Source organism: Lissotriton vulgaris, chromosome 7 (genome assembly GCF_964263255.1).
Source record: "Lissotriton vulgaris chromosome 7, aLisVul1.2, whole genome shotgun sequence".
Classification (NCBI taxonomy): domain Eukaryota; kingdom Metazoa; phylum Chordata; class Amphibia; order Caudata; family Salamandridae; genus Lissotriton; species Lissotriton vulgaris.
Genome location: NC_141695.1, coordinates 960,361,638 through 960,433,726, shown reverse-complemented (window position 1 = coordinate 960,433,726; position 72,089 = coordinate 960,361,638).

Here is a 72,089-nt window from a genome sequence, read left to right as displayed (position 1 = left end):
TTGTGAAACAAAATATATATATATTTATATATCGAGGCTCGCTGGGGGGTACAATGCAAGCAGCACTCAAACACGCCTTAGCTTTTCCCCAATAAAGCTGTATTAGGTATGCAGACAGTCTTCCTCAGTCCGTTATGTGAAGGCACCCGACCACTGCCTTACACGTTTCGTTTCCACTTCATCAGAGGCGTGTGGGTCGAAAGAGGCATTTCGGGCCATAACCCTATTTTATAACCAAATCAACTGCTGACATTCAGCTGCTCCAATGGGACTGTGTGTGAGGTTTTGTGGGAAGTGTAGTCCATTCTTAATGTCTATCAATGGATGCCTCTTAAATACTTGCCCATACAAGCTCTCCTGAGCCCCCAAGGCAAGCTTTATATTTATATATATATTTATATAAAATACAAGTACTGTGAACGTATATATCAAATCTTTGTATTTCATTTAATTGTTTGGAAGCATGTGACTATTAGAAAAGAACACATTTAGGTAGTATTTGTTGACTTATGTGCAGCCTTTGACCTTATCCCTCGAGAGGAATTATGGATTATTGGCTGCACACTATAATAAGACTCCCCACTAATAATTATTCCCAAATAAGATGGGGGCAGAAGGGGGAACTAACTGAGTGTATTTAGGTGGACAGTGGAGTTTGCCAAGGTTGCGTAATGGCACCCACCCTGTTCACCCTAAACATTAATTGTTTGATAGAGATTTTAGATATTTGTACTGATGACCCCCCTTATGATCTCTGGACAGGAGATATTGTCACTTGTATTTGCAGACTGTACCGTACTTGTCTCTAATTTCCCTATGGGGCTGCAGAACATTTTGAACCAATTTTCACTCTCTTGTAGGAATTTTGGGGTGGAAATGAATGTAACAAATCTCAATTTACGACATTCAACCCACATAGGTCCCTTGAGGGTAAGATTAGGTCGGGAAATACATATCTGGTGCAGGGGAAACAATTTGATTAGTTAGGGGTCAAGCTTACTAATATTCTTTCATGGTCCCCACAAATAACTAAGAGCCTGGCAGCACCACATGTGGGGTGCGCAAGTGCTAAAAGGCTGAAGAATTTGACCTTTAGACCCATACTACCAGTGTTCAAATTTATAGGGCAAAAGGTATTGCAGCCATTTTGTATGGTGCTGCATTATGGAATGCAAATTAAATAGTTGGCATTGAAATTAATTCGATCAATTTTATGAGGACAGTTCTTGCTCTGCCTCGCCAACACGCCCTTAAGCTCTATTCGCTTCGATCTTGGTCTGAAACATTTATCTCATGTGGCTGCATTTAGGCCTCTGGCTTTCTAGGTTAGATTATGGACCAACGAGTCTTCTCTTTCTGTATGAGAATCAGCTTCTGAGATTCCTGCCTCAGACCCAAAAGGAATAATACCCAAGATATGGTTATACAGTGTGAAGATACCAGTACTATGGACTAACCCTGCAGCTATGTCGAAAAGGTCTTTCAACAGTTTAAAGAAGAGTTACTGAGACTATTTTAACAACTAGTAAATTAAGAATATATGATGTTACAACGCTTGCAATTAAAATGCATGCTTTTACAACGCAGTCTTTACTCTGCAACTACCATTACATGACATGATTTAAAAAAGCATGCCATTATAACACATCTTTTAAAACTACCCTGACAACGCATGCCATTACAACACATATCATTACAATGCATAATACTTTATAGGGCAACAGTACGATAAGTTTTGGATAGTGTATTGGTGAGTGAGCAGATGTGTGAGTACTTGTATGGATGTATGAATGGGTATATATGTGGTTAAGTGGGTGTGGGTGTTTGTATGAGTGAGTGAGTGGCTGTGTTCAGAGGTTGCATGTGTGAGTGAGTGGGTGTGTGAATGACTGTGTAGGTAAATAAGTGGGTGTGTGAGGAGCTGTGTGGGTGTTTGTGTGGATATTTGACAGGTTGTATGGGTGAGTGACTAACTATATGAGTGAGTGAATGTTTGTGTGAGCGGCTGTATTAGGGAATAAGTGGGTGTGTGAATGCTGGTATGGGTCTGTGAATGGGTATGCAATTGGTTGTGCGGGAGTGTGAGTGGCTGTGTGTGAGGTTATATGCGAGTGGGTGTGTCAGTTGTTCTATGGATGATATCATCAGTGATGTAATCAGTGATGTCATTTGAGATTGTTTTGTATGAGTGAACTCAGAGCCTAACTATAACGTCCCTCATTTTCTTTTTTTTTCAGTGAATTTATAAGTGTTTTTAACTAGTAGTCACGTTTGCAGAGTGGTGGAAAAAGAGGGTGGGCCTCCAACCAACTCTTAGGAATCCCGCTGTGTTGAACTAACTGTAGGTAACAGGAGGGCTTTTTGCCCTCAAGAACCGTCAGCAACCAAGAGGACTTCATCCCCAAACCAATAGTGTACCAGGAGGCACGTTTACAGAGTGGTGGAAAAAGAGGGCATTTTTTTTAACAAAACAAGGGAACCCAAAAAGTACCTAGGGACCATGGGCAATCAACTATTAAAGAGAACAACGGTCCTTAGGGTTAAGGCATAAACAATTCACAATGAAATATAGACTCAGATCAGTACTATATCAGGAAATTTTTCAGTACCCAGCCGGGCCTGAATCTTTTTAATCAACAAATAAGCATAAATAAGAAAGACCATCTGAGGGGTCTAATATCAAAACTGATAGGGTACAAGCCTGTACCTATCCGGAGCACTAACAAACAGAGTTCGTGAGTGAGAGAGGTAAAGAAAGAAAAAGAATTATAAGGAATATCAGGCAAAGAAAACGTGGGAGCCAACTGTCCCTTGCAGTATTGATAAAATTCTTAAAGCAAGTTCAGACAGACAATTACTGTAACAACATTGACAAAACATTTTTGAGAAAATCACAGAATTAAAAAAGAGGGCAGGCCTTCGACCAGATCACAAAAATCCTACTCTTTGGGACTTACTGGATGCAACAGGAGGGTTTGTCCCCAACTAGCGGAGTGAGTGCCAGGAGGCACATTTACAAAGTGATGGACAAAGGGAGCATGGCCTCCGTAGACCTCTCTGCAATCCCGCTGTGTGGGACTTACTGGAGGTAACAGGAGGGCTTGTTGGCCCGCAAGGACTCTCAACGGCCAATGGGACTTCCTCCACCGAACAGTAGTGTGCCCAGTAGGCATTTTTGCAGAGTGGTGGAGAAAGAGGCATGGCCTTTGATGACCTCTCAGCAATCATGCTGTTTGAGACTTACTGGAGGTACCAGGAGGGCTTGTTGGCCCCCAAGTGCTCTCAGCATCCAAGGGGACTTCATCCCCCAACCAGTAATGCACCAGGAGATGCATTTGCAGAGTGTGGAGAAAGAGGGTGGGCCTCAAATGACCTCTCATCACTCCGGCTGTGTGGGACTTACTGGAGGTAACAGGAAGGGTATGTGACCCCGAAGGACTCACAGGAACCATGGGGACTTCATCCCACAGCAACAAGTGTGCCAGGAAGTGCATAAGCAGAATGGCGGTGGAAGATGGCCAGGCCTTCAGCACCTTTCTGGGCCGCATTTTATTTCCTTTTATTACGGGAGGGGGCTGTGTTTCTCCTTTCCCTGGGCACTGAGGACCCCATCTCCCGGGGGCCTAGCCTTTTGCATTTTGTTTATTATTTTATTTAGGGGTAGGGGCAATTTTGGCCCATGTGATCCGATACTCTGGGGCCTTGCCTTTCAGTATAGCAGATAGCAGAGGGGGACCGCACTGCCCCCCTCCCTGTGCTGATTTCATTTTATCAGAAAGAGATAGCTAGAGAAGGTGACTGTATAGTCATAAACCCCACAGGGATATACTATCAAGAGACTCGATCGTAATAAGGGTAGAGGAGGCGGCCTGGCTATCATCTATAGAGATAGATTCAAATGCCATCTGACCCCCACTATCCTACCAGCCTGTCAAAGCATATTGTTTTCCCTAGAATTATCCTCCACAAACTCCTTCTCGGGCCTCTTAGTCTGTCGACCTCCTGGAGCACCAGGTCAATTTACATCAGATATAGCAGACCTAACCGCCAATCTAGCAATCACCTCGGCCAACTTCACCGTCTTAGGTGATCTAAATCCCCATCTAGATGATCAACAGGATCTAGCATCCAACAGCCTCCGGCTGAATCTTCAAGCAATTGATTTGATTCAAAAGGGTTTTCTCCCAACACATAATAAAGGTCATCTCCTGGACCATGTGTTCAGTAACATTGATATGTTAAAAACTGAACCTCCCATTCCACTACCATGGACTGATCATTATCTGTTACCTATCACTGGATCACAGGGTCCCCTCTCTCCGCACAGGAAGGAACCTAAAAAATACCTGGGCAGGAAGTGGTCAAAACTTCCCTCCATTGAGTGGGGTTACTCACTTGCAGCACGTGAGCTCCCGAAGTCCTCCAGTCCGGACATAGCCAGTGCCAACTTTGATAATTGGTTGGATAACACCCTTGACTCAGTTCTCCCGAAGGAAGCCTTATATTGCATAAGAATGCAAAAAGTAGCCCTCTGGTACACTCCGAGACTAAGGGACATGAAGCTTTAATGCCGTAAATTGGAAAGGTCTTGGAGACAAGATCGCACACAGGGCAGGAAGACAGATTATAGAGCCGCTATCAGGCACTATAAAATTGAAATTAAGGCAACCCAAGCAGTCTAAAATTAGTTTAGCCGCCAATGCCCCCAAGGAAATTTTTTGAATAGCAAAGTCATTGATCACCCCCCGAACAAACAACATTAGATGGGGCACTTGCCCGCTGTAATAGCCTAGCATCTTTCTTTTATCAAAAAATCCAGTCCATCTACTCCTCGTTCACCTCTGACCCAACTGACCTGGAGGCTATAACAGTAGCAAGCGCCAACACACTCCCCCCATGCACACTGGAAAATTTCACCCTCTTAGATCCGGTCTTGCTGGACAAAATAATCCCTAAAGTCACCTCTGGCTCTCTTAAGGACCCTGCACCGCCACCAGTCCTTACCTCGGTCATGGAGCTAATTCACCCAGCAATTCTGGACGTTCTAAATTCTTCAATCACCTCAAGCGTTGTTCTAAAATCCTGAAAATGTGCAATGGTCAAGGCCCTTTTAAAAAAAAACATCTAGACCAGAATAATTTAGCCAACTTCCGCCCCATTTCCTTGTTGCCATGGATGAGCAAACTGCTTGAGAAGCACCTCAACAACATCTTAGTGGAACATCTTGAGTCTAACGATCTGCCCTGTGCTTCACAAACGGGCTTCCGCCCCCAACATGGGATGGAGACAGCCCTATCAGCAGTTACTGAGGAGGCCAGAATCGTATTAGACAAGGGAGGAAAAGCGGCTATTATATTATTAGATCTTAGCGCTGCGTTCAACACAGTTAACCATGCCACATTATTACATCATCTTAGTGGCATGGGAGTGTCGGGCGCGGCTCTTTTATGGCTCACTTCCTTCCTGGAGGAACGCTTCTTCCAGGTTTTTGAAGGAGAAGTTGTTTCTTCCAAACAGCCAATCAGTTTTGGGGTGCCTCAGGGCTCTGCCCTGAGCCCCACACTTTTTAATGTCCATATGAGGCCCCTCGAACAGATTGCCCATCCATTTGGTGTCCGTATAGTCACCTATGCAGACGACACTCAGCTTGTGGTATCACTGAACAATGCTGAGGGGTAGTCTAGCACTTTGAGTACCTGTCTTGAGGCGGTCGCCAGATGGATGGAGCTCTCCTGCCTTAGATTAAATGGGGAAAAGACAGAGGTTATGCTGTTGGGGAACCCTTCACCTTCCATTCTGGTACCCATTTGGCCCCCCTGTCTTGGTCCTTACCCCTCCCCCAAACACCAGATAAAGAGCCTAGGAGTCTGGTTAGACAGATCACTCGACTTCACTGTCCAGGCAACCAAGATATCTGCTACTTGCTTCGGACTTATGAAAATGCTCCGGAAAGTCCTCCCGTTATTGCCGTTCCAGGCGAGGAGAATCATGGTTCAGGCTCTGATCCTCTCCCGCCTGGATTACGCAATGCACTTTATCTTGGAGCTCCTCTGGCCACATTACATAAGCTCCAGGTTACACAAAATTGTGCAGCACAATTGCTTTTCCAGATCCCTTGATGGCAGTCGGCCAGACCTGCCTTGAGGAAGTTACACTGGCTTCCGGTAGCAGCCAGGATACAATTTAAATCTATGTGCCTGGCTCAGAAGGCTCTTCGCAAGACAGGCCCATCCATAATGTTTCCCTTGGCCATTCCCTATTCCCCTTCTAGAGCCCTTCGATCCAGCGTGTTGCACCTGGCCACCACGACCAGAATTAATAAAGCCCGCTGGGGTGGTTGCTCATTTTTGCACAATGCTGCCAGAATGTGGAACTCCCTCCCGCTTGCCCTGAGAGAGAACAACAACCTTCTGACTTTCAGGAGACAACTAAAAACTCATCTGTTTGCAAAAGCTTATTAGCGCCCTATCCTGTTGTCAAAACGGTCCTGGTTTAAGTGCTGCAAGGCCTCCGGGTAGTTACGCGCTATATACGTTTAATTTTCATTCATAAACCTCAATAGCCCGACATCAGTAGCTAGGATCCTTTGGGACATAGAGCGAAATGCCTTGACGGGGGGGGGCAGGGCATTGAAATATTGCCCCTCAGGTTCTCCTACAGACCAGGACATCAGGGCACTCCCAACAACTTGCTTCGCATAAATAGGGTGAATGTTAATAATCCCTGTTATTCCAGGGTACCAGGAGGGTGGAACATAATACCTATGAAACCCAACGGAGCCCGGGTGAGAGGTGGTCCAGAAGATATCTCAGATGTTGAGGTCACAAACAGATTTAATGCTCTTTCGGGCCTCAACGACTGCGACTGACTGGGTGGTAATTCACTTAGCTATCCCCCCCAGGACGGCATCAACATCCTGCCTGTTTATCCATTACCTTGGGTTAACCAGGTGAATGGTAATAACAACTCTACTGCAGCTATTTCTAACATCAATGTTCTTACTAGTCCCCCTGAAGCCACCCCCCCCCCCCCAAGAACAATTGACATTGTTAGGGATGGCGTGGGCAAGCTAGTCTCATGGAATATCGCTGGAATGCGTTTCAAGCAGGAATCCCAGGACTGGCTAAATTTTGTAAATAGCTTTGATGTATGTATTTTCCAGGAGACGTGGCTGTGTGAACCTTCTTTTGCTCAGGGGTTTTTGAATTACTCTGTCCCAGCAACAAAGGGTCCCAAGGGGCGACCTATGGGTAACTTGACAATTTGGGTCCGGCAGAGCTTGTCGCTCATTGTCAAGGTGTTAGACATTGGAAGTAAAGATATCCAACTTACTGGAGTGGACCTGGGCCGCCTGGGATGGCTTGACATTTACAATGTCTATGCCAGGGGTAACAAGGGTGAGAGGTCAGAAGTTTTAGTGGCTTTGGGTTCCCTCCTTGAATCCCACTCTTTGGACAATAATATTGTTATAGCTGGTGACCTGAACCGAACCTTCGAACCTCTGGCCATTTATGATGATTTTGCTGGGGATGAAGAAGATAGGCAACGTGGGTCGGAGGATGTTATCTTTTTAAATGCTATATGCTACGAAAGGGGTCTAAGGGCATTAAACGGGAGGACCAAGATCGATAAGACAGGGGCATGCACTTTCGATAATGGGCGTCATAGGAGCAGAATTGACTATGTTTTGTGTAGCATGACACTATGGAACCTACTTTGTGACATGGAAGTCAAATGGAGGATTGAAAGTGACCACAATCCGCTGTGCGTACAGTACAAATGGTGGACATCTGACAATGTGACCCTGAATCTCGAGGGGGATAGCGCCCCTTTGATTGTCCCTACAAACGATATGCGTAGGCTAAAGTGGGCATATGTTGTGACCAACCAACAGGCCATGGATAATTTTAACGCTGAGGCGGATAAAGCTATAATGGCTTTTGAGCAAGCTACCACAACGAAACCAGGAACGAACAACATAATTAAAATTCATGATAACCTCTTTTCTGTTATCAGGGATCATTTCGTGAAACCTGCAAAAAAGAGCAAAAAAGGGAAACTCTCAAGCCGGCAAAATGGTATATTACTTAGTGCAGGAACGCCCGATTAGCTTTAGGCATTGCGATCAAGGGGAGAGTACTGACGCCTATTCGTATCGCCAGAAAAGAGTACAAGGAAAGTATATCTAATGCCAAGAAACTGTGGGACGAGCTCCACTGGCAAGAGTTAAAGGATGCTAGTGAAAGAAAAGACTCTAGGCATTTCTGGAAAATCAGAAAGTGGGTTAGGGGGGGATTGCCTAACCCTCCTAATAACAACGTATCTGAGGAGGACTGGGTCAACCACTTTAAGCCCCAGTATGCTGAAACACAGCCTGCCGACCTGATGGTTGACTTTAGGTCTGTCCATTATAAAGAAAACTCTTTCAGCAGTAATGAAGTAATGATGGTCCTTAGTACAGTGACTAGTGGTTGAGCCCCAGGCTTAGACGGAGTACCGGCGGACGTCTTTATTAATGATAAAGAGCGCTGGAGCAAGTACATCCTTCTTCTTGCTAATGCAGTTGCCCAGGGCGCACCTGTACCGATATCTTGGCAAAGTGCAGTCATAATTCCTGTATTCAAGAAAGAAGATCGATCCCAACCAGGGAATTATAGGCCCATAAGTCTAATTGACACCATCCAAAAGGTGGTTGGGAGGATGGTAGTCAATAGGCTTCTGGACTGGGCAGAGGAGAACAACGCTTTGTCTCCATTCCAAGCGGGGTTTCAAAAATCTACCAGTACGGTGAACCAAGTTTTCCGTTTTACTTTATTGCAGTGGAGGGCTGTGTTGCTGGGCAAGGGCAACCTGTATGCAGCTTTTGTTGATTTGTGGGCTGCCTTTGACCTAGTCCCCAGGTCCAAGCTGTGGTTGGTATTGAACTTGGGTCTACCAGAAGTGAGGTAATAGAAAATGTCAGGTAGCCAATGTGTCCCCCACTCGCACCCTATCCATGCACCCATGTTCCTTGTATGTCGTGTAACTTCTTTTCTGTTCATGCTAGAAAGACGCAAATACATTTGCGTCCAACGTTAACATGTCAGCTATCCAGTCATGCATAGAAATCCCGTTAATTAAGCTTCTAGGCCTATGGTGCCAACGTCTTTACATGGTGCACTTTCACGTTTTCCTCCGTGTTTTCTGGCCCAGTCGAGCTAGGCCCTTAAACGAGGCTCCGAGTTCTTTTTTCCCTCTGAAAGCTGCCGTTTAGGTATGCATCCCTGACCTCTGCCTTACTTCCTGCCTCAGACGAGCGGTGCCCGGCTCGGCCTGGTTCGCTTGCCAAGATGATGTTTTACCTACAAGTTATCTGCTCAGCCTCCTCGAAAACACATTCCAGTCTAGTGAAATAGGTAAACATATTCCCGGCTACAGAGCAAAGGGCCCTGCCTTCCTGTCTCCATGCAAGTAATTTACTGCTCCTATTACCATGGTAGGCCCATGGCTCCCGCACTCTACTTGAAGATCCGTATGCACGCACTAGCATTCAGTGTTGAACGGCCCCTGCCCGAGAGACCTTTTACTCCAGACACTACATCCTCAAAACATACAATATCAGATATGCTATAGGTACGGGTCGTTTTGACACCCCAGACATTAGTCTCCTCTACTCGTGCAAAAGTCTAAGCCCCCAGCTCTTCCCGGTTACACGTCATGCTCAGCTGCGCACGCATATAGGTAATAAGTTTCTGCTGATCCTGCAAACTTTCTCTATGCATCCACCCACTTGTGACGTTTCATGTGACGATTCTCTGACATGTCCAGTGCACGCCCTTGTGTACGCCTTCTTACAACCCTCCTGTTACGCACATGTGTTCTTATCTCTCTCTTTTCACCTGTTACACCTACTGTATTCACTTCCATGTATACTGTTTTACTATATATAATGTGAGATGTTAATAAAATGTTGAATGTCCCTTCCTGAACCTGAGTGGTGATGGAACCCGATGTCCCATGCTTCGAAGCATTCCATTAAAGCCCGTATGACTCAGATACCACGGACTCTGCCTCTCATTTGATTGAGCTATCCTTATGACTTGTAATTATATGGCAAAAGCGATACGGTAATATAAATTTACCACATAATTGGGCGCCCGAACAGGGCCTCCCCCCTTCCCCACTCGCCGGCGATGTTACGCAGGCTTTGACCCCTTCTACAGCCGCGACGGAACAGTGCACGCCTGCGGGTTTTCCTGCTATCTCCCTCGGGCCCACGGAGGAGACGGAGACTGCGGTCCGGCATCCAGACGAGGCGGTGAGGAATGCGGAGGATCCCGACCAGAGCCCCTAGTCGAGAGAGCAAGGTCCGAGGTATTCAGAGGCCCACCTGATCCGAAGCGCATGCGGCGTAGTAGCAGCCAGATGTCATAGCAGTCCAGTCCAGTCCAGTTTCCGAGGCCTTCAGTTCTTGCTTCCCGCTGAGTACCGTTGTTGGGAACGCATCTAGACGGGTTCATTAATTTGTTCCCGGTCAAGACAGGTCTGGGTACACAGGCCTGGTCCAGACGTGTTCACTTAGGTGAATACGGTCCGACGTGTCTCTTTATGGGACCGGTATTGTCTGTACTGTTTTAGCAGTGCATCTAGTAATTCAGTAATTCAGTGATTCAGTATCCTAATGTTGCAACTCGAGATTTCAGTATTTATGTGTTCTCTATGTATCAGGTAATATCCGTCTGAAATGTTTTAATGTGGTTTTAATGTTGTGGTATGAATGATTGTTTTTGCTATTCATTACTGTGTTTACTGTGTCCACGTTTAAAGTAATCTGACCATGCCACTGTTTTCAAACTACGTCAGATAGGGACCAGGAAAGGGATACTCGAAGAAGCAGTTCCTGTCCCGCCTAGGGACACTCCTGGACATTTTATGTATAATAAGCATGGCTTAGATGCCATACTGTATCTAGATTTATGGGCGGACTACACCAAGGGTCTGGAAGAAAAGTATAGATGGCCTGTCTCAGGGACATGGGATGCTGATTGCATCATGAGAGTAGAAGAAGGGTTATGGAATAAGAAAGCCAGACAATCCCAGAAAAATGCCATAGAATTATGCCGTAAAGAAGCGCATAGAAGAACAGAAAAAGAACTCAGAAAAGCAGAGAGAAGTAAAGAAGAATCCGAAAAAGCTAGGGAAAAAGAGTTACTAGAAGAAGGAGAACGAGTCAGAATAGAACAACAAGACAGACAAAGAGATGCACTTATTACAGGACTGTATCCAGTTCTTGCCGAGGGCCTGCCTAAGGCGACCTCGGAAGCACCCCGTAACTTGCCACCACCATTGGTCCCGACTAAACTCCGTCACAAACAAACAGCAGCGGACATTTTCCTTTCTTCTTATTTAGATGACGTAGCTCCTGCATACACCAATGTTCGCTTACCCCCAGTTAATAATGTACAGCAACCTCTCCCGCCTGTTCAAAACACACAGCAGCCTACTCCGTCCGTACAGTCTGTTCAAGACACGTCACCTCCACCCCCTCAAGACTCGACTCCCTCATCCATTGTTATTCCCCTTCCTGTCACTACTGTCCCTGTCACAACCATTCCTGTCACTACTATTACTACTGTTCCTACCACTGTTGGTCCTCATAATCCGTTCGGTATACCGGCAACCCAGAGTTCGACGTTACCTGCACCTACTTTCCAATTAATGACACCAGCAACAACATCACAACTAGGTGATGGTTACGCTTCCGCTTCAGGGGGCGCCGTAGGGGGTCATCTTCACACTCCGCCTCAGACAAAACGACTAACGTATAGAGAGTTAGCTTTACAACGCACGCCTAGAGCGGCGACGTACGACAAACTTAAAGAGTTCATTACAGATTGTAGATATGATCCAGTACCAGGCGAAGCCGACATGTTGTTATTTTCATCACGTTTACGACGAGTCGCAAATTATTTGGTTCTCCTGCCACAGATGGAAGAACATCTAGACAATATATATCACTTCATTAGAACAGGGGAGAGACCAGAATGCATTCGCGAGGCCATGCATCACCATAAGGTTGAGACACAAGGTATGATCTTACGGTTTCTGATAAATTGTTTAATACGGGAACGAGATCGGCCAGATACAAGCAAAGAAGAAATGGATAAGTTGATAAAATGGAGTAATAACATAGCTGATGGTAAACACGATAGACAAAATTGCATAGATTCCATGTACAAAAAGATCCACAAGGAAATAATAGTAATACACGAAAAAGAGAAGGAAGCTAGGGAAACCGAGAAAGAGAGTGCAAATTCAGAAGAAGAAGAGATAGATAATCCTGTAGAAGAAAGGCCAGGAACAATGGCGTACGTAGGTAGAGTGAAACTTCCTAAACAGTATTCTTTTGATAGACCTTTCGACAGACCCATTCGTCTAGAAAACAAGAAACGTATCCTTTCTCCCATACCAGAACAATGTTCTCTTGAACATGTGTTTCAAGACACCGATAAAATGCTGAAAGAAAGAATAGGTTACCATGAACTTAGTACAATGCGGGATCAGGAATTAGCACGGTCAGCAGTCCAATGGGCTGGAAATGACAGTATATATAAAGATGATTCAGTAGCACAAACATTTTTGACTCTTTCCCCAGACGAACAGCGACTTGCTGGTATGTACATGATCCAGCATCTCATTTCGCTATATGAGAGTCAGCATTCTGATCCAGGTCCCCTATATAATATATTGGAAGAATTACTCCTAAAAAGATGGAGGCCTAGGTACCGATTTAATTAATACCATTCTAGAACAACGACACAAATACAGAACTTTCTTGACTCCACATTTCGTTTCTGTCCCACCCCCAGTAAGACAACCATTTTACATAGATAGACAGAATCCCTTACGAGAAGTTCACCCCGTCCAGGCCCCAGGGGGCACACTTCAGCGTGTATTCGTATACACACCCTTAAGCAAAATGGAACTATTGGAAATGAAGAAAATAGTGCCCTGTCATGATAAAGATCCAGCAGGTTTTCACCGTGAAATAAAAGACATGTTACTCATGGGGGATTATACATATTCCGACATCCTGAAAATGTTAAAGGTATTGTTACCGGCTGGTATTTACGAAAAACTGAAAGAGAAAGAATGGGAGTTGGGAGATAAAAAGATTAATTGGGCTGAATTAGAGGACGAAGAAAATACACGTACCCCAGGTTTAGGTCTTGGGGACAAAGCTAAAGCATTACCAGGATTATTAGTACAGGTTTTGCCGAGGTTATTGACAATTAAAAAGGAAGACTGGGATGCAATCTCAGCCTGCAAACAGAAACAAGACGAAGACACTAGTCATTTTTATTCTAGATTCGAGAAATGTTTCATTATAAATAGTGGCCTGAAAACAAGTAGCGAATCATATCCACATCTTTTTGTAACCAAATTAGTCGAGAATTCCTTACCACAAGTTAAGAATAGAGTATTGAAGGTCGAAAGCACATGGCAAGCAAATACCCCTTCTCAAATGTTACAAATGTTACAGTACCACCAGAACAGAATTAGAGAGGAACATGATCACGAACAGAGACGTATGAGAGACACGAAAATGAAAGTACTAGTTGCCCAATCTGTTCCAGCTGACGGTCAGAAAAAGGGTACAGCACCGCCAGGCCAATCTGCAGCTCCCGTTAAAGGGAACTGCAACTATTGTAAGCAGCCAGGTCACTATATAAATGAATGTTTGGTTTTGAAACACAATATTGCTACAGGCAAAACGAAAGAAAGACCGCGTCCACCTAGACCAGAACACGTTCCACAGCATATTTCACAGAACACGCAACCACCACAGCAAGCACAACAGACAGTAGCTGTACCCCAACCCCAGCCTATTGCTGCCACGCAACATGTCACGCAACAAATGTACCAGTATACACAGTCAGATTACCCCGATTATCAGCAATACACATGAAACAGCCTAGAGAGGGAGGTTGGCTTGCCCCTCATCGAGGTTCCTGTAGATCAAGATGGTCCCTATGTACATAGTCAGGTATTAGGGAAAGACAGAAAATTTTTGATTGACACAGGGGCGAGCAGAACTACCATTAGTCATGACGAGGTTCCAGGGGCACCCCTCTCAGGCTCACAGAATGTTTCCCTGGGTTTTTCAGGAAAGCCTATTGTTAATGAAGTGTCAAAGCCAGTTTCTCTTGAAGTTGGTCCATTGTCCCGTACTACTGACTTGTTACTTACGAAAGCATGTCCTGAAAATCTGCTTGGTATTAAAACATTGAAAGCACTAGGTGCTGTAATATGTTGTTCTCCGGAAGGAGTGAGATTGTTCTTACGTGACTTCAAAGGTCATTATGTGTTACGAGAGTTTGATCCAAGATTGCAGAATGTACCAACACATTTATGGGCACAAGGTCCAACTGATGTAGGTTGTATGCACATTACACCTTATCGTGTCACTCTAAAGCAAGGAGTTGTACTGCCCCGAATCCGACAATACAAATTGCCACCCGAGGCTGTAACAGCCTTACTGAAGATTATTGACAAGCTCATTGCCCAAGGAGTTGTTATTGAGACTGACTCCAATGTATGTAATTCTCCGATCATTCCAATTCTTAAACAAACTGACCCAAATGCACCACCAGTCTACCGATTGGTGATTGATCTTCGAGAACTGAATAAATGCATCGTTCCACAGTACCCGGTAGTGCCAGACATATCTTCTCTTTTGACGGCTATTGATTCCGAAGCAGCGTTCTTTACTGTAATTAACCTCAAGAACGCTTTCTTTAGTGTCCCCATTCATCCTGAAAGCCAATATTTATTCGGATTCTCTTTAAATGGCCGAAGCTTCAAATTTGCACGTGCACCTCAAGGGTTCACGGAAAGTCCTAGTATTTATAGTCAAGCACTGAAAAGACAACTAGACAGTATCCACATGCCTACTGATACTGCTCTGCTGCAATATGTAGATGACTTGTTGATCACTGCACGGACCGAACGTGACTGGGAGCGCGCGTCACTGACTGTCTTGTATTTCTTGGCCGAAAAAGGGCATAAAGTGTCCCCTTCGAAGCTACAATTCTGTGCCCAGCAAGTGGTATACCTTGGGCACTTGCTGTCCAAATGGGGGAGACAGCTGACACCAGACCGCATTCAGTTAATTGCACATCTGCCACAACCCAAGACACAAAAGGAGGTACGGGCCTTTATTGGCCTCACTTCTTACTGCAGACAATGGATTCCCCAGTACGCATATCTAGCTAAACCACTCATGCAGTTGACAACACAGGAGGCAGCGACTTCGACTGTCCTCCCTTGGACTCAGGAAAATACACAAGCTTTTGACGAGTTAAAGAAAGCCTTATGTCAAGCACCAGTTTTAGCGACACCATGTTACAGAAAACCTTTTACACTTTTTGTTACTGAACGCGATGGCACAGCATTATCTGTACTCACACAAGATCTAGCAGGACACCATAAGCCTTGTGCTTATTTTTCTAGTACATTGGATCCAGTGGCCCAGGCTCTGCCTGCGTGCCTCAAATCAGTTGCAGCAACAGCTCTAGCAATTAGACAAAGCGATTCCATAGTGTTAGGACATCCCCTGACAGTACAAGTTCCACACTCAGTGGAAGTTCTTCTGAACCGTACACAGACTCAGCACTTGACCATTGCAAGACTGACAGGATATGAACTGACATTGTTTCAGCCACACATAGAGATCAGACGATGCAACACATTAAACCCTGCCACATTGTTACCCTCGAGCACAATTGATCCGACACCACATGACTGCGTAGAAGTCATCAATAATGTGACGAAGCCCAGACAAGACTTGACAGACATTGCATTACCCGACCCCGACCTGACACTTTACGTGGATGGTTCATGTATGTGAACAAGCACAGGAGAGTTAGTGGCCGCATATGCAGTGACCACTGAAACTGAAGTCATAGAAACACATCGTATTGACACTTTGTCTGCTCAAGCAGCAGAACTCATTGCTCTGACCCAAGCCTGTATACTAGCCAAGAACAAGAAAGTAAACATATACACAGATTCACAGTATGCATTCAGAGTTGTTCACGACTTCGGTATCCTCTGGCAAGAGAGAGGTTTTTTAACTTCTCATGGCGCCAAGATACAGCATGGTCCCCTCATTCAAGCTCTGTTAGAAGCAATACACTTACCTGCATCCATTGCTATCATGAGGTGCAAAGCACATACAAAAGCCACCGACACCATTTCTCAGGGTAACGACCTGGCAGATCGAACAGCTAAACTCACAGCTCAGACAGACATCCCAACGAACATGACAAAGACTGACGTGACATCACAGACACATTGTATGACAGTGAAGGATCCCATTCTAGACGTACTCGACATACAGACACATGCTACTCCAGACGAAATCAAGAAATGGACTGAACAAGGAGGGATCCAGACAGATCAGGGATGGATGACGAAGGGAAGAGCCACATGGTTCCTCCACGACTCTATGGTTCAAGTAATCATTAACACAGCACATAGTCCAGCACACTTAGGAGAAAAAGCCATGTTAGACAGCATTCAAAACCTCTGGTTCAACAAACATTTATGAGCAGCAGCTAAACAGAAAGTGCGTACCTGCATGATCTGTTGTCAGTTCAATCCAGGCAAAGGTGTTCCCGTGGAACAAGGTGGATTCCATCTTCCTGACCATCCTTTTGAAGTCCTCCAGATGGATTATATCCAGATGGACAGATGTAGAGGTTTTAAATATGTCCTCGTAGTTGTATGTGCCCTTTCCCGATGGACAGAAGCATATCCAGTCCAAGATTACACTGCCGCGACCACTGCCAAGCAGCTGGTTCGTGAATTTTTCCCGCGATAAGGCTTGCCCCGTGTCGTATACTCAGATAATGGACAGCCATTCTCGTCCGAGCTTATGAAACAGGTATCACTCCTGTTAGGTTACCAGTGGAAGTTCCACTGCGTACGACACCCTGAAGCAGCTGGTCTCGTAGAGAGACATAATCAAACCTTGAAAACACGCTTAGCCAAAATCTGTGCAGAAAAAGGTGTAGATTGGATAGTAGCCTTGCCAGTTGCCCTCTTCTATATGTGCATGGTTGCTCATTCCAGAACCGGACTATCTCCTTATGAGGTGGTTTTTGGGCGGCCTCCCAATATGTGGGGTACGCCTATGCCCCGTAAGATCACTGATGTTGACTGTAATATGCTGACAGATTACCTAGCTTCCTTGATGCCTGCACTACAATCTTGTCGTTCACAGATTGCAGCTGCCTTCCCGGACAACACCCAAGTAAAACCGCATGAAGTCGTTCCGGGTGAGCTGGTATACTTGAGAAATTTCGATCGATCAAGTCCGCTGGAGCTGAGGTGGAAACAGCCAAAGTTGGTGTTGATGACGACGAGGACCGCCGTCAAGTTGGAAGGACGTAAAGGGTGGTTGCACTCCAGCCACATTAAGAAATTTCACGGACTGTGTCCAGAAACTCCGATTAAAGACTGCCCCCTATCGGACTCTGACTCTAAACTCCCCCTGATAGAGAAGACTCCACAACAGGAGTATCGCTCCAAGCTAAGGTCTAGTAAGTCAGACAGCGTTTAATTGTTTAAGTCCCCCTCGGGTGAAGTGGTTAGACAGGTTTCTGACATGTATAAGATAGACCCAAGTAGTCAGAGAGATAGGCGTATCAAGAAAAGAGAATACTGTAAAAATGTGCACAGTCGATGTGTAATCACATTAATTTTCATGTTTCTTCTGAGTCTTACGATCATATGCATAAGTTTAATGCTACATGTTTTCTTCCCTCTTGATTCACATATGCATGCTTCATCTAATGACACTGTAGAGCACTCCTTCAGCGACCTGCCCCCTCATGAATTATCCTATCGATTAGCAATGCGCAACAATACATTCATTCGTATGTTACACCATACTCATCAGGCCAGCAATGCCACCAATTGCTGGGTATGTGGCCGACTCCCACCTTATCAGAAATACAAGGGAGCTCTGCCTCTCTTTCCATACCCGTTCACACATAATGGTTCATGTGGTGCATGGTTTACTTTAATGTCCTCCCTAGACAGTAAGTCCAAAGTTTCCCAAGGCAATTGGATATGGGGGAACCTGAATACAGTCATGAATCGAGCATGTTTTCCAGATGCAGACGGTCTTCCCCAAAGGAAAGGGACCGACTTAGAGAATGAAGTGTATAAATTAGGTAACTTTTCCCTCAATCTCATGATCCTGAACGTCCAGTCCGGGACTAATTCGAACTTGCTGTTTATTTCAGTTTTGCCAGTGAAAGGAGAATTGTGTGTCAGAAAGAATGGCTCAGTACATCTAGGACACAGTGATTGTAATACTGTGGTCGAATTCAGTGACAAAGGAAAGTCTACTTTCAAAGCCTCTCGCCATTCTTATTTCATTTGTGGTCACACTGCTTATGTACATCTGCCCCTCGATTGGGATGGGACGTGTTACATTGCATTCCTATTGCCACCTGTTTTTCTAGCCCCACCTGATTATCATAGGAATTCACGCCTTGTGAATGTAAGACATAGAAGGGAGATCAAGACCCCAATTGTCGATCAGACTGAGACAACGTGGGAACAATACACAGATTTCAATAAAGGATTCTTTTTCTTTGTAGGTCCTGTCCAGAACAGAAAATTGATACGAAAATTAACTAGAACTTTGGAAGCGGTAGTGAACGAAACTACTTCTGCTTTAGGTAACCTGACCGAAGAGCAATCTGCTATGAGAATTGTTGTTCTTCAAAATAGCCTTGTCCTTGACGTCATCCTGGCCGATAGGGGCGGGGCTTGTAGAGTCATCGGATCCAGTTGTTGCGTGTTTATTCCTAATAACGCGCCATCCGTGTATAAGGCCATCACACGGCTTCACGAAATTGCTCACCTGATTCACCAGAATCCAGGCTCCCGGACTTGGTCCGGTTGGCTCTGGAGTGTGATATCCGCTTGGGGATGGAAAATGTTATCATTCCTAGGAATAATATTGGTCATAGTATTCAGTTGTTGTCTCTGTCTGCAATGTGGGCCAGCGATTTGCGGCTTGTGTGCCACAGCCTGTATTCCAGGTCCAAGTTCCCATTCCCGAATGATAAAAGATGAACAAATGATGTTATATGAACAAATAGATGGTCTCATGAATATAGATATATCTTAAAGGGTTTGGTAGGGGCCAAGGAGGGAATGAGGTAATAGAAAATTTCAGGTAGCCAATGTGTCCCCCACTCGCACCCTATCCATGCACCCATGTTCCTTGTATGTCGTGTAACTTCTTTTCTGTTCATGCTAGAAAGACGCAAATACATTTGCGTCCAACGTTAACATGTCAGCTATCCAGTCATGCATTGAAATCCCGTTAATTAAGCTTCTAGGCCTATGGTGCCAACGTCTTTACATGGTGCACTTTCACGTTTTCCTCCGTGTTTTCTGGCCCAGTCGAGCTAGGCCCTTAAACGAGGCTCCGAGTTCTTTTTTCCCTCTGAAAGCTGCCGTTTAGGTATGCATCCCTGACCTCTGCCTTACTTCCTGCCTCAGACGAGCGGTGCCCGGCTCGGCCTGGTTCGCTTGCCAAGATGATGTTTTACCTACAAGTTATCTGCTCAGCCTCCTCGAAAACACATTCCAGTCTAGTGAAATAGGTAAACATATTCCCGGCTACAGAGCAAAGGGCCCTGCCTTCCTGTCTCCATGCAAGTAATTTACTGCTCCTGTTACCATGGTAGGCCCATGGCTCCCGCACTCTACATGAAGATCCGTATGCACGCACTAGCATTCAGTGTTGAACGGCGCCCTGCCCGAGAGACCTTTTACTCCAGACACTACATCCTCAAAACATACGATATCAGATATGCTATAGGTACAGGTCGTTTTGACACCCCAGACATTAGTCTCCTCTACTCGTGCAAAAGTCAAAGCCCCCAGCTCTTCCCGGTTACACGTCATGCTCAGCTGCGCACGCATATAGGTAATAAGTTTCTGCTGATCCTGCAAACTTTCTCTATGCATCCACCCACTTGTGACGTTTCATGTGACGATTCTCTGACATGTCCAGTGCACGCCCATGTGTACGCCTTCTTACACGCCTCCTGTTACGCACATGTGTTCTTATCTCTCTCTTTTCACCTGTTATGCCTACTGTATTCACTTCCATGTATACTGTTTTACTATATATAATGTGTGATGTTAATAAAATGTTGAATGTCCCTTCCTGAACCTGAGTGGTGATGGAACCCGATGTCCCATGCTTCGAAGCATTCCATTAAAGCCCGTATGACTCAGATACCACGGACTCTGCCTCTCATTTGATTGAGCTATCCTTATGACTTGTAATTATATGGCAAAAACTATACGGTAATATAAATTTACCACAGAAGAACTATTGTCAATGTTAATGAGGCTACACGAAGCAAATTTTGCTGAGATCCAGTGGGTGGGGGGAGGGGGAGGGAATGGTCACTGCGGACTTCCCGGTGGAGCGGGGAGTTTGGCAAGGGGTTTGATGGCTCCTACGCTGTTCACTCTGTATATTAATGGTGTTGTGGCTCATATGTTGTCTGCTAACGTGGATGCTCCTTCATAAGCTGGTACTAAAATACCGATTTTAATGTTTGCAGACAACACTTTGATTTTATCTAAGACTCCGAGTGGCTTACAGCGTGCACTATCTATTTTTGACCAATTCTGCGGGGAGCATGGCTTAGAAGTTAATGTGGCTAAAACTAAGCTTATGGTTTTTAATCTCCATCAAAGTTTTAGATCTAAATTAGTCATGAATGGCCGCCCCTTAGAGGTAGTTAATGCTTTAACGTATCTGGGTATCCACGTATCAAATGACCTTAGATGGTCCCAGCATATAGATATTACAGTATTAAGACACAGACAATTGGCTGGTGCTCTTGGTCTGGAGCATAGAAAATCCATGACCAAACCAATAAAACCAGTACTGCAGGTGTATGAGGACAAGGCCCTCGGCTCTGCACATTACGGTGCTGAGCTGTGGGGCTTTGAGAAGCTCCAGTTACTTCAATCATCGGAAAATAGGGGGGCGCTAGAGGGCGCACTAGCAGTATGGCCGCACTGATGTGAGGCTCCTGAAGCCTGGAGTTAAAATCCGACATTTATCCTGCATATCCACCACCTGTGCTCATCCTGACCACGCTGATCCACTGAGCCTACCTTAGCGCAGCCTCGGTGCAAATTTCAATCGTCAACAACCTCTCTGTCCGAAGATACAGCTGCCGGAAGTTCCGACCGGAGAGTGGCTTAGAAGCGGCTGGTGCCACTGGTGGGACTGGCGGACTACAGGAGTCCGCCGCGCACCACGAGGCGAGTGGGCCTCAAAACAGATGGCTGTGCGGAGCCTCTCAGATCAGCGCTAACCACAGGTCAGCCCCTGGTGAGGCGAAGGGAGCGTCTGGCAGAGATGCCACCTCTGAATGCTGGGCAGCGGCTGTGGTGAATTGAGGCAGATACCGCCATGAAGGAAACGCTGCTGTGGCTGAGCTCCGGTGGCCGGGAGGAATGGCGGCCATCGCGCGCAGCGGCTGAAAGTGGGATACGGCTGCTCGGACCCCTGGCCGATCACGTTCATTGACCAATACTTGTGGAGGCTGGCTGGACTGCACCCGGTCGTCCGAGTTGTGGCCACGGTCGTTGACTGCTGTGTCGGCCGCTTCTTGTACCCACGCAGAGGCCCATAGCGTACCGGCATAGCTGATAAATACTGTATGCACGGGACCGGGAGAGCTGCCTGTGGAGAGCGGTGACTTTGTCCTGTGGCCAGCGGCCCTTGCAGTGGACACTCCAATCGCCTGGTGAGGCATTCCTCTTTGATCTCTCTTTGCTTCCAGGCTGTGGTGAGACGGAGGTGACGCGAAGCGCTATTTCTGCCTGCTCTGTCTACTGGGCACTGTAGCGTCGCTTGTGGCCTGATCCTGGTGTTTCTGCCGGCCCCTATAGTTACCACAAGAGGCGCCTGCTGTTGGAAAGGAGTCAATAGTATTGTTGGCCCTGCTTACTGTGTGCAGCGCTGTCGGACTGCCTCATTGCCTGGGGGAGCTGGGCAAAAGAGGGACAGCCACTGATATTGATCGCCCTACTCCCTGCTGGATATCCCCTGAATTGGACTACGCCATGTGTGCTCAATTATTGGCGTGGGGCTGCTCGCATGCTGCATTACCCATCATCCACTCTGCATATAGGGATACTTGTGGGTAGTGGCGCTTGTGTGTCATCACATTCTCCGGCAGGTGCTCGCTTAATGCAACAAACGTCTACCAGCGACTGCTTTGGACGTCTGCAGACGACTAATCATGGGCAAACCGGACAATAAACAACCCAAGCTGTCGTTTGACTCGATGGCGGCCAAGAGGGGGCTGCGAAATGCGCAGGAAGCTGGAGGCTCTCGTGCCCTCGTTATGTCCGACACTGACTCCCAACCCGCCGCTCCTGACTTTCAACAGATGATGCAAGAAATGAGGCAGGGTTTCGCCACTATGGTAGACAAAGTAGACAAGATGTCATCAAGAATGGATGCCATGGTGCAAAAAATGGACGTCCATGAGGAATGTATTACAGCGGCCGAGCAGCGTATATCCGACCATGATGATACAACGGCCACCCACACGACGCAAATTGCAAGAATGGACAATGTGCTCAGGATCATAGCTGCAAAGAATGAGGAATTGGAAGCCAGAAGTCGTCGCAATAATATACGCGTGGTGGGAGTGCCGGAATCGACCAATGTGGGGCGAATGGAGACCTACGCGGAGAAGATACTGATCGCGGCGATTGGCCCAGAGGCATTCTCCAAGCAATTTACAGTAGAAAGAGCGCATCGGCCACTGGGACTGAGGCCCAATCCTGGGGCTACGCCACAACCCATTATCGCCCGACTCCTAAACTATCGAGATCGTGACGCAGCTCTTAGGGCAGCTCGCACCAACCGCACATTATCCTGTGAAGGGGTCAACTTCTCCATTTATCCGGACTTCACCCCTGTGGTGCAGGAGCAGAGGCGAAAGTTCATCAACGAGAAACTTAGTGCGCTACAAGTCGACTATGCATTGTTGTACCCAGCTAAACTGATAGTGACTCATCAAGCGAAACAACATTTCTTTGCCAATCCGCAACAGGTGGAGGATTTTGTGAAACAACTTAAGAGAGAACGTGCTGAGGGACGGCATAATGGGGAGGACAGACAGGAGGATTTCCACTCGGCCAATGAGGACGAATGACGCTGGACACTGCAGGCATGGAGTTTGATCTGGCGCTTGTGGGGCCCCTTTTTTGGATCCACTGAGGGGGCCTAAGTGATGGACATATCGTGTGCTGACAGAGGTCATTGGACGAACACTGGACTACGGTGGTAATGTATTCCAGGCACCCCCCCCCACTACCTGGGCCGCGCCTAGTGTGTGAAATAGAGGTCAAAGGCGAGGTGTGGGGGGTGGCTACGTGCACTTCTAGGATACACCCCGAAGGGTATACCCCATTGAACTTGTTGCCACTGATGCAAATGTTGGGATGTTTAGGTTTTTTTTAAGGGTGGGGGGGATGGGGTTACTGGCAAGTTGGGGTTGCTTCAGTGGGTGGAGGGTGGGTGCACTCGTATTGGAGTGCAATGGTCCCTTGAAACTGCTTTCCTTTGCTTTTTTGTCCTCTTGACTGCTATGGCCATAGCTGCCTATTTGGGTCGTGAACTCTGGCAAGTTTATACCGTAGCAGGCATTGATTGCTTAGCTTTAACCTTTGGTGGTCATGTGCCTCGCTTTCTGATATGTGTCTGCATACGCAGGATAGCAGGGCCCTGCTGGGTGATTAGCAATTGGCACACTGCGAAACCTAATGTTAGACAGCCTGCATCGTTTGTAATATTCTTGTTCATAGACTTACGTTATGGGACAGAGTGGTGGCGGCACGGCGTAGTTGGGTGCTGTCAAATTGGAGGGGGAAGGGACAAGGGGTGTGAATGTGATGAAGATTGGATTCGAATGCAGTTACATAATACACATAGGCTGAGATATGCTGCGACTGAGCGGCGGGCTACGCACTTGGGTGTGTTGGATGTGATGATTTGCAATATAGACAATGGCTGACAATGCGCTGGATAAAATATCGATCTTGTCCTGGAATGTAAGGGGCCTTAATGATGCAAGAAAGTGTAGGAATGTATTGGCGTACTTGGACAGGCACCAGGTGCAAATAGCTTTATTACAAGAAACGCATCTCCGCCCACGGGTGGACACTAAATTCGCTAGTAGCTGGGCCCTCATTAGAAAATTTTCATCATGCTCGTCGTATGCTAGAGGGACTGCAGTGTTGCTCAAAAAGTCGCTTACATTTCAGGAATTGGGGGTGAAACTGAACCCTGCAGGGCTATATGTGATACTGTGGGGTAGGCTTGGTATAGACACTGTTGTAATCGTGAACTGTTATGCACCCAATGTTGACACTCCAGGATTTTTTACTGCACTCTGGGGACACGTTCTTGCGATAGAAGTCACGCACATCATATGGGGTGGTGACTTTAACGTAGCTTTAAGGCCAGGAGCGGATAGGTCAGACGGGAGTAGTCAATATAACAAGCAAGCGAGAGACATATTGCAGGGCATACTGGAGGAAGCTGGATTGGTGGATAGCTGGAGGTTCACACACCCCGAGAGTAGAGAAGGCACACACTTAACGGCGCATGCATGGACATGGGCGCGCTTGGACTATTGTTTTATATCACGGGGGCTTAGCATGGGACTACAAAAGGTGGAGCATTTACCCAGGACCTACTCGGACCACTGCCCGGTTCTGGTCACTATGACAATCCCAGGTTTAAATAGGGTGCGACCCCCATGGAGACTATTCCCTTCAGTACTATTGGATCCAGTTTTCAAAACGGAGCTAGGAGATGAGATAGAGGCATTCTTTCCCAGGAATAAGGGCTCAGTGGACAGTGTGGAGATGATATGGGAAGCGTTTAAGGTGACAATTCGAGGGATTACCATATCTAAAAGCTGTGGGATACTGCGGGAAATCATGAGGACCATAGACAAATTGGAAACAGAATTAAAGGAGTTAGAGAAAGAGATGATAGAGGTGGTGCCCAAGAGTCCTGCCGGAAATTTAGAGACAAGCTGTCAGAATTTGAGGAGGAGGCAGCCAGGGAAGTAAAATATAGGGGGAAATACTGGATGGCTAGGAAGTACTGCGAAGGGGAACGGCCGGGTAAAATACTTGCCGCCATCACGAGACACTAGCGCTTCAGTAATAGTATCCTCGAAATTGAAACGAAGGAGGGTAGGCGATGCCAAGACACGACAATGATTCAGGAAGCCTTCCTACAGCACTATGAACAGTTGTACCCCACGCAGCAAGCGGGGGAGGTAGACTTCGGGAGTTTTCTAGACGATATTGCATTATGTTGGCTTTCCGATGGTCATAGAGCATTTCTCGGAGGACCTCTAGAGGTTGACGAAATAAGAGATGCAATAATGTCCCTGAGCAATGGGAAGGCGGCGGGATTGGACGGGCTTCCTGCCGAGTTCTATAAATGCTATATAGATACGATGGCCCCAGTGCTTAAGGAGGTGTTCAAAGAGTCTTTGGAGGTGGGGTGCTACCGGGATCGATGAGGGAGGTAGCGATTACTTCTCTGCTGAAGCCTGGTAAAGACCCTCTAGATACAGACCCCTATCGCTGCTTAATTGTGACGCGAAAATACTGGCAAAGGTGCTGGCGATGCGGTTGTCTTTGATTATGCCCACTATAGTGCCTCCGGACCAGTCCGGCTTTGTACCGGGCCGGGCCACTACCCATAATCTTCGCACGCTTTTCTCATTGATTCCAACCATAGCTCCCGAGCTCCCTGTTGCCGCCGTTTTTCTGGATGCCACAAAAGCATTCGATTCGGTGGAATGGAACTACCTAATCGCTATATTTTGTAGGATGGGGTTTCCCAAAATATTTATTGCATGGGTGAAATTGCTTTACACCAAGCCAGTGGCCAGAGTGATTGTCAACGGAATACTGTCCCCCCAGATACCCATAACGAGGGGTACTAGACAGGGCTGCCCTCTCTCCCCACTGCTCTTTGCCATAGCGATAGAGCCGCTGGCATGCCGGATTAGACAGCTGTATAAAAATAGCGTGTTCAATTGCTTTTAGCGGCAGATAGGAGTGTCACTATATGCAGACAACATAACGCTATATGTAAAAGACCCGCATTTGAATCTCAATCCACTCCTGTGGGAGCTTCTTGTTTTTGGGAGAATGTCAGGAGTGCACATGAACTGGAAGAAATCGCAATTTTTCCGACTCACGGCAGCTGTCGAGAAATTCCAGCTGGACTAACCCTTGGAGTGGTGTGACACTGATCTTCGCTATCTGGGCATAGTGATATTGCTTAATAGAGAAGAGACGATTAGACTCAATTATGGAGTGGCCATCTCCAAACTAGCCGATAATGTCACAAGGTGGATGTCCCTGTCGCTTTCCATGGCAGGCAGAGCCTCGCTGGTGAAAATGGTGGTGCTCCCACGTTTCTTGTACTTATTTCAGAATGTCCCCTACCACCCCGGTGCCTACTTCTTTAAACGACTGAGGTCAGAACTCCTTAGATTATTCTGGGGGGGCAAACAACCACGACTAAAATGGTCCACCCTAACACAGCCTTATGAAAAAGGGGGGTTTGATGTACCGGATTTTTAGATACATTATATGAGCGCTCAGGCGCAATATGCATATTATTGGGTACACCCCGCGCCTTTTATGCCACAGGTGGCAGCGTAAGAATGGATTGTGCACCCCCTCCCGCTCACTGGGATGTAGAGACACCGGCTACCATGGTAACATGCACGATAGATGCGTGGAGACGAATTGCAAAAGCTTTGGACGCCCCGATGCTTTACTCACCGGCAATGCCAATCCCATACCATCCAAAACTGTCCCTAATACAGGAGACAGGATTTCAGATCATGTGCAGACGTATCAAGCTGGCCACATGGGGGGACCTGTTCCTCGAGGGTACACTCCGTACAAAAGACCAACTATTTCAAGATGTGCAACCCTCTCCCTTAGAAATCTTCTACTACATCAGGCTCCGGCAGGGGCTGCGTGAAGTGCTGCCCCACTTTCCAGATGAACGGGGGTGGTTTTGCCGCTGCATGCTATGCTAGTGTCCGATGGCCGACACCATAAGAAAGCGGCGAGAGGCTCCCGATAGCCATGTGCGAGAGCAGTGGAGTCTGGAGCTGGGCGTTGACGTCACTGATGAACAGTGGAAATACTGCTGTAACATCACGGCCAACATATCATCTAGCTGCAGGCTTAAAATCATACATTATAAATTTGTTCAGAGATTCCATTACACGCCGGTTAGGAAACTGAGATTTCACTTGGCGACGACGACAGGTGCGTCCCATGTCGAGCGGAGGGAGCGGGATTTTTTCACCTGTCGTGGGAGTGCAGGGGAGTGCATGAATATTGGACTCAGGTCCATGAGGTGTTGCAGGTCATGACTGAAGGAGCTATACCCTTTGATCCCCTGGTCATGCTATTAGGATACACGATGGGCATACCTAAACTTTACCGCAGGTTTGCAGATATCACATTACTACTTGCAAAGAGAAGAGTAGCATGCAGATGGGGGAGGGGAGGGCTCCGAAATTTAAGGAGTGGATGGATGATGTGGTATACTGCCAGGAGCAGCATAACATATATGCTGACTTGGTGCCTGCGCGCTGTAGGCCAAAGGACATTTAGAGTCCGCTGCAAACGTACTGGTTGTCTAAGGTGACACAACAGGGGGATTCGAATGGCGGGGTGTGAATGGAACACTGCTCTGGGAATACATACTGATGGCGTAATGGAGATGGTTCGCTAGCGCTGGCCGCTGAATACCCTGGTGTGAAGTATGTACTGATAGCCGGATACTTTATAATGGCCCTTGGCGGACTCACTGATGATATCACTCTCCGCAATTATAGCACTGTGTGCACCGGTAGGAATGTTGCTGAGTAATGTGAACAGACGATAAACCATTGTACTGTAAACTGTGAATTATGCTGCACTGAGATCCTTCTTGCTGATTTACCCGCCCTTTGTAGAATATGGTCTGATATGCAATGCGCATCGTATACTGTATTGAGACATAACACTATTCCATCTGTGACGTGCCCGCTGTGAAGTACAACCTCACTTGTCAGAAGAGAGTGGAAATGTAACTTGTATGTGTGTGACCAATCTGTATGTAATGTGATATATTAGATTGTTCAATAAAGTTTTTAAAAAAAAACGGAAAATCGTCGAAAAATAAGTTCTTCTGGACCATTACTGGCCTCCCTAAAAGTACTCCATTGCTGCCACTTAGGTACGATCTGGGCAGGAAGGCTGTCGTAGATCTGGCCAGGCTTCATCCAATTTTATACTGGCGGAGGCTCTGGACTATACTTGAGCTTCTACACTATGCCGAGGGGTTTCTAGACATCATTAAAGCGGATGTGTTCCAAAAATTGGCTGGCTGAATGTACTTAGAGCAACGCTGGGAGACCTCTGTCTTTGTATGCTTTGGGAAAACCCAGTGGGCGCCTCATTCCCAACTAAAAAAGTCCTAAAAGAAATCTATTGGGAGAAGGTGGCCGCTCGGTATTGGAGTAGTAATAGTGCAGCGTCTATGGCTGGAGTATTCCTAGAAGCTAAGCAGAATCCCAGCCTTGAACTCTATTGGGACGCTATAGCCTCACCAAGGGACAGGAAGCTCCTTTTTGAAATTAGAGCAGGTGCCCTTCCCCTTAGATCTCTGACAGGCAGGTGGGGTGGTTCATCTACCAGCAACTGTCCAGCTTGCGGAGCCCACAAGGAAAAAATTGGCCACTTCCTATTTGCTTGTACGATCTATGCAGAACCCAGGCGCATCTGGCTAACACCAATGTGCAAGAACTTAGGTACCACTAGCAGTGCTGTAGCTCTAAGATTTATACGCACTAGCACTTTACTGCCTTTGGTAATAGCTACCGCCAAATTTTTAGGATGGGCATGGTCTATCAGACAGAGGTCTTTAGGCAGCTGATTGTCTCTTTTATTGCATTACAAGTCTGTCTGCTTTTTTACCTGTAAAATTTTAATTTGTAAATTTTTATCCTGTAATGACATCTATGTTTTTAACCTATTTGTCTGTCAATTAATTCTTACTTTTTATTGAAATGTTTTTAAAAAATGTTTTTATATTAGAGATTTTAAGTACTTTTATGAGTGAATCTCGAATAAAGCGACTTTGACTTGACTTGAGAAAGAGATAGCATGTTTTTAGACATGAATAATGAAATTAGAATTGCCAGAGAAAAACTAAACATGCAAAAAAACTGTTACTAGTTTGTTGCAAAGAAAAATTTGAATCAGTTTACAGCAGATTTTTTTTTTAAAAGCTGATGCTCAAAATTTATGGAGATATGCAGAGAAATATTTACTTTCCTGCAATGACCTATATGTTCAAAGATTAAACATACTGCCAAAATGATAGCCTTTCAACTGATCACGTTTGTTGATTTTAGAAAACAAGGTGACAAGGAGAAGCTTGTTCTCGTTTTCGTTGCTTAGGGTCTTATTATGAGTCTGACAGTCCACAAACTGCCGGACTCACGGGGTGCGGCAGTGGTGGACTTCCAACTGCCCTTTTATGATTAGGGTGGTCCGGCCACTTGGTGGCACGGGGGTCTTGAGGTCCCAATATTCTTGACGTGGCCGCTGCAGCCTGCCAAACAAATTATGAGTTTCCTTACTGCCACACTTTTCATGCAATTGCGACTGCCATGAAAAGTGTGGTGGTGAGGAACCAAATGGGACCCCACAGGGGTGCATGCAGGGGGGCACATGGTGTGCCCCCCAGTCTGCATGCATTGCATTATCCTGCACAGAACATAATACACAAACATTGTACAATTCAGTCCATGCATGATGTTACAATTGCAGCAACTATTTTAAAGGCACCTCCATGGGAATGCCAAAGAACTGTCCGCCAGCGATTTAAAAAGTGGTAATCTGATGGGCGGTCTGTTTTGGCAGTGTTGGAGTGGGGCACCTGCATGGTGGCCCTGTTCCCGCACCGCCAACGTCATAATAAGGCCTTTAAACGGTAGATATAATATGCACTGTGACATACCTTGCACTTTGGATGCTGGCCCTCGCAGAAGACATTATGATATCTCAACTTAACTTATAATAACGTATTCATCTGTTTGCCAGTAAAACGTTCTAAATAGTCTCTTCTGCATACATTTATTATGGAATTTAAATATTTCATGAAACTTAATAAACTGTGCTTGAAAATACTTTTAATAACCTCTTCTAAGCAAATGCAATATCTATACAGTTTTGACGTGACTAAATGTCACAGTTTGTGGTTTCCATCTGGTTTTACATATTGTGTAAAAACAGTGCCAGACTTAGCTGATATAATTCTAAGTGTCAAATCTTTCACCCAAAATACTTTTCAAAATGATGGGGATATGTCGCTGTACTGTGAGTCAAGACACAGGGATATCATAGTATTGAACTTTCGACATTTTAAATGTCAATTCAAAGATACAGTAGTTAATATTAACTTCAATATAGGTCAGTATAATGGATGTAAATGAAATAATAAGTATCTCTGCGAGATGTTTTTCCCAAGGACAATAATTGTCACACTGTAGGATATAACATTTCCTTTACTGAACTGCTGCTACTGATAACTGTCGGAATCGAAGTGTGTAAACACAGGGTCACTTGGAACGTGGGCTTTAATCGAGCGGCGAAATAAAATGCCCTGTAATCAGGTTACTAACATTTTTCTGCACCAACCCGTCATTAACATGTCCAGTAATTACTGGGAGATGCAGCTGCAGATGGCCCAATAATCCCATGAACCTTTCGTTAATTACTGGAGAGGTCTCAAGCAGCTTTGTGCTGCTGGAAAGATTGTGGTAAAGACCAGTGGACGCAATATTTCTGCTGGTTAGGGGCCGAATTACTGCCCACATCTAAATTCGGCAGAAAGGGCTGTCAGTCATAACATTAGCGGTTCAGCCTTTTCTGCTGTATTTACCAGCCCATGTTCTAAATAGATCAGAATCTCATGTGCACTGAAAAAGCCTGCAATTTCATAATTCTTCATGTTGTGCACACCTGCTTTATGAAATGCAGGCACAGAATCATTCCTCAACTTATTTACTTCACCAATTCCTACAAAGATAGATCTGCGTGAAAACTGGCAATAAGATCTGCCACAGCTCACTACTCCAAGGTCCTCATTACAATTTGGACAAACCTTTGTGAGATATTTACCATATCTTATAAATGCCATTAACACAGGTTGAAATATCAAGTGGATGTCGTATATACCTCTTATTCTAAGTTTTTAATGTGGAAATAGCGTCCTGAACTTGTTTTAGCATGCCAAATTCCCCGTTTTCCTTTTTTTCTAGGGCTATTTTCCTCAACACATTTCAACAGGTTTGACCTGCTGGAATCTATCAAGGGACACCTATTGAATGTTTGATAACTCATATAAAACTCGTAATTCCAAAAACTGTGCAAAATCCGGTTTGCCCAAGGATCAGAATTGAACGATGAACTTTGTAAACAGAGTATGTCATTTATTTATTGTTCAATTTAGTAAAATTGATGTAAAACATTGCCTTTTATGAATGAGATCCATGACTAACAGGGAATGAGGAGAATGGCAGAGTCAGAGTGTCACACTGGTTTCTCATCACCAAGCCTCCCTCTGGTCGGTTTTAGACTTGAGATAAGAAGAATGGAACACAAGAAACTACAGCCTCTTAATTTGGGGCTCTTCAGTCCAGGGTGAGGTGAAGGAACACTGGGGACATTTGTGCTTCTCCTTGAGACATCACAACAATGGAAAATAATCTGAGCAGTAGTCTGAATAACTAGGGGGCATATTATCAAGGGGGTTTATCTCCACTTTTTTGGCTTTAAAAGCCAAGAAAGGGGGGCGTGGCCAAGATGGCGGGCTGAGTAGACGTGCTCGTCGTGAGCTCCGCCGGCCCTGGACCCTTAGACCCTCCATATTACGCTGATCTCCCCCCCAGATCGCTGTAATTTGCGGCGCAACGAGGTGGCACCCCGGTGCAGCTGTCAGAGGGGTCGCTAACGCCAGGAGCTGCGCCTGAACGACCGGGACCCGGAGCCATTACCGGGAGCGGGTGAGGCCTGGAGCGCGGACCGGAGGTGGAGTCGGAGCTTGCCCCGCGGCGGAGGACCAAGGCGGTGGGCACATCGAGGCAGCCGGTTCTGCTCCCCGGCTCCGGACATCATCACTCGACCCTGCGGAGGCTCTCGGGGGTCCGAGTTGCCCGACCCCTGGTGTCGGGGAGGCTGAGGTGCAGGCCTCGGGGCCGGGCGCCACGCGAGGCCGAGGCTTGTGCCTACGCTCCGGACCCCGGAGGCGCCGGAAGACGCTGTGCCTGGTAGCGACCCACCCACTGTGCACATCGGGCGCGGGGCTGCACCCCTGCAGACGCGAGGATCCTATGGTGCGCTGAGGTCCCTGGGGAGGTCGCTGAAAGCCGTGCACTGCTGCGAGAGGGCCCCCACGGGAGGCCGAGGTTAAGGCCTACTTCACCTGGAGCACTCCCGAGGAAGATTGGAAGCTGGGGAGCCTGGCGGCCGGCGGTGAAGGTGCTCGGCCGCCTACCCGGTCCGGAAGCTGACCCTTACTGCGGTGCTGGCCCTCAACTGACGACGCCACGGTGAGACCCGGAACTGAGGGGACTGGTGTGGTGCTGCCCTCTCAGCACTGACCGGAGGTACAGTGACGCATTGGGAGTAGGGCGCAGGCTCCCCTGCCCATACTGCTGGAAAACTCATATTGGGCCAGTTCGAGGGAGGCCCCCCTGTGGAGCGGAGGCTGTGGGGACTCGTGCCTGCGGTGCTGGCTGTGGGGGAGGTGAGAACAGAGCAGGGCCGGCCCGGCCTGACTACCCTGATGGACAACCAGTCCCCGAAGTGAGCAGGCCACAGCCCGACTCTTGGCTCGTCGGAAGGGGTCAGTCAGAGGAGCAAACTGACCTGCTGGATCCCTGGTGGCGTGGAGTGGGGGTCCGGAGGCTGGTTTGAGGCGGGTGCTAATGGTTGGGCCGAGGCCCCGCAGCCGCCCAAGGAAGCACTTCAGCAAGCAAGATGGCTAACAACAGAGGGTCCAGGAAAGGGGAGCGCACGTTGCCGGACATGCTGAGCAGGAGTAACGCGAGACTGGACCGAGGACAGCAATCTCCAGGCTAGCCGGGTGGCTCTCAGGGGGCGAGTAGAGGGGAGCCGCCGGTTACGAGGTCCTTCTTGAATCCCTCTTCAGCTCATTATGAGAGGATTTCCAAACGCTTAAGCAGGAAGTGGCTGGCGAGGTGCGAGAGATACGGAGGGAGGTTGACGGCCTGGGAGATAGAGTGACCACGGTGGAGGACGCTGGCCATGCTAGGGATGAGGAGATTACGCAATTGCAACAGGAGGTTATACGGCTGCGGGACCAGCACCTTGACCTTCAGTCACACGCCGAGGACCTTGAAAACCGCACCCGGAGGAACAACATCCGAGTCCGGGGAGTTCCTCCCCGAGAAGAAGGGGAAGACGTGGCTGCATACCTTGGAGACCTGTTCAGAGAGGTGCTGGGTGAATCGGCCGATTTTCCCATCCGGATCGACAGGGCACAAAGGGTGGGCCTGCAGCGCCGGTCCTCGGCGCCTCCTCCCGACATCCTGGCCTTCCTGCCGGACTTTCCCCTGAAAGATAAAATCCTTCGCAAAGCACGGAAGAGGTCGTCCTTGGAATTTCGGGGTCACCGGGTGGCTCTTTACCAGGACCTGGCTGCATCTACTCTGCAGAAACGCAAGGCCTTTAAAATTGCAACTGACTTCCTTCGGGAGCATGGCACTCAGTATTCCTGGGGACACCCTTTCCGCCTCATTTTTCGTTGGAACGGGACTCTGCATCAGCTGCGCTCCCTCCAGGATACGTGTGGGGTGCTAGGAATCACTGCTGCAGACGATGAAATGCACACGCCGAGCCGTCGCCGCGTCACCAGGGATGGGTGGCAGACGATCCCTGGTCGACGGTCTATTGCTTCCCCTGCGCGGCCAGGCTCACCTGCAGTCACTGCAGACTTGGACAATGCAACGCAAGGTGTGGCCAATGTTCCGGCGTCGGGTGAGGTGGCGCTAACAGCTTGAGAAAGACTCCGGGGGTAGATCGACATCGCTATAGCTGTACAGCAGGTTTGAGGGTCGGGGTGGGGACGGGGGAGTGCGTGGTGGCTGGACGTCCACTTTTGTGACTTTCCACAGGCTTGTCCGTTGGGGACCGGACTTGGACGATGGGTTTTTGGGGTTCTGACATGGCTCGGTTGGGTGTGAGGGGGGAGGGTGCGGGAGTTACTTGGGGAGGCTTGGGGTTTGGAGAGTTGAATGGTAGGGGGCTAGGGGGGGTGGAGTTGAGTTTCAGAGAGAACATTCTCACAGTTGGGGGGGAAGGGGAATGGGGACCGTACTGTGCCGTGATGTCATTTACTTTCACCGCGCGCCATTTTTGCGCTCTGTTGTCACTGCGGCTGGCCATACGGGGCGGAGCCCGCCTCGCGATGCGCTACCAGTATTTTGTTCACTGATGGCCCTTAAGATTGTCACCCTAAATGTGAAGGGACTGAATAATCCAGTAAAGCGAAAGGCGGTGCTATCCCTACTAGTTGATACTCAAGCAGACATTTGTCTTTTACAGGAGACCCACCTCCTAGCCAAAGACTGCCACAGACTGCGATCACCGAAATTCCCCACACAGCTCTTCTCTTCCAGTAACTCAAAAACAGCGGGGGTTGCAATTCTGGTGTCTGGGAAATTTAAGGGGGAGATTTTGCACAAGGTAGCGGGACAGAAAGGGAGGCTCCTAGCTTACAGAGTCAGAGTAGGAGGTCTGGTGCTCACGGTCAGCTCGATATATTGCCCCAATGACCATCAGGAACAATTTCTGCACAGAGCCCTAGAGGAGGTAACAGCCACTCCAGACAGACATATTGTTGTTGGGGGGGGACCTGAATATGGTCTTCGACGCATCTTACAACAGGTCGATGCAGAGACGCCTACAGTTAGGGGAACTCTCGCAATTGACTAGGTCCCACTTGGGGGCTCTTGACCTGCATGATATGTGGCGCCGCCTCCACCCTACAGCGCGTGCCTATTCATACTACTCACACGCCCACAAATCTTACGCGAGACTAGACCATCTCCTGGTAACGGGTACGATGTACGAACTGGCCACGGCCTCTGACATAGGGGTCCTGTCCATATCGGACCATGTCGTAGAGAAAAACAGTTTCCCTTGGTCAAATGTCTAAAGAATTGAAGCCCAAATATTAATTCTGGACACAGAACTCAATTTTGATGCAACCATAAACAACACTCTATGTAAAAAGGTAAACAATGTTATTAAAACAATATTTTCATGATTCTAAAAACCCATACACAAAGCTTAAAATAGAGTTTCTCACTCTTTACATTACTCATTGAAACATTCTAAAAAAATTTTTGGTCCTACAGTACAAACACAATTTATGTAAACATAAATGTTGGAAACATGTAAAAAAGAGACACCTGTAAGTATACTCTAATTCATACAATATACAGTGAGAGGGGAGGGGAGAGAAGAGAAGACACAGACATTCACAGTTTGTCATATATTAATGCACATTGTATCCCTCTGTGTTACTCAAACCCAGACTTGTCTTTCTTTCAATATTCGTGGGGTGAGTTGGGTTATTAAATTGTGCAAAAAATGGGCGTCGACGCGTTTCGATGGACTCATAGGATGTGGGCCATCTTTTTCAAGACACAAGATTTTTTCTTCTCATGTTTGGGGACTGGGTGGTTACCTATAATCGGAGACCCTGTGGGTGGATATATTTGGATCAGTACATCACATGTCACTTAATGATTTTATCTTACAATACATTCGATTAATCATGATACCATTTCTACAGTCATCTTCATACTCCTTATGAATAGTAATTTCGATAATCAAATATTACACATTTTGTGTTGCACTAGTGCAATTTTAAAAGATAACCTTTTATCGCATGTAGATCTAGATTTACAGTCCAACCAATATGTGGGCTTCTTGTCAACATTCACTTAGCAAATACAGGGTGAATAGATCAAATAAAGGGCCAGGGCTCGCTATGGTATGATTAATGTTGTTGTGAAACGCACCTATTACTTTTACTTATAAACTCGCCTGTTGAAGGGGAAGAATTACCTTATAGCATGGTCCTAGTTAGCTGCATTCTGATGAAGTCTTTATCAGACGGTCTTTGCAGTGCAATTATTGTATGCAGTTAGATCTGAAAGTATTATTCAAAGACATAGTTGTTTATGCCACTAGATATACTTTAATACATCCTATCGGACTTCAGATTACTTGTTGGGGGTATTTTACCTGCTCTTTCTGCAGTTTCTCAGTATCTTAAGAAGCACACCTTCAGTCAACGTGGAGAAGTGAGTAGACCGCAGTCTGTTTCCTGTATAGATGGTTCAAACTATTTTCATTATAATTGTTCCTATTAGTTATTAAGAGAAATGGTATCACGATTAATCGAATGTATTGTAAGATAAAATCATTAAGTGACATGTGATGTACTGATCCAAATATATCCACCCACAGGGTCTCCGATTATAGGCAACCACCCAGTGCCCAAACAGGAGAGAAGAAAAAATCTTGTGTCTTGAAAAAGATGGCCCACATCCTATGAGTCCATCGAAACGCGTTGACGCCCATTTTTTGCACAATTTAATAACCCAACTCACCCCACGAATATTGAAAGAAAGACAAGTCTGGGTTTGAGTAACACAGAGGGATACAATGTGCACTAATATATGACAAACTGTGAATGTCTGTGTCTTCTCTTCTCTCCCCTCCCCTCTCACTGTATATTGTATGAATTAGAGTATACTTACAGGTGTCTCTTTTTTATATGTTTCCAACATTTATGTTTACATAAATTGTGTTTGTACTGTAGGACCAAAACATTTTTTAGAATGTTTCAATGAGTAATGTAAAGAGTGAGAAACTCTATTTCAAGCTTTGTGTATGGGTTTTTAGAATCATGAAAATATTGTTTTAATAAAATTGTTTACCTTTTTACATAGAGTGTTGTTTATGGTTGCATCAAAATTGAGTTCTGTGTCCAGAATTAATATTTGGGCTTCAATTCTTTAGACATTTGACCAAGGGAAACTGTTTTTCTCTACGATTTGGTAGCACCCTACTCCCCTGGTTTCATAAGGGGTCTCTCTCTATTCCTTCAGACATATCAGACCATGCCCCGGTGGAGGGGTCTGGCGTCTCAGGGACACCTTGCTACACAAACGCACAGTAGTGAAGCGTATACACGAGTCGATTGCTGAATACCAACGACACAACGATAATGATGACACCACTCGCGCGACACAGTGGGCAGCCCCAACACACCCAACATTTTCAAATGCGCTTTTCGCTTCACCTGAGCCCATGGGGAGTCCTCCAAATCATTGCCCAAGAGACAATCAACAGTCATGGCGGGCCTTACAGCAACTTGAAGAATACCTGAAACTACCCCCCATTCAAAGGGAACCTGAGCTACCTCACACTCTCTCTGGGAGTTGTCAGAAGCTATAACAGGGTAGAATGCATGAGGGACCACCTGCTCTCTGGACACCAAGTGACACTTGACAGCTGTCACACTCGCTCCGGTGTCTCTAAGAGCTTCCACCCTATGGCCATTAATGGTCACCCACTGCCTATATTTCTTAGTGTCACTAGGCAGAGGGGGTGGGGGTACCATTTCCATGTCTCCTAAAGAGACCAGTGACATCTCTGCAGGACCCCTCCCACCAGGGGCAACCATCTCCTCCCCTCCCAGGGCTACACTCGCCATCTGACGGGGGTGCACCGGATGGTGCATTAGAGTTCTTCATGGGACACTGGGGATCATAATAACGGTGTCCCACCTGCTTACAAACGTAGCAGGTCATAGGGCCCCTATAAACAGGTCTACCTGTCTGGGCATCTGGCTTCTTCACTGGGGGAGGCTGGGAACCCTTCCCTTGGTTCCCTTGGGGATTACTTTGGGGCCCTTTCTGAAACTCCCTCTGTTTACCCTTGTCCCCCCCACTCTTCTGCTGGGGACCCTGCCCAGCTTTGGCTGAGTCTCCCACTAGACCCTTGTGGACCCTGGTACTGACCCAGCGGTCCGCCTCCTCAGCAAGTTTTCTAGGGCTAGATATCTTGCTATAAATAAGGTGCTGGTGCAGCTCTGGAAAACAGTAATTAGACAAGTGCTCACAAGCAGAAAATCATAAAGAGCATCATAACTTTCCACTTTGCTGCCCTTTACCTAACCATCCATGGCTCTGCAAAGAAAATGACACATATTCAACCCACGTAGTACCAGGCAATTTCTTACATTCTCTAAAGGCTTGTCTGTACTTTTCTGAGGTTAGGCCATACCTTAACATTAAAGCATCTTTCATATGAGTATAAGACATCCTATCCTCAACAGGCATGTCCAACAGGGTATCTCTCCCCTCATTCACTAAGCGACCCCACAACCCCGCTCCCCTATCCTTCTCAGGGACCTGGTGGGCCAAACAATGCTAACTCATATGCTTTAAACCATTGGCCAATATCTTCATTCTTATGAAAATCTTTGATAACATCTTTGGGAAAATAAAACCTACTTTCTGCAGGCACAGATGGAATGCTGCCACCAGAGGGATTCAATTATAAACTCTTTGCTTTGAGATCCATCTCCCTCACCATTTTCTCACGTTCAAAAGCTAACTTTTCTCTTTCAAACTCCAACCTTTTGATCTCCATATCAGCATCTCTCCTGTTTCTTGCATTTTCTAACTCCAACTGCCCTTCTATCTTATGTTTTGCCATTTCTATGTTGTATGCTCGCTCCTTCGCCCTTTCTTCTCTTTCTTCAGGAGAAAGACCTTTAGAGGACATACTGCTACCGGGAGAGGACTCGGGCCCATTCACTTGCACCTCCTCATCCACTTCCCCTGGCAGTACCACCGGATCAGAGGGAATTCTGTCCTCTAACCAGGCCTCCAATGCTTTGAGAAATTCCTCCTTCCTTGAGAGGCCTGTGATAGGAACTATAAACTGCCTGCAAAAGGATTTTAGCTGACCTGACTTGTAGTCCTTTATCTTTGTTATATCAAATCCCTCCCCAACAACAAGGGCAGTGACTCCGGCATCACTCATGGTCAAAACTGGCAGCGTTCAAAAATCAAGCTCTAGGAAAGCGGAGAACAAAAATAGAATATCCTACCAAAAATAGATTGTTGCTCTGCTATGGTCTGCTTTCACTATGTAGCGCACACTAATCACTGCACATGGGTCATAAATGCAAAGATCAAATCCTCACCATTGACCAACCAATGTTAGACTCGGCTGTCTCTAGTTGGCAGAGGTATACACTTCTGACAAATAGGGACTCACCTCCTCTAGTCAGGGCAAGGGGATCACACACTTAGATAACCCCTGCTCACACCCTTGGTAGCTTGGCAAAGCAGACAGGCTTATCTCAGAGGCTGTGCGGTAAGCATTTATGACCATATACAGTAATAAAGTGAATACACTACAAATGGACACGACACAGTAGTATTATAAAAATAAGGATGTTTATATAAGGCTTAGCACAAGACCAAATAACGACAAAAATATACCACAATCTTAATAAATACTCTTGGAAGGAAAAAATAATAGTTCAAGTGTAGTTTCTTCTTAGCACAAAGTCTTTAGTAACAAAAGCAACTCTTCTTCTTTAAATCACAGTTCTTGGCAACAATGTAACCCCCACAGGAGTCACACGATGTCGAGGCAAAGTTAATCCAAAGGTTCGCCGTCGACCGCGAGGAGTGCTACGTCGAGCTCGGAGTCAGTACCTTGGAAAATGAAGAAAAGAGGATCTACGGCGTCGAGGTGTCCCGGCGTCGAGTCTTCGGCGTCGATCGGGCATCGGAGTCTGGGCGATCTGCAGCGGCGTCAACAGATGTCAGGCAGTAGCAGCGCTCACAAGGCGAAGCAGGATATGGCGTCGTCGTCGATGTCGATGTTGCAAGAGTGAGCAGCGCTCACGGCATCGAGAGGGCTCGGTGTCGAGGCGTCGGTAGCGGCTTCGCTACTAGCATCGATCGGGCCCGGCGGCTGGCGTCGAAGATGCGGAACACGGAAGCTGAACTCACGATGTTGACCTGGATTCGGCGGCGTCCGTCGGCGTTGGGATTGCTGGATTTCTTCAGAGGTGCTGGACTTTCAGGTTCCAGCAACAAGCACTTTCAGCAAATGGTGAAGTCCTTTAGCCCTGTGACTTCAACAGGAGGCTGGCACTCTTCCAGCCATTGGAGATTTCCTTGGAAAAGCTTGAGAGTACACACTCAGTTCCTCTCTCCTGGTTCCTTGGCAAAAATAAAGACGTGACTGCAGGATTTCCCCCAGCAAACAGCACTCTGGCACAAGGGGTAAGCAAGTTCTTGGATCAGCAGACTTCTTGTCCTTGGTTCAGGGATCCTTGTCAGAATTGATCTACATTCTTTGGTTCAGGGGTCCTTCGCTTATACCCCTTTTCTGCTTTGATCCCTTTGTGGAGGGGAATTCCCCTCATCCTGGGTTTGTTGTGGGTGTAGCCAGGCCGAGGCACCGAGCCTATTCACTGTGCAGGGCAGGGTCCTCAGCCGCCCAGCAGGAGGTAGAGCCAGTATTGTCACTGGCAGGAGCAGAGCCATCAGTCGCCCGGAAGGAGGTGAAGCCAGCATTGTGTCAGGCAGGGCAGGCTATCAGGAGCTACTCTTCCCCTACTCTCAATGCAAATGCCTCACTCACCCCACACTGACTCATTCAGACCTCTGGAGCCATCCAGCTCCTGTCACACACACACCAAACCAGCAGAGACCGGTAAATAGTCAGACAAGAAAATAGACACTTTCTAAAAGTGCTATTTTCAAACCCAGAGTCCAAAAACCTTCCACCCAAACGGATGCGTTATTAAACTCTGAGTTCAGGGATACCAAACTCGACATTGTACCATGCTCCCCGAGCCCGCTAGGATTATAGTGCTTAATAACCCTGGCAGCCCATTCTAACTTATGGAGAGCAGGTAACCTTACAATAGTGAAAAACAAATATGGCTGTAATTCACTACTAGGACACACATCAGGGCTTGTCCTACCTTATCCTTACAATACACCCTGCCCGTGGGCCTACCATAAGGGAGACTAACATGAAGTTAAGGGAATGTTTTAGGGACTGGCAAGTAGGTGTACTTGCGCAGTCAGCATGGCAGTACCAGACTGCATGCAGGTTCTGCAATGGCAGACCCTAGACATATTTTACTAGGTCGCTTCTGTGGGTGGCACAACCAGTGCTGCAAGCCCACCAGCAGCATTTGTATTTACAAGCCCTGGCACTCCTGGTGCACTCTACTAGGGACTGACAGTAAACCAAATAAGCCAATCATGGAATCCAATCAATGTATCAATTTAACATAGGGAGCACTTGCACTGTGGCACTGTTCAGCAGTGGCACAGTGCCTAAAGCAATATTCCAGCAAAAACATCGTAAACAGAGGAGGCAAACAGAAAAAATGGAGGAGAGACTCAGGCCAATGATGTCAGGTCCAACAGTTACACTAAAGCATTATTCCTGGACATAAAACTCACATCAATCTCCCGCATCAGTTACCTGTAGGAAGGGAATCGCCCATCCTTCCATACAATAGCACCTGGCTGTAAAGAAAGGTTAGCCTTGTCATGAAAATATTAATCAAGTATGTGTTCATTACAAACTGGGGTCCCTTTATTACACAATAACATACAAAGAAAACATTATATTATAAAGTCACAATACTACCTAAAAATCTAAGCATAGCCTGAAAAGTAAAGGAAAGAATTAGTATAGGTACAATCTATAATAGCAGGACAGACTTCACCTTATAATTACGTAGTCCGGTTCTAGCTGTCATATGGGTCCCTCTCTCGTCTGTGCCTTGGCTCATCTCAGATTCTATTCTGCACCCATGGATACACGTCTGCACCGATATGCCCCTTCAAAACACTGGAACCCTTCTCCCGTCTTCTTCTTCTCTGTGTCTCACCTCTGCACCGATTACTTTACACTGCTTTCTCTCTCCCACGAACTGTCTACACCTTCAGACTTCAATCTAATGATATAGTTTCAGCCGCTCTGAAAACCATCTGTTCAACTAACTTCTTCACTCTGATTATTCTAACTCCGACGTTTAACTATCTCCAACTGTTCTAATAGACTGACTCACGATGTAACGTCAGTCTCTCCAAAAGATCATCAGCCTTCGATTGCTCCAAACTCCAACTGTCATCTGCAACTGTCAACTGCCGACTGCTTTCTGCCTGCCTCTCCTCTCTACACCTCGATAATATAAAGAGCTCCTCGTTCATGGAAATTTCCAGACAGTAACCTGCCACCCACCAGATTCCTGTGCTAGGCTCCGGGCCTCCGACGCTCCCACAGTGGCCAACTGCTGTTTCGTCTAAAACCCCAGCTCTGCTTACATACCTCCGATAAGGGACAGCTCTGACCGGTTCCTCTCCAGTGAACAACAGCTCATAACTAAAACATTACTCTTGACCTACAAGTGCCTCGAGCAGCCGAGGCAGGAAAGAAAATGGAGTCTCTCTCGCTTGGGCCCTGTGGGCCCGAAAAAGATGAAAGAGACGCATAGCTCTATCTAAATACATAGACAAGCCCTACCAATAGGTAATATAGTATCAAGAAAAAGGATCTACCATCTGATATAGACCTTCAGGCCCGAAAATGATGAAAACGCATATTATTTTGTCAAAGTCAATAGGCTAACCCTAAAAATAAGCCGAAAATAGGGATCTATCCACTGTACTAAGATGGTAGTAGACCAAAGGCACCATGACTCAGAAATAGGACAAAATATCCGGTCACTACAGGTACTCGCCAACCAACAACGGCCCCAGAGTTGTAGGAGTTTCACAGCCAGCCCTATCAAAGTTCCACACCTGAATTAGATGCTGTTAGATTTGGGGGTCTCTAGTTGGCACAGTAGGTACTTGTGACAAATAGGGACCTTTTCCTCTAGTCAGGACAAGGGGATTACACTCCTAAAATAACCCCTGCTCACCCTCTAGGCTGCGTGGCGCGAGCAGTCAAGCCTAATTTCAGAGGCGTTGTAAGTTAAGCAGTTGTGACCACATACAGTAACCCAGTGACACTCCTACAAATGGACACCACACAGGTTTTAAATCAAAAATAAGTATATTTTATATAGAGTTACCACAAGACCATAAACGACAAAAATACACACTATGATTACTTAAAGATGGTAGATTTAAGCTTAGTTCAGTTCAGTTCTTGGATGCAACACTCTGCGTCAATGTACCTTAAGTTGCAGGGCGATTCCACGACAAGCAATGTCGCAGCGATGGGAAATGCGGCAAAGTCAAGTGCAAGAAATAAAGACGTGAAGATCTTCCAGATGGGGCACGCTTCTTCGGGATGCGAGAAGTTCTCGGTTCGATGCGTGGACTGCAGCGGCCACACTCTTACGATGCGAAGGTAACAACTCCAGCGGCAACAGTTTTCTCCACGATGCTTGTAGCTTCCTCTCAATGTGACAACTACAGCGGCAACATAGAAGATGCGACGGCAGCAGCTCCGATGGTGGCGTGCTTCTCGGGGATGCAAGGTGCTCTTGGTCGATGCGGTGCAATGCGACAGTTCCAGCGGTGACATAGGCAAGGCAGGCACAGCCCTATTCAAGGTTCAGGTACATCTCCTCCCTCCCATCTACATGCAGATCTCTCTATTTACCACTGGGTGACTCAGCCTGTCTCCTGGAATTCCCCAGCCCTGTCACTCTCAAAATCAGACATAGGAATACACAAAATAGCAGAGGCAGGTTTGAATGGTTAGACAAGCAAACACCTACTTTCTAAAAGTGGTATTTTCAAACACAGAATATTAAAATAAACTTTACTAAAATATTTATTTTATTATTCTGAGTTCAGGCATACTAAACTCGATTTTCTACCATGTTCTTTGAGCCTGTTTGGATTATAAAATGTAACAATTCTAACAGCCCATTCTGGCCTATAGAGAAAAGGTAGCCTTGCAATAGTGGAAAACGAAAATGGCTGTAATTCACTATTAGGACATGCCACACACATCAGGGCTTGTCCTACCTTATACTTACAATGCACCCTGCCCTTGGGCCTACCATAGGGGTGACTGATCCAAAGAAAACGGAAGGTTTAGGGCTTGGGAAGTGGGTGCACTTGCCCAGTCAACCTGACAATACCAGTCTGCACGCAGGCTCTGCAATGGCAGACCTTAGACATATTTTACAAGGCTGCTTCTGTGGTTGGCACAACCAGTGCTGCAGGCCCACCAGCAGCATTTGCATTACACGCCTTGGCACACTCAGTGCACTAGACTAGGGTCTGACAAGTAAACCAAATAGCCAAACATGAAACCACTGATTATTACATCAATTTACAATAGGGAGCACTTGCACTGTGGCACCGGATAGCAGTGGCACAGTGCCCAAAGCATACAACACCAGCAAAAATACACGAGGCAACATAAAAAATGGAAGGGAGACCCACTCCAATGGTTCCAGGTCTAAGAGATGCCATAACCAGCTTGATACCCCAGCACCTTGACTTCCCCCACACTGCGCAGGAACAGCTGGGGACCAAGCAAGGCTTCTACGCCATAGCTGCCTTCCTGCACGCGTTGGGGACAATTGACTGCACACACGGCCTACTTTTGCCCCCTGCCGACACTGCACACAATTACCACAACAGAAAGCATATGCACTCCATCAATGTGCATGCAGTAGTGGACCACCGGGGACTGTTCATCAATGTTGTCGCCAAGTTCCCAGGCAGTGTGCATGATTCCTACATCTTCTGAAAGTCCATCATCAACCAGCCCTTCCAGGGTGGCACCTATGGAAATGAACTGCTCGTTGGTAAGTACCAGCGGAACACACAACACACCTCAACTCCACAATCATACAACTCACAACTGTGGGAATGCACACCTAACAAATTCACATACAACATGCCAAACAACAAGCTCATCCACCAGACACAACAACACAAGTAACTGTGGTAACAGGGGCCAGACATGCAGAACAAACATTCACAATGGCATCGCACAATTGCAGAATGTGGGGAGAGGTGGGAACCAAGAATGTGCGAAGGAGGCAAGAGACCCATGAAAAAGAATGTATACAATGCCAAGTGTGGCAGTGATGTGCTGGACAGTCGTGAGTACGCAGAGCACAGACATGTCCATGTGGACATATACTGCTGACATTTGTAGTGTTGTGGACAGTTGACGCAACTATGTTACCTCAGGCAGTGAGAAAGACCTTGGACATGTAGCTATGTCGCCCCCCCCCTGTAAGCGTAGGCGTAGTGGGCAGGGCCGCCATATCTCTGTGTTCACCATATCCTGATCACAGGCCTACACACGTGGGATGCCCACCTTCAACAGCCAACATTACAGTGTTGTTGTCAGGCTTGCGGATATGCGCAGACAGGCATGACAATGGTGTGCTGTCGGAGTGTAAGTGATGCAACCGAGAAACGCACACAAGTAAATTGGGTTGGGGGAAGGAGGAGCAGCTGTGAGGCTATGTAATACACAATGATCCCGCAAATTTGCCAGAAGCAATACATGGCAAACATGAATCCCAAATGTTGCACAAATCACACGCCACAAAACTTGAAAGTCTGCCAAAACAGCATGCAGAACCATCAATTTACACAAATCTCACTTACCTCTCACTGGTGATCAAGGATATGCACTTTACCCGTGGTTGATGACACCCCTCTGAGCCCCGAACACCCCTGCCCAGAGGCAGAACAATGAGGCAGGTGGACCACACCCTACTGCAGCTGCAGCAGGAATAAGCCTGAAGGGACACAATCTTTAACAAATCCTTCGCGTGAGCGCTTCACATTGTGGCTGTCCTTAGCAATCATGGAACAGTACAATATGACCACATGGACAGCATGTGCAAATAAATTCATTACAGCACACATTCCCTGTGTGCCTGTCAGTCCTATGCATTAGCAAATCACTCTGACAAGTGTAAGTGCAACATTAAGTGATAACAATCTCACGAATAGCAAATATATGGTGGGTGTGTCACCTCTGTACAGAGAGTCTGTTTAGGGTGTCACGTATTCGAAATGCCATTTCGTCGAATGTAGTACATAATCCCACTCATCAGCGTATCACAGATGTACAAAAATATGACATGAAGGCTGTCATTGGGGTCCTAAAAAAGACAACAGGGTGTCATTGGTGGTCAAATGTGACATTTTGGGTGTCCATTGGGGTCAGATTTGAACCACCCTGATGCAGAGATGCACCCTGTGACTCAAGTGCCACAACATGAGCAACATGGACGTAAGGGGGTAACGTCAGAGGTTGTTTGTGCACGTGGATGTGTCAGAGTGTGACCTGCTTCTTTACCGACGTGGTCTACACTCAGTCACTTCAGTGTTGTGCATGCACCATGTCATGATAATTGGACTGCAGCCATGCTATTTGTCATGCAGTGTCACTTGCATTGCCAGTGTGTCTCATGGACCCGCAGCTCTGCTGGGTTCAGCACATGTGCATGGGTTTGTTGAGAGATTAGTGATGTGTGGGGAGGGTCTCCTCTGGGCACATTGTCGATGGAGGCATACTTGATGTTTCTATGTGTGCTGCTGTATGCCAACGAGATCAGGGACATGATCCAGAGTCATTGTGGGTGTGCATTGTGCTATACTTAATTGTGCATTGTGCCATTGTGCCCATCTCTCCCGTCCCCCCAGTCCCTGGTTGTTACTCACCCTGTTGCTTTTAGGTCAGTTCATGTTGAGCTGTTTCCGGTCCCCCAACTCCTGCCACCGTCTCCCTACTGATGACTGTGGACACCATTCCCTCGAACTCATCCAGCTCCTGCTGTGGTGCTGGACTCCCACCTCCCAGTCTGCATTACTGCTTTCCGGTTGTTAGCGAGTTTCAGCTTGGCTTCACATCATTCCAGCGCTTTTTGGCACTTCACTCCGACTGCATTTACCTTGGCCAAGATGGACTGCCATATTGCATATTTAGTTGCCAATGACACAGAGGAGGGAATGAACAGTTGTTGGTGGTGTTCTATCACCTGCGTAATCAGGATCTTGTTTTCCTGTGGACTGAATCGTGGGTTCTCCTTGCCTTTCTCCTTCCCTGAGGTCTCTGGCTGGTCCTCCGGGGGGTTTATGGGGTTCTGGTGGGCCTCTGTAGTTGCTCCAGCTTCCTCCATGGTGCTTCCCATTATTTATTTATTTTTTTGCAGCGTTTATGTGATTTTTCCCGCCTGAGGTGCAGCTTATCGCTGATGTTTTTATCGCTGGTTGGCCCATTGCAAATTTTTTCACATTTGGGTTTCCTTTTTCACCATTGTCCCGGTAATTTTAACGCTGACATTTGACACTTCATAGGGAAACTATCATCTGTTGCCGGTGTGTTGAGAATACGCTGTTAACACAGCGTTAGTTTCCCATGATAGACAGTGTTATGTAAAATTACGCTAACCTAGGTTGGCGATGATTATATCCCATTCTTGAGAATATCCACCAATGAGTGTAATTGCCTGGGCGTTTACCAGGGCCAAAAAGGAGGGAAAATACAAGGAATGCCCCAATAAAATGGCTGCATTTCTAAATGGCACAATAACAAATTAATGGCAATGATGGGAGTGTCAAGTCTCACAGAAAAGATATAACAGGTTGATTGAAGCTCGACCTAAAAATTAGTGCAAAATACGTTTACTTTCGAAATTTGCAAAGGCTTTAAAAAATTGAAAATAATTACTTGTTTTATCCGTTTCGTTTCCATTTCCACTAGTGGGTGTAGATGTATAGGCCTAATCTAGCCTCTTACAAAGAATATAACCACATTTTAATTGCAACAAATGCATGTTTATCCATGAATTCTATCTGTTTTGCATTAAAATAGAAGAACCTGTCTCCTTTTAGTCTCGGTATAATACATTATGTGATTTTAATGGCATATTCGTAAAGCTACAATCCAAATAGATAGGCCGGAGGGGCTGGGGTGTTAAAGGTATGAGTCCAATGGGTGGCAGTATTGAGCATGGCAATTTGCAGCCAGAAACAACTAAAGCTAATTAAGCCATACATTGCACAGAAAATTGTCAATATACCAACATTGATGTAAGTATATAAATATATCAGCACCATCTTCTTGTAACAACTCTCAATCAGTTCCAAACTAAACACGAAAGAGTAAATATACATTTGTAATGCTGCACAAAAACCAACATGTTCGACTGATGTTTGAATCCTTGTTAATTTTCAAATGCATTAATGATCCTCCAAAATGAATCATTGTTGCAATTTCAAACATTGTTTTTGATGGCTCTGGTATATTCCATTATTCTCTTTTTTAGTTCACAACTTGTACTCCCCACATGCATCAAGTTGCAGGGGCATGTTAGTGTTTATCATATTTTTTCCTTTTACATGTTATGTTTTTTGATCTGTAGTTCTTTTACTGTCGTTTCTTAATTCATATAAAATCATTGTATCTGCATTTTGATATATTTTACATTGGCAGAGATAATAAAATGGAAGACCGAGTGGAATCGAGGAAGAAAGATTGGTAGACAGAAAAGCGAAGAAAGGAAGGCCTGAAGAAAGCAAGTGTGAAAGAAATGTTGAAATGGTGATAAGAAGAAATGATGAAGGATTGGATGGAAGGTTAAGGCATTCGTATGTGTCCAGCAAAGCGCAGCACACATGAAAAGTTTGAAAAATGTGCAGAGTTTTAAAACTTGCTCCACTGGTACTCCTGCCTCCAGGAGATATCATTTTTAGGTGCAGCAAAATTTATGAGATTTCGCTGCGCCACTTCTAGGACGCCAATGCATCACAACCTTACGCCTGCCTTATGTCAAGTGTAAGGGTGACGCAGGGCCTTACACATGGGGCTTGCCCCATGTGAAAGGAACATTACTGGAGTTGCATCAGGCTTCCGACACAACTCCAGCAATGCGCCGGTTTTTGCGCTGACAGAGACGTCAGTTATACTGACGAATGTGTCCTTCCTTGCGACATGATGCATCATATTATAAATATGACGCATTTATGGTGTCGCAAGGAGGGCACACTGAGAAGTGGCGCATCACTGCTTTCAAGCAGCGATGCACCACTTCTCGTAAATGAGGGCTTTAGTGTTCCTAACCTAATATCTGAATACCTTGAGTTCGGTATAGAAAATCAAGATTACCTTACCTGTTGATATTTATTTTCTGATATTTTGTCCTCAATGTTTATTTATATATCTATAAAGTGTGTCTAACCACCCGATAGGGTATCCAGGCACTTGCAGGGCCCCGAGGCTTATTCGAACAGCCATGTCTTGAGGGCCATTTGGAATTCTAGAAGTGAGGTGATGGTCTGGAGGTACGTGGTGAGGCTGTTCCAGGTCTTTGCTGTGAAGTGGGTAAAGGAGAGTCCTCCACTTCTGCTTCGGTAGATGCAGCGAGTTTGGGCAAGTGAAAAGGAGGTGGAGTATAGTCTTATGGACGGTTGGTGGAAGTTTAGGCAGTGGTCAATTTAGAGAGGTCCTTGGTTGTGTAGAGCCTTGTGTGCATGGGTCATCATCTTAAATCAACATTTTCTGTGCTGGTAGCCAGTGAGGTGGGGTGCGATATGGGTTCATCTGGAAGGCCAAGGATGAGTCTGGCTGCGGCGTTCTGTAAGGTTTGAAGTCTCTGTAGAAGGGTTGTGGTGATTCCTACGTAGTGGGCATTGCAGTAGTCCAGTTTGCTGGTGATGAGGGCTTGTGTCACAGTGAGTCTTGTGTGTAGGAGTAGCTACTTGAAGATCTTATGTATCATGCACAGAGCGAGTAAGCAAGGGAAGGGGAAGACCTTGATCTGTGATTTCATGGTGAGCTTGTTGTCAATGATGATTTTGAACTTTCTGGTATGGTTGGAGGGAGTGGGTATGGGTCCTAGGTCTGATGGCCACCAGGAGTCGTTCCATGTGCCTTTGCCAAAGATCAGTCCTTCCATCTTGTTTGTGATCAGCTGCAGGCAGTTGTTCTTCATGTAGTCAGTGACATTTGTCAGTCATCTGTGAAAGTTGGTTCTGGTGGTGTTGAGTTTTGGGGTCCTCTGTGAGTGAGAGGATGAGTTGGGTGTTCACTGCATAGGAAATTATGTTGAAACCGTGGGATCTAACGATGTTGGCCAGCTGGGTTATTTATGCTTTGAAGAGCGTGGGGTTGAGGGATGAGCCCTGGGGACACCGCAGGTGATCTCCTTGGGATCAGAGGTGAAAGGTGCGGGGTGAATCCTCCAAGTTCTTCCAATGAGGAAGGAGGTGATTCATCTTAGCACATCTCCTTGTCAATGTGATTGAGTCTTCTTTTTTTTTAAATGTTTGTCCTCATTTGCCTCATTCAAACCTTTCCACTAACGTTTCCAACCTGGGGTGTCCCAAATCAAAAAATTCACCTCCAGTCAAGAGATCTGGGTTAAACCATCATTCTTTTGCTCACCATGCCACCCCAGTTTAGACCAGGCCATATGCATATCAGTCTTGACCCTGTGCCCAATGGGAACGGTCCTGCCCAAACTCCAAGACCAGGTCATCCCTGGACTGGAAACAAGCATCCTAGGACCGGTTTCAGGGTTTCACCCCTCTTCAGCTTGGATAGCTTGAATCCAGTGGCATGGAGAGCACCGGACCCAAGTCTGGGCATACCTGGCACACTTGGGGCGAGAAAGCAAAAGACACACAATTGATGGGCGGAATGCAGAACAAATCAAAACATTCTCCCCCAGTCAAGAGATCTGGGTTACATCTATCATTCTTTTGTTCACCCTGCCATCCCAGTTTAGACCTGGCCATATGCAAATCAGTCTTGACCCTGTGCCTCATGGGAACAGTCTAGCCCGAACTTCCAAGCCATGTCCTCCCTGGACCGGAAACAAGCATCCTAGGACCGGTTTCGGGGTTTCACCCCTCTTCAGCCAGGATAGATTGATTCCAGTGGCACAGTGAACTCAGGTCCCACGTCTGGGCATACCTGGTGCACGTAGGGTGAGACAGCAAAAGACACCTAATTGATGGACGGAATGCAGAACAAATCAAAATATTCAAGAGATCTAGGTTATATCCATCATTCTTTTGCTCACCATGGCACCCCAAGCTAGCCTGGCTGATGACGGTTGATCAGTTGACTGGGGTGAGTGCTTGCAATGTTCAATACTCCGTCCATCATCCCCTTTGCTTTTTCTAATTTTGCCCTAAGTTGGCAGGGTGGGTCCCTTGCTCATTCTGCCTTTAGATTCAAGCGAGCCTGGCAGATGACAGCTGATTAGCCGGAAACCGGTCCCAGGATGCTTGTTTACGGTCCAGGGAAGACAGGGCTTGGCAGTTCGGGCTTTTCATCTGGGAAAATGACATGTTCACTGTAAAAACTGTATATGTGTCATGAGGGTGCCCAAACAAATGGTCGCAGATCTGGCAAAAATGGAACACCTAGAGGGGGGACATCTGTGAGCCACTGAGAGGCATGTCGGTCATAGACACGGAGTAGTGGCCATCAAATTAATGTACTGTTTCATATTTCTGACCCCGCGGAAGATATATTTCCAACATGGATAGTGACCATTTTCAGCTTGGTGCATAATATTGTCTGTAATATGTTATGTTGTGTTTTCAATTGTTTTAATAAAATGAACAGTTAAAAAAAATGACATCTTTCTAATTTTATACCACGTCTCAGCCATACCCCCTAAAATCTTCAACCTACCTTTTTTTAAGTATTTTGGTTCCTCATATTTCTACATGAAGCCACAGTCTGCTCCCTTCTCTTTCCGCAACTTCACCTCAAACATTTTACCAATCTCCGTTTTTGTGGGTCTGTCCAATAGCATTCTGCCATTCTTTAGTAGAAAAGCCCAGGATAAAAAAGCAGATCTGGCATCGCTGGTCCCCCTTTCGCCAACCTCCATCTAAGCTTCTTGCAAGCTATCCATGGTCCCTTAGATGCCCAAATAAAGGAACCAATCTGCCCTTGCATCTGAGCAAACCACTCTTTCTTAAAAGGCAAGGTGATTGAGTCAATCAGGAAAGTAAACTTGGGGAGAACTATCATTTTTATGAGATTAACTCGGCCAAATAATGTTAACAACAGATGCACCCAACTCTTCAGCCAGCCAGTCACTTCTTTCCTAGCCTTCTCGAAGTTTTCTTTTGTGAGCTTTTGATATCCTGGGTAATCTTAACCCTTAGATATCTCATTTCTTTCTCTCACTGTATCTCGCCGACCTCTGTATGCCAAGCCATGACCTCTGTTTTCTCCTTATTGATGTCATAACCTGATATTTTCCCAAAATCTTTTAACGTCAAAACAGACCAAAGGTTTTTTTTAAGTTGGTAGTAAAAATTAAGATGTCATCAGCACATAACCCTATATTCTTGCTCCAACCAATGTCTACATTATTCCTGATTTTCCTAGCCAGCGCTCAATGTACGAATCAAACAATAGTGGAGACAGGGGACAACCCTGCTCTGTGCCCCTTGTAATCTGGACAGCTTTTGTCAATCCCCCATTGACCAAGACCCTGGCTTTGGGTGTAGAATATATACCTTTCAAGATTTTGCAAACGTTAAAGCCCAGATTAAAAGATTTGTCCACAGCCTGCAGATAACCCCAATTCACTTGATCAAATGCTTTGGGAGCATCCAAGGCCATTACTGCCAGTGTGAGCTCATAAGCAGAGACCAAATCAATAGACCCAATAAGCGTATACTTAAGCTCTTTCAAAGACCTACCCTTTTGATCCTCATGTACCAGTTGTGACATAATCTTTCTGGCATAACCTTTGCAAAAAGCGTATAATCACAAATCAGAATTGATATGGGCCTATAAGCATCCCAGTTTTTGGGGCATTTGCCTAGTTTGGTGATTTGAGTTATAATAGCCTCTTTCCGGGATTCCAGCATTACAGCATCTGTCAAAAGTATTGCGTTGATGAGCTTACCTAGCATAGAATTCAGTACACTGGCCAAAGCTCTACAAACATCTTTGGGAAGACCATCTGGTCCTGGTGCCCTTCCTTTCTTACCTCCCCCAATCGCCTCTTCCAATTCCCTACTGCTTATCCTATCATTCAGCAATTCCCTTTTCTCAGCTGTTAGAGGGTCAAAATGACCTTGACTCAACCAAGTCAGTACCTCTCCCTCTGTCACAGTCAGGCCTTCCTGGTACACTTTCCCAAAATGCCGATAAAATGCCAATCCAATATCCTGACTATCTCCGAGAAGGTTTCCTGATTGCTCACACCTAATTTCTTTAATAGTATTCCTGACTCGGTTATTCTCAGCTTTCCAGGCTAACAAATTACCACATCCTTCCCTGTACAAAAAATAAGCCAGTCGACTAGACTCCCATCTCTTCCTAACCCTATCCTGTAAAATTCTGGTCAGGTTTATTTTTGTAATCATTATCTCACCTAGTGTCTTCTCCTCGTCTACCTGATTTCTTGAAGTAATCAAGTCTTTATCTAGAATCCGAATTTGCTCCTCTAATTCTAACACCTCTTTGTGATAAGCTTGCTTTTTTGCTGCTGCTAGGGCATCCAGTCTACTTCTTATATAGGCCTTATATGAGTCCCAAACTACCCCAATCGCAGATGAACCCAGATTGTTACCAAAAAACTCCTTCGTTTTTTCCGTTATAGTATCTATAACCCCTTTTTCTAGTAATATCATGAGATCCAATGTCCATCTTGACTGACCAACCCCCTCACCCATCTTTATGTGTAGTAGTATTGCTGAGTGGTTTGACAGGTGTATCCCTGCAAGTTTCACATCTACAACTTGATCCTATATATAAATATTCAATACATGACTGGTGTCTATTGTAAAATGTGAATCCTTTCTGAGTCCCTGCCCTGAGTTGCCAAATATCAAAGAGTCCCATTTGCACCATTACTAATAATATCAGTTTAGACATGTTGGGGTTAACCATTGCTCTACTGTTCAGGTCCTGTCTATTTTATGATCCTGCACCATCTCCTACCATGATGATTGGGTCTGGAAAGTTTGAAAGCTTAGTACATAATTCTTCTAATGGGCCTCTGTCATCCTGATTAGGACGAAAGTATCCCACTAGCGTATAATTCTGCCCCAAATTCTTTATTTTACCACCAGCCATGTACCTGCTATGTTTGAGACGCTACCCTCCACGGAAATGTTTGTCCCTTGTTCCACCCCTTTTGTAACTGCCATGTGTCTGGTATATGCTGCCTGTAAAATCCAACTTTTGGCTTTAAAAACCTCTCTACATTCATCCTTCATCAGGAGCGTCTCTTGTAAGATGACAATTTATGCAGGACAGTTCCTTAAATAGTGCAGTACCCTCTCCTGCCTCCCCTTCACCTGAAGCTCATTCAGATTCCACAAAATATTTTTCATCTCCTTTGTTCCGTTCTCAGCCATCATCTCTAAAGTCGAAATTCAAACAATGGTAGGGTACCAACGAGACATCCGAGGATTTTCTCCCTTATGCTCCTCAACCTGTGCACCCTACACCCTCCCTTGCCCCGTGGAAAACCCAACCCAGATTTCCATGGCCAAACCCCTTTAGGTGCCCCCCTAAGTGCGCCTCGGAAAACCGAAAATAATTCTCATACCTGAAAGAAATTAATTAACTTTTATGTTAGTTTTAACACATCAGTATCCCATAATTCATATAATCTTACTAGCCCCCAGGCTGAAGCTTTTCATTAATCTTATCCACCTCTTCAACAAAACAAAATGTATGCATTTTGTTATTATGCATCACTTTAAAAAAAGGTGTCAATTTTAACTGAACTGGTGCCCTAATTTTTAAAGGCTCTATTCTTTTCCCTAACTCCCACTGTCTATTAGAGGTAACGCTAGACAGGTCCGGTCTGATTTCAAAGCTAACCCCATCCACTTCCATCGTTGTTTTCCTCAATGCCTTGGACAAGATCTTCTCCTTTAGCTTATAAGTTAGAAAATTAACTAAGATTCTCCTTGGCTTGGTCCAATTTGCGTTGAGTCTGTAGGGGACCCTGTAGATCCTTTGAATGTCTCTCGTAATCTTCTCTTCGGTTTCCTCCAGCTGCAGTTCCCTTTTAATCAATTGAACTGTATAATTTTTGATGTCTTCTCCTTCCTTGCCCTCCAGAATTCTTAGGATCTTTAAATTATTCCTTATTTGGAAATTATTTAACCTTTCAGCCCTCTCCTGTTGCTCGCTCACCCTTGTTTTGAGACCCTCAATTTCGACCGTATTAACCTTCACTGTTTCTTTAAGGCCTCTTACCTCACCTTCTAAATTCGATGTTCTGTTACTCAAGTCATTAATTTTCTTTTACTATAGTTTAAAGGCCGATCTAATCTCTTTCGGGTTAGTCTCTGAAAGTTCGAATCTACTCCTTATTTTAAGCGTGAGAGTAGTAAGAAGCGCACTAATGGAGAAGTCCCCGCTCACCACACTACTTGGGCACCCCTCTGCTTCACCCCCAACAACCTTCTCACTTTTATCCTTCTCACTCTGTCTCTGAGTATCCTTGAAACTTAGATTTCACCTTCCACAGGCTCCATAATTCTCCCTACTTCTTCTGACTTCTTACTCAATTCTTCCTGACCCCCCTTGGTTTGCGTCAAATTACTATTCCTTAAAATAAATAAGGGGTTTTTGGAAGACCTTAAAACAGGTCCTGAGCAAATTATTAACCTTTATCTTGTGATTGGGGATGGACTTTTTTAGTATATTTTTATGAGAATAACCTCTTTACCTGATATCTCTTTAAAAAGTCCAGTCCTATTTGCTTCTTTTGCATTCACCTCCTATTTTCTCACTACTTCCCCCTCCTCAATTTCAAATACAGGTTTTATCAGCTCAGAGACCGCCTCACCACTGCCTCTCCCTGTATTCCTAGGAGTGTATCTTGATACTCCCTTAGAGTCTGCTGTGCCAGCTCCCCCCCTCAGGGCTCTTTTCTTGCTCTTACTCGTCTTCCCTCTTTTACCGAGCTTTTTTCCTGGTGCTTTTGACCTGTCAATTATGACAGCTGGGTCCGGACCTCAGCACTATCCCTGCTACCCACACCGCACTCCACCTGCTCACTGCTACCTGCTTCCTCTGCTGTCCCTGATTCCTCCTCTTCTGTCCCGGAAGAGAAACCTAGCAGCAGTGGGCTGGCACCTTCGTAGCTCCAGTGCCGCCCTCACCCACAGCTGTTCTGCTGTGTTGCCAAGTTCCACAAATGCTGCCCCTGATAGACCCACAAGGCCCAGGAGCCTCCAGGAGCCTCCGGGCCGACCCATGCTGCAAGTGGGTTACTGCTTCAACCATATACCTCAGGTTAGTTTCCAGTTAGTTTGCCAATCTTTTTTGTGCATTAGAAATCTGAAGCACACCTTGGGCTCACCCGCGACCCGCCAACTAGCCGGCTGCCTTGTTTTCCTGATAGACCCTCCGTGGTGGAATCTTTTGATCAGTGTATAGTGGGATATGATGTTGAAGGCTGCCGAGGGGTCGAGGAGGATCAAAGCAGCTGTTCTCCTTGTTTGAGTAGGGTTCAGATGTAATCAGTGGCTGTGATCGAGGCAGTTTTGGTGCTGTGATTGCTGTGGAAGATGGAGTGGGAGGCATCAAGTTGCTTGTTCTGCTCCTAGTGTGTCATGAGTTGATTTGGTGATGATCTTTTCCAGTACCTTTACTGGGAATGAGAGCATGAAGCTTGGCCGGTAGTTTTTGAGTTTGCTGGGTTCGAGTTTTTTAGCAGTGATCTGGCATTGTCAGATATTTGTAGGCATCAGGAAATGTTGCGGTGGCGATAGAGGTATTGAGCAGGGTGGTGAGTTCCTGGCCGTTCCTTTGGTTTCCGAGGTTGAAGATGTGATGCAGGCATGGGCCTGTAGGAGCTCACAATTGGATTGACAAAGGGCTCAACTGGAACCAAAAGCAGCTAGGGCAGAGTTCATCATACCATGCCCCATAATGCAAGGAGGGAGCCCAAGTACCACAAGGAGGGGCTTAGGAAGGATAGTTTTTGAATGCTGAAAATTGATGTATTAAAACATGTTTTGTTTGTCTACTCCTTTCGACTACTCCCTTTTTCTTACTATAACTGTTTCATTATGCATCTCTTATTTTTACTTCCAGATTTTTCCTTTTCTCCTTCCCTTCTCTTTCATATCTCTTTTTCCTTGGTCCCTACACAGAATAACCAGTTCAGTTGAGGTTTCACTACTACATTCCTATTACTCTTAACTTAAACCGAGACACATGCAATAATTCTGGAATTGAAGCCCTCTCATCCCAACTTCTATTGTATGCTTACAAAAACTGTGTACATTTTCTCCCCAAGTAGGATAATCAAATGCCTTTATTGCCCTATATTTGTTCCTATAATGTCTCAAAGAACATTTGTCTTTAAAAACGCACCCCTGTGCACAGTATTGCAAGATAGATCAGTGAAATACGGACTTATTTTTGTTATATGTAGGTCCACAAGATAAAATATAATTGACAGTGTTAACAAAGCCTTTTATGCATCTCAGATTGATAACATGAGGAACACTGATTTGCTAATTGTATCATATGTTTTTTTAATAAGTCGCTAAAAGGAGACTAGCATCCAAAGAATGAGCTTTTTAAGAAAACCTATAATTTATCGTGTCATCTTTTCCAGAAAGCGAATATGGAGGGAACATAACCCTAAATGCAGATGGCTGTAGCCCTGCACTTTCCTCCAAACATTTGGATGCAGAATGTGGCATTCCATTGCCCTCAATTACCCTGTACAAATCTACACATACCCACAAACATACAGGGACAGGCACAAAGTGCTTTGTTGATTTTAAATGAATTTCCGGTTTCTCTCCTCTCAAATGGACAGTGGCGTTTGCTGCCACTAAAACTTAGTGGGGCAGCGCACGGGAGAATAATAGAAAATAGAGAACATACCTGCCACTGCCAGACAGCGCCTCGGTCCTCCTATGCTCCCCTTCCCACCCAAAGCCGATGCTGCTCTCATGCTAATACCCACCATGAGAGAAGAGCCGGGATTAGTCTGAGAGGGCTGAATGCTGCTCAGTTAGGGACAGGGAACCTGTGCCTCTTCTCCCACTTGGCTGTGCAAGACAATTAGGTTAGAGAAATATAATTGTGCATGTAAGTGAGCGGCTTAGAGCCCTCAAACAAGGACATCAAAGACACCCCATGGCAGTACATGCAGCAGAATGTAAGGCACAAAGGCAACACTAATGATTCAGCTTCCATGGGATAGATCATACAGTCCATGATCCTCAAAAAGATAATACATACCTTACGATGCAAAGAAGTCATGTGAATAATGCGTTTTAAGTCAGTTGAACTGGGCCTTAATACTGGTCATGTGTGAAATGAAAAATTATTATGTATAGAAATAAAGTATTGAAAGACAATAGATAGATGGAATGACAACAATGAAAAGCCTGCACCCCTTTTGATTATATGAATTGGTTCACCCATGATGAATGCTACCCTGCATGTTGAGTGATAACTGTAATAACACTGAACTATTATTGTTTGACTGTGTCATTGGAAACATTTCATGTGAATAGAATGTAATTTTTAAATAATGTTCCACACATATATAACTACAATATACAATTCACATTTAACTGAACGCATCAGATATAATTAGCATGAACTTGCAAGGTGTGATAACATTTTAAGATACAGGATTGCGATCTTGCCTAATACAATATTAATAAGGCTTGGAAATTCGCCCCAAGTATAGACTAAGTACGGTTATGGATCACAGCACTCACAAACATTTCAATGTAATACATATTGGCACATCACAATAGTGGTGACTACAATATAGGGATATAACATCAGTTCAAGTATGTACAACTACAAAGTAGGCACATCCATCACGGCGGCCATTCTGGAAGGATACAAAATGTAGTACTACAACGTACTAGATCTGCTGTCTGGCAACTATGTTGACTACCTTTGGGGGTACACTTGCAACACGGATCTGAGTTGTTGAGATGCGTGTAGTGTGCTTGTGAATACATGCCAGATCAAGAGAATAGGTAAGCTCATCATTATGGGATGTGGACGATTAAATGATTGTTGTATGTGACCGGAAATAGATAATATAAATGCCACAGGTTCCTCATATTTGTGGCAGCAATTTCATATATTACCCAGGAGAAGTCGGCATCAACTGCCTAAGTGGGTAGTGGGTAAGAGATAGAGGAAGAGATAGCCCCAGGCATAGGAAGTAATGGCCTTGAGGGCACCACTGTACTGGGTAATTGCCTAATGCCCGCTAAGACCAATCTGGCACTGGTCCCACCTTTCAAGCAGCATTAGTGTGCTTTACACTCTACAAGGCTACAGCCATCTGCATTTAGGGTTGTGTTCTAGCATTACCTCATTTCTGTTAGAGAAATGCTTTGAACAGCCCGTGGTTTAAGGTAAACAGTTGATTGTAGGAATGGGTGTCTGTTCGTCCTGTTAGCCTTAGGGTGGTCTTCCCCAAACCTTTTTTGCCTTCAACCATCCTATTTTGTACTGATCTAATTTTTTGCCGGCCTTAAGACTCTTCTCATATTACCACTTCTAACCAGTTCTAAGGTGTTGTGTTCTCTCCTTTAAACATGGTAGAATTGACTTACACTCAATTGGCATATTTAATGTACTTATAAGTCCCTAGTAAATTAGTACTACATGTACCCAGGGCCTGTAACTTAAATGCTACTAGTACTGCCAGCCACACCTTTTGTTCCACTCTCTTAAGTAGCCCTTTAAACATGTATCTGGCCTGCCATTGCAGCCTGTGTGTGCAGTTTTAAGCTGCCATTTCAACCTGGCAATGAAAACCTTTAGTTGGGCCTAAACATACCTTTTAAATACACATAAGACACCCGTAAGGTAGGCCCTAGACAGCCCAGAGGGCAGGGTTCAGTGTATTTAAAAAGTAGTACATGCACTTTTAAGTATTACTTTTGCATTTAGTGAAAAACTCTCACGTTCGTTTTTTCATTACTGCAAGGCTTGCTTCTCCCATAGGATAAGATTGGATTTACCTTATTACATTTACTAAGCTATAACTTCCAAATGTGAACAGGTAGCCAGTTCATGTATAGTTTCTTTTTGAATTGTAATGGACAATCCTCTCTTATGGTTCAGTCGGATTTTTAGTTAGAATTTAGAAAATGGCACTTATAGAAAGTTGCTTATTCATGAAGGCAGGACGCACACCTCTTCTTCCAATGATCTTGAACTTTAATTTTTAAACCAATTTATCCTTTTTAATCCTTAGGTGCATGCAATTTACTGTAGTGCTATGCCCTAAGCACAGGGGTACTAACTTCATCAGAGGTGGGACTGTCTCCAGTCCCCAGAAATGCACAGCAAAAACTCCCCTTTGGGCTGTACCTATTTACGAACATAATTTTTTTGTACTTATTCCACATTTATCCATAGTAAACCGAAATATTTGTCATCAGTATTCCAAATCTTCCACAAACGAGAAAAAGCACTTCATGTACACGTTAATTTCCAAGTTTGTACTATTCTAATGGTGTCACTAGGACTTTAACCAAGAATATGACGAAAACGTGAATTCATTTTAGGCAGTTTTTATTGTCACATAACCCAATGCATTTTTGGAATCCAGCCCTTCTTCGGGGGTCACTGTAAATTATAAAAATGCAACAAGATTACTAAACTGTTTACCCCTATTGGTACATTTTTCACATTTATCTCTTACTTCTCATAGAAAAGACATCGCAATATATCCTAAGTAAATCTACACATGTTGACCCAAAAAGTACAGCCTCAGTCTCGAACCCCTATTATGTGCACATTACTTCATGCTGCATTATCGCACTAAGCCACCCCTTCTCCTAATGACCTACGCCCTTCTTTTCTTAACTCAGCTAACAGTTTTCGCAATGCGCTGACAAAATGCGTAAAAAAACCTGTTTATCAAGCAGTATAAACTCTGTGTTATGTGCCATAGACTTATAGCCTCAAGTCTAACAAGAAAACAAGCAGTAAATCTTATCTTTAACACGTTTTAAACTAGCGGTGTTTAACCTAGGTGACCTCGTTTAGGAGCTTTTAGAAAAGCCCCATGTCCATTTCATTCGTAAATAAACTGTTTTCCTGTCTTACACGTACCTGCCATCCCAACATGAACAGCTACATTGCCTCACTGCTAAAAAGAGAGTTACCATACCACCCGTCCTCCCTCTCTTTTTGAACAATATGTGTTGCGCTCCGATTGGTCCAAATAGGACGAAATGTTCACCCTCTCTCACCTGGCAAAGTAATTGCACCTGAGATCTGTGCTTCCACAAAACTACATCTCCCACCATTCCATAGTCCCATGTGTAATTAACTCAACTAAAACGGACATCTATAATCACAGAAGTAAAGATTACATTAATCCGATAATACTTTTTGAAAACATGCTACTTATGTCTCATTCTTAAACAGTCCGATATTTAAATCCAGTTCTCTTGCTGCAATCCCCATGAACCATGATGTTGGTCTTGGTGCGCGATCTCGTGTAGTCACACAAAGTTCCAATCTTATCCTTGTGGGTGCAGCCCTGGTTTTGGGCTACAGTTATGATGCTTATTCATGAAGGCAGGATGCACACCTCTTCTTCCAATGATCTTGAACTTTAATTTTTAAACCAATTTATCCTTTTTAATCCTTAGGTGCGTGCAATTTACTGTAGTGCTATGCCCTAAGCACAGGGGTACTAACTTCATCAGAGGTGGGACTGTCTCCAGTCCCCAGAAATGCACAGCAAAAACGCCCCTTTGGGCTGTACCTATTTACGAACATTATTCGGGACGGGTGGTATGGTAACTCTCTTTTTAGCAGTGAGGCAATGTAGCTGTTAATGTTGGGATGGCAGGTACGTGTAAGACAGGAAAACAGTTTATTTACGAATGAAATGGACATGGGGCTTTTCTAAAAGCTCCTAAACGAGGTCACCTAGGTTAAACACCGCTAGTTTAAAATGTGTTAAAGATAAGATTTACTGCTTGTTTTCTTGTTAGACTTGAGGCTATAAGTCTATGGCACATAACACAGAGTTTATACTGCTTGATAAACAGGTTTTTTACGCATTTTGTCAGCGCACTGCAAAAACTGTTAGCTGAGTTAAGAAAAGAAGGGCGTAGGTCATTAGGAGAAGGGGTGGCTTAGTGCGATAATGCAGCATGAAGTAATGTGCACATAATAGGGGTTCGAGACTGAGGCTGTACTTTTGGGTCAACATGTGTAGATTTACTTAGGATATATTGCGATGTCTTTTCTATGAGAAGTAAGAGATAAATGTGAAAAATGTACCAATAGGGGTAAACAGTTTAGTAATCTTGTTGCATTTTTATAATTTACAGTGACCCCCGAAGAAGGGCTGGATGCCCGAAATGCATTGGGTTATGTGACAATAAAAACTGCCTGAAATGAATTCACGTTTTCGTCATATTCTTGGTTAAAGTCCTAGTGACACCATTAGAATAGTAGAAACTTGGAAATTAACGTGTACATGAAGTGCGTTTTCTCGTTTGTGGAAGATTTGGAATAATGATGACAAATATTTCGGTTTACTATGGATAAATGTGGAATAAGTACAAAAAAATAATGTTCGTAAATAGGTACAGCCCAAAGGGGCGTTTTTGCTGTGCATTTCTGGGGACTGGAGACAGTCCCACCTCTGATGAACTTATAGAAAGTTAGCATTTTCCTGCCTTACCCATTTATTACATGTAGCCTTTCTCTGGGTCACATTACTGGGTGTAGCTAACATTTGGGCGCTTTGTGCATTCCTCCTAGAAAGCCACTCACAAAAGAGATCTTAAGTGTTCCTGGATGGGCCATCACTTGGTAGGATAGGAGGGCAGAATTGTGCTGCCAGGGCAGGCAGAAGAGGCAGGAAGCCAGTGTACATCAAAGCGAAAGCTCTAAAAGCTTCCCATACTTCAAAGGAGGAACCAGGTATAATTATTGGACTTTATACACCAGCTCTTCAGCACACTTCTGGATCTAGGGACAACCTGCCAGGAAGAAATAATGTTGTGCTACTTAAAGAATTGCCAGTCTGGTGGACCGCTGCCTCCTAGATTGCTGCCTTGCTGGATTGCTGTCCTGCTACCCTCCTGTTTGATTCAAAGGAATTTGAACATTAGCTTGAACCCAGGACTCCCAGACTGACTCCAGGGTCCTAGTCTGCTGGCCTTCTATTCAGAGCCACAGAGACATAACATGCTCCGAACCACCTGTACCAGCACCTACATCCTACTGGAGCCACAAGTGGTGCCCCTCAGGCCTTGAACACATGGTGTGTCCTCAGTGGAGCTGAATTGAAGATTATGGGCTCTTCACAACAGCAAATGGGTCTATTGATGCTAAAACCTTGCAGCTCACACAGCCCGTCAATGTGATGTTCTGTCAACCTGACCCTTTGTGCTACAGCATCAACTGCTCGTGCAAAGGGCCACAGCAAAGTTTAAGCCCGACCGTCCGTGATGAAAACAGAATATTACTGCCACATATATTCCCATCTGTGATGGCCTGCCTGCTTTTCACACTACAATGATGATAGTAAGCAATGCCTACTTGCTAGCGAATTGGACCTTGTGCACTGGACTGAGAAGGTCCCTGTATCTGACATGCACTCCATCAAGGCTGACCTGAACTTATGACTTTTCATCCCAGTGTTGCACGAAGAGGTAACTGCGAGTGGTGCTTTTTTCCATTTTGGGACTACTTTCACTTAAATCTGTAAACTGAATACCACAGGTTCTACTGATTGGAGTTTTGTCATTTTGGTCTTGTTTTATTTAATAAAAGCTACTCTTGTAGTAATCTGCTGCAGGATCCTTTTTGTTGTGTGTTTTCATTTTATTACTGTTTGAACTGTGCACAAATAATTTGCACGTTGCCTTTCAGTTAAGCCTGACTGCCATGTGAAAGCTACCAGAGGGTTAAGCACAGGTCAATTTGGGGCTTGCTTGTGTTTCACCCTGACAAGAATTGTGGTTGCTGCTTCAGTAGGGTTTTACCTCCCTCAACCACTAACCCAATTTCTTACAGTGCAATTGGAAGGTAGGCAACCAGAATGTGACAGTTGTAACTTAATTCCTTGTGCTGATTTCTCTGACTTATTTTGCTGCCTGAAAATTGCAGGACCCTGAGTGAGAAAGAGAGGAGTGAAGGGCACAGGTTTCCCCACTTGAGGGTACCAAGGGTCGAAATGCTGCACTCTTGCTTTGCTGTGAGTGCTGTGAAATATCTAAAGCAACATATTCTCCTTGCTGCGTGCAGATGTCAATGGCCTTGGCCTATCTTCTGCCACCAATAACATTGCACTTAAATCTTGCTGTATCCACTCTTTGTGTTTTAGGGAAGCTTACGCTGTTCCAGCTGTACTATGCCTGTTCAAGGAGTTTGAGGGAGCCTTCTGCATATGCTGCTGTCTGCGCTCTGTACACTGCTATGAACTACTGAATATCAGTTGTGTAACACCACTTAATTTGAACTGTGTTCACAATTAAACATTTTAGAAGTATATGCCACCACGTGAAGGGACCCAGAAGCTTTTTTTTCTCAAGGAAGGATCGGAGTAAAACAGTCTTACACACACTGCACTAGAGTGGAGGACACCAGTTAGGGTATCATATACATGGCGTAACGGAGCATATATGTTGAGACTCCAGATTTAGGTGGGAGACACCAGATTTAGGTCGGTGTACGGCAAAATTGCTTTTTTCTGGCTTTTTCACACTTAACACTTCCTCCACTTCAATGCAAGCTAAAGTGGAAAATAGCCCGACATTATTTTTACTAATCTTCCTCTCATCTAATCTGAAATGGTGCCACGAACGAAGGGATAATAATAAAGTTGTTGCTTCTGAAGAAAAAAGCAGAAGAGTGCGAGGGCTAAATGTCTTTAAAACCCAGGTTTTTAGTAGGTGTCTAAATAGCAAGAAAATGCATACCCTCCATATGTGACCGTGGCGACTTATCTTTAAGCTTGTTGGTGTGATACAAATATATATATATACATATATGTATAAAACGGGCAGCTAGTTCTGATGGCCTTATTATTGGAGGCACCACATCAAATATTAATAACACCATGTCAAAGATTGAATAAAACTGCAAACATTGTTCACATTTTAAGGAATACTAACAGCCATGTTATTCCTTGGGATTCATGGCCCTTAACATCCCCCAGTTCCTCAAATTGTCCCTGAACAGCACATTTCTTGAAAATTGTTGGAGTCACCCACTACGCCGGACACACACTCGACCCCGTCTTCTCCTCCAGCAAGGACATTGCCTTCAGCCACGCCACCGGACTCCACTGGACGGACCACAGTTGCGTCCACTTCAGCTTCAAAAGGACCACGATCCACCACCAACAGCAATAGGTTGCTCGCAGAAGCTGGAACAAGATCACAGCCGACCTGCTCGCAACCTCCCTGAGCAAGAACCCACCCACCAGCGCTACGAGCCCCAGCCAAGCTGCCACCAACCTCACGAAGTGGATCAGCGACTGCGCAGACGACCTCGCCCCCCTGAGGACCCTGCCTAGCAGACCCGGCAGCAAGAAAGCCTCATGGCTCACAGACGAACTCAAGAACTCGAAGAAGAACTGCAGAGCCCTTGAGAAAGCCTGGCGCAGAGACCCAACACCGGACAACATGACTGCCCTCAAGCTCGCCACCTGAAAACACCACCAACTGATCCACACCACCAAGAAAACTGCATTCATGGAACGACTGGACAACAACGCACACAACAGCAAGGAACTCTTCAACAACGTTAAACAGCTCTCCAACCCCAACGCCGGAAACAACGACATCATCCCTTCGCAAGACCTCTGCAACTCCCTCACCTCCTACTTCCACAACAAGATCGCGGACATACACAACAGCTTCAGCACTCAACCGACGCACGCCACGACCGAACCACCGCCCCCCCACCAACACCCTCCGCGCCTGGACCCCGATCAGCACCGAAGACACCGTCTGCACGATGAACTCCATCCACTCCGGATCTCCGACCGACCTGTGCCCTCAACACGTCTTCAACAAGGCCGACGCTGTCATCGCACCCCACCTGCGGGACATCATCCACAGCTCCTTCAACACCGCTACCTTCCCGGAGAGCTGGAAGCACGCCGAACTCAGCGCTCTACTTAAGAAGCCATCAGCCAACCCCACCCACCTCAAGAACTACCGACCCATCTCTCTGCTCCCGTTCCACGCTAAAGTCATCGAGAAGACCGTCAACAAGCAGCTGGCCGCCTTCCTCGAGACGAACGGATCCCTTGACCTCTCACAGTCTGGCTTCCGGGCCAACCACAGCACCGAGACCGCCCTGATCGCAGCCACCGATGACATCCGAGCTCTGCTTGACAACGGAGAAACAGCGGCCCTCATCCTCCTAGACCTCTCCGGGACCTTCGACACTGTCTGCCACCGTACCCTAGTACAGCGCCTCAGCAATGTCGGAATCCAAGAGAAGGCACTAGAGTGGACCACCTCCTTCCTCTCCGGAAGGACACAGAGTGTCCGCCTCCTCCCATTCAGATCAGAAGCCACCAAAGTCATCTGCGGCCTCCCTCAAGGCTCCTCACTCAGCCCGACCATCTTCAACGTCTACATAAGTCCCCTCGCAGCCATCGCACGCCAGCACAACCTCAGCATCATCTCCTACGCTGACGACACCCAGCTGATCCTCTCCCTCACCAACGACCCCGCCACCGCCAGAGCCAAGCTACACGAAGGGATGAAAGAGGTAGCCGAATGGATGAAGAACAGCCGCCTGAAACTGAACTCGGACTAGACGGAAGTCCTCATCCTGGGACCCTCACCCTTCGCCTGGGACGACTCCTGGTGGCCCCCCGCACTAGGCAACGCACCCAAACCAACAGACCACACACGCAACCTGGGCTTCATCCTGGACTCCTCCCTCTCCATGACCAGACAAGTCAACGCCGTCTCCTCGTCGTGCTTCAACATCCTAAGCATGCTACGCAAGATCTTCCGGTGGATCCCCACCGAGACCAGGAAGACGGTCACCCAGGCCCTCGTCACCAGCCGACTGGACTACGGCAAATCCCTCTATGCCGGAACCACCACCAAACTCCAGAAGAGACTCCAGCGGATCCAGAACGCCTCAGCACGACCCATCCTGGACATCCCCCGTCGCAACCACATCTCCGGACACCTGAGAGACCTGCACTGGCTCCCTGTCAACTAGAGAATCACCTTCTGTCTCCTCACCCACGCACACAAAGCCCTGCACAACCAAGGCCCAGGTTACCTCAACAGCCGCCTCAACTTCTACGCTCCCAAACGCCAGCTTCGATCGACCGGCCACGCCCTCGCCGCCGTCCCCCGCATCCGAAGAGCCACCACAGGGGGAAGGTCCTTCTCCTACCTCGCCGCCAAGATCTGGAACTCCCTCCCGACTCACCTCCGCCTGACCCAGGACCACCTCGCCTTCAGGAAGCAGCTCAAGACCTGGCTGTTCGAGTAGTAGTGGACCCCCCCTCCTCAAGCGCCTTGAGATCCTCCGGGTGAGTAGCGCGCTATACAAATGCTTTGATTGATTGATTGATTGAGTCATATTTTGGGTACATTTTCTTTTCACCTATATTCTTATCCCGCCTTCCTCTGTATTTTCTTCCAACAGCTTTTTCTAATCTCTGTATTTGGTAACCTTTCCAGTGAGCAGTATACCTTTGACTTTTTTGTTTATGCCAAACTGCATGTTCCACCGTTAACCATTACTTTCAATTGGTATAAAGCTCTCCATTGGCATTAACGACTTTCCTGGCAGAAAAGCAGGGATGACTAATAAGGTTGTATCTATGTACCCTTAGAAAAGAATACAACAGCCAATATGAGCCAACAAAGTTACTTTAATTAGTCTTCACAGCACCACTCTAATGGATACAAAAATACATTCTTACAATACAATCTTATTATTATAAGAGAAAGGCAAACAGTCTGACCCCTATACAAAGATTAGCATGAAGAGTTGTGTAATATAATTTACCACGTTTAGTAAATGTAGGAAAGTCACCCTTTTTTGCCCTGCTCAACCCCATTTTTGTGACTGATGCTGGTGATTGCTGACTCTGAAAGTACCCTGGGCTCTGCTAGCCAGACCCAGGACCAGTGTTCCATCCTGTAAAGGTATATGACAATTGGTATAATTCTAATTGACCATATGGTGTCTGGTGTCATTTCAAACCAGGACTGCCTTACAGGCTGGTTTTAAAATAAAACAATGTCTAAATTTGATTTAGGAATTAAAAGTACTTTCAAAGTCTCAAACTACCTTTTTCTTACTTATATCACCCCTAAGGTCTACCCTAGGTGCCCCTAGGGTGGGTGCATATAAAAGGTGGTTTATATGCCCTGGTATGGACTAACTGCCAAAGTGTTTTTTCCCTATTGTAGTGCTGCTAGCCACAAAGGCTAACATGGGAAGGTGTCATTAAACGTAGTAATGTTTATCTGTGTCTGGGAGCAAGCTAGCAATTTCATTCAAAGTATCAAAATAATGGTTACAATACATCCTACAAATTGTCAAGGATGGATTCTTTATTACAAATACAAAAAAATAGTTTTAGAACTTACTATCCTGAAGTTAACTAAAGCAGCCCTGTAGCATCCTCTTCTGATTGGTTGGCTCCTGACAGTCTGAGCCAAGCTGCGACCTGATTAGGTGTGAAAAGACCTTGGGCTGAAACAATGCAACCATTTTTTGGGAGGAGATCTGCTTCCTGGAGATGCCAGTCAGAGGAAGTGGGCTGGGAAGTGAAGCTGGGCTTCAAAGGCAGTAGAACAGAAGTCATAGGACCCAGGCCATCCCCCACTTCCTTGATCCTCATTTAGATGAGAGCCGCTCTAATTAGATTACGAGAAGTGCTGGATAAGGAGTGCAGTCAGCCACACACACCAAGGAGAGACTTTCTCCATTTAAAATTTTGCAGAACAGTGCATTCTGGGTCACAAATATGCTGCAATTCACAGGAAGTAATCATAGCTGAGGGAAGCAACTTTATCCCTGTCGGTTGTTCTGGTGTTCCCCCCTCTTGCTAAAATAGAGAATAAATAAAGGAGAGCTGCAGAAGCTCCTCAGAACACTGCCTGAACAAAAGAAAAAGAAGGACTGCACTTCTGCTCTCTTGGACTGCACCATAGAAATATTGCGCTCAAAAGAACTGCACCTGCTGCACTCTCAAGGCTCTACAAAGAAAGGGCTATGCCTGACTCAATGGACAATCAGTGGCTTCCATGATCAGCAACAGGTATAACAGAGCTGGAAGCAGTTACCTGCAAGCCCATAAAGAGGATCACCCCAGCTGAACCGTTGCAACTGGATTTTTCCTGGACTCTGCAGGTGCATTGTGGGATATTGAGTACAAGCCCTTCTAAGAGGCAATCCAGAGTATCTGAACTCTTTAACTCAGCTAGTGAACACATATTTATCCAAAGAAACCAAGAAACTACAAGATCAGCAAAGAAAAAAACATTCTGCAAAGTTATGGAGAAAAGCTCTAGGAGGAGACCAGCTAGATGTCGAGAGTCAAGTTGTCATCATCAACCCATGAATTTACCATACCATACTGATTTAATCCTGCTGAAAGCTCCACAGCTCCTCATTGTTGACAACAATGACAAAGACTTCCAGAGACTCACCAAGGCTTTGTGCTTTAGCATGGCGCCGTCGTCAAATTGAACTTCCCGAGGACCGGCCAACAAGCCTGTCGATGAAAGAAAAGCTCTAAGAAAAAGACTAAGTCCAAGGTAAACGTTTGACTGGGACCTAGCACCCAACCTATCTGACCTGCGCCCCATCACCATCAGCATAAAACTTTGACATAGGGCCATATGTATCAAGCAAATTAGCATTCGCAAAGGCCGAAATTCCAAGAATTTCGGCCTTTGCGAATGCTAATTTGCTAAATGGTATGTATGAAACATTTTGGCAGCAAAATAAGGAATCGCAAAATTTGTATTCCTTATTTTTCGATTGCACTTAAGTAATTGCAAATTGTGCGATTCCTTAAATGCAATTTATCAAAGGAAAATTAATTCAAAAATGCCCATAAGGATTCGCAAATTACCACCAACTTCTAGTTGGTGGTAAATTGTGAATTCTTTAAAAAAAGCAATTTATTTAAAATACAAAGGTGCCATATGACGCTCATACATGCCCTTAGGGCATGTATGTGCGCCATATGCCCACACATGTCATTTTCAGGGGTGCAGCAGGGTGTTCTTGTGACACCCCTGCACCCTTGAAAATATTCCTAAATTGCGATTAGCAAATTGCTAATCGCAAATTTCCCCTTCATTCCTTTGGGCCTCCTATGCAATTTAGGAATGTTAAGGAATCGCTAAAAAGAAGCGATTTCCTCCATACATACCATTTTGCGATTTCTAAATAGTGATTCCTTAAAAATCGCAAATGGTCATGATGATACATATGGCCCTTAGTCCTGGTGCAGCACGTTGAGATAGCCACAAGTGGCACTTTAAGCTTTATAGCTCTAAAATGCACATTTTTTGAGGTAATATTTAAAAATTCATATCTCTTGTTCCTTACATTGGATGTTTGTTATTTTGTTGACATTTTATAGAACAAATATTGTCTATTTGTATACTTTTGTGTTACATTTCTATTCTGTTGTGTCTTTTACTTATTTTGTTTTGTTGATATTAGATGCTTTACACATCCCTATCTCCTAAGTTAAGCCTGACTGTTCATTTGCCAAGCTACCAAGGGTTGAGCAAGGATTAACCTATTGAGAATTGACTGCACCAATTAGTAATTGTGGTATTATTACTAGGTAAAGGTGAATACCCCTACCTATCATTAATCCCCTTTACTACACTAAATAACATACCCTGTTCCGCACAAGTTGTAATGTGGACTCCAATGCAAATAGCCCTTCAGGTTTTTTACCTGAATTAATGATCAATACAAGAAATTGAGAACAATGGGTGTAACATGGTTTCCTTCAGCTCCAGTTGAAAACTATATTTGTATTGTTATATCCACAACTGAAACACTCGGAGAAATACAATTAGTATTCTACTTGTAATTGCTACCATGCCTAACATGCTGAACTACCTCCATTTTGCCTGTTTTTTACCACTGCACATTTCTTGAGCACTGAAGTCTAACTGATGTTTGAAGTGTTATATATCAGGAATAGAGTGTACAGCTGGATATGCCTAATTATGTAGATTTGAGCACTAATATAAATTAAGAATCTTTCAGGATGACGTTTAGGTTACATAGCAAAGAATGCATTAAACATTAGAGCATTGGAATGTTGAGAGCTCCACTGAAGACAATGGAGTTGCGGCAGCCTATGCCAACTGATATAGGTATACTGTGCTTAACATTTCCTCTGCCTTTCTCTGTACCCTACCTACTCAAAATATATGGATTGGGAAGGACAAAGCAAAAACGAAAGTCAGAGGCAATGCAGTAGGACAAACAGAGCCTTCACCTTCCCCTCCTTCCAAAACTCAGAGTCACTGGGACTAGTACAAGGAAGGAGTGAATGCTGCTCAGCTCCTGAGTTTCCCCGGCTTAACTGAACTTTTAAAATCAGTTTAGCCAAGCTATAGAAAACCAGGGGCTGATTTCTGACAGCATGAAGAAAAATAAGTGCCGGTCCCTAAAGTTGAGTCCCTGTCAGCCTCATCTGCAACCATCAGTTCAAATTAAGCCCTCTATTAGTTTAGGCTGAAATCACAGAGTAACCGAGGTTGATGAAAAATGCATGTTATATAGTGAATTATGTTTTAAAAAAGGATTATGGAACAATCATTGTTTGGAGTACT